Source organism: Sminthopsis crassicaudata, chromosome 4, assembly GCF_048593235.1.
Source record: "Sminthopsis crassicaudata isolate SCR6 chromosome 4, ASM4859323v1, whole genome shotgun sequence".
In the NCBI taxonomy this organism is placed as follows: Eukaryota; Metazoa; Chordata; class Mammalia; order Dasyuromorphia; family Dasyuridae; genus Sminthopsis; species Sminthopsis crassicaudata.
Genome location: NC_133620.1, coordinates 359,842,455 through 359,914,543, shown reverse-complemented (window position 1 = coordinate 359,914,543; position 72,089 = coordinate 359,842,455). Strand labels below are relative to the sequence as shown.

At 32.9% G+C, this 72,089-nt stretch overlaps 1 protein-coding gene across 1 annotated transcript; it reads right to left on the bottom strand.

Moving 5' to 3' along the window:
- Positions 1-45,003: 45,003 nt before the first annotated feature.
- On the bottom strand, positions 45,004-47,408 carry KIF2B (kinesin family member 2B). Its single transcript, XM_074265497.1, has one exon. The coding sequence runs from the start codon at positions 47,346-47,348 to the stop codon at positions 45,288-45,290; it is 2,061 nt and encodes a 686-aa protein (XP_074121598.1). The 5' UTR covers positions 47,349-47,408; the 3' UTR covers positions 45,004-45,287.
- Between the last annotated feature and the right edge of the window lie 24,681 nt (positions 47,409-72,089).

Sequence of the window (72,089 nt, the reverse complement as noted above, 5' to 3'; positions counted from 1 at the left end):
TCTTTTATCTCTACAACTTAACAAATTATCAAGAACTACAAAGTCTGCTTTCCCAATTCCTCATAGATATACTTTTTCTTCACAACACCCACCCTAGTTTATGTCCTTTTACATAACATAACCTCATGTGTCTCCAATTGTAGTTTTCACATCCTGTCCTCATTCATTCTTCTTTTTTTTAATTCTTTTTTTCTATAGTAGTTATATTTATGGGCAACTTTGACTGTGTCATTCTTCTAATAAAAATCCTTTAGTCATTTCTTATTTTTTTACTAAATTAAATCTAAATTATTTTGTCTGCTGTTCAACATTATCCAGAATATAGTATCAGCTTCCCTTTCTCCATTTATCTAAACCATATTACCCATCTTCAGTTACTCTATACTCCTAAGCCTAACTACTATTCACTATTCTATGAACACATACACATTTAATATTATCTGCCTCCATTCCTTGACTCAAATCATTCTCTACTGATCTTTTAATACCCAGTTCAAATGGCACCTCATCCATAAAGAATCCCTTGATCCTCCCAATCAAAAAAGATTTTTCCTTCTTTGTAACTCACCTAGTAGCTTGTATCCCTTATCTTATTTTCTTCTTTGTGATGGAATTACATATTTATGTATATTATCTCTTTTTTATTAATCAATCAAAAAGCATTTATTAATTGCCTACTATGTCCCAGTTAGTTTGTTAGAATATAAGTTCTTTTAGGGGAAGAATTATTTAGAATATAGTAGGCTGAACATTGTTTACTTGTAACAAAAGTCTTTTAAATCATTTTTAGAAATGTATCACTATCAAAATAGTTTTCTCAGAATAAGATGATATAGTTTCACAAACAGCAATTTGACATCATGGGGAAATTGATTTTCTGTGGCTGTATGGACATGTTTGTGATTTTGGCAGCAATACAAGAAGTGAGCCTTCTAGAAACTTATTATATCATTAAACTCTTTATTTCAGTAAAAAAATGTTGAAATAAACCTGATAACTAGAACTTATAATGTTGACAGTTGATACCAAATTTATAAAAAAAATGTAGCAAGTCATAGATGATAGAGAAATTAAAAAAAATGGAAGACAAAACATTTATTTAGAGGTTACTATGTTCCAGGCAATGTGTTATGAACTGAGAATACCAAAGCAAACAAGAAAGATACCCCTTACCCTCAAGAGTTTGCATTCTAATAAAAATGATTATACATATGGACAGTGGAAGGCAAATGGAAAATATTAAGAGCTGAAAAGGGAGTGTTTTCTATAGGCATAATGAATAAGAAAGCAGAACTGGCAGGGTAAGAGGAGGCCAGAGAGAAAATCCAATTGTGAATCAACTAAAGAGTGACTGGAGTTCTTCCTAAAATAGTTGTCTCAAGGAGGAAGTCATCTATCTGAAAAGAAAATATTTAGGAAAGAGGTTATACCAAGAAAGTTAGGCATTAGGCTACCATACTGAGAAACCTGGAATGTGAGTGCAAGTATAAATAAGGTGAAGGATGAAGGAGACTCATCCTAAAATGTTGTCTAAGAGGGAGAGTAAAGAGAGGAGCACTCCAGGAAGGAGGTTTGTGAACTGTGGCAATAAGAAAGATGAAGAGAAGACAGAAAAGAAATCCAGGGAGATTAATGATGTTTTCTTTTGTTTTGTTTTAACTGATGCTTTTTAGTTTCCCAAGTATAGTCATATTAATTTCTGTTGGTATAGTATTTAATCAGAAGGCCTTCTTAATGGTGGATTGTTTTGAATAGATGGATTTAGGTCAATGGGTTAATTATGAAATGGATATACATGAGATAAAGATTATAGTATATGAAGTCTGTGCTCAGACTTCCCATTGCTGACTACTCATTGGAAAGAGAGAAGGGGAAGCAGGGATAAAATTTATAATCTTATGGATGTGATATTGTAAATAAAGTATTTAGTTATCATGAATGTAAATTAAATATGTTGGTGAAAGTTAGGTGATTAAATTGTTTTTATGTGACAGAATTTATGGGAACAATAATCTCTTTTTGAAATTTGAAATTATTGAAATAAAGCATAATTTAAATATCTAGTGTAGTATTTTGCAATGAAGATACATCCTATTTTTTTCAGTTAACAAAATACATTTTCATCATCTTGTTTGGTATTTTACTACAGGAGGACATGCAGATGTAGATACAGATGTAGACTCAAAACCAGGGAGATGTATTCAATTCTTACTTTTTACACATTCTGGTTTATGATGCTGGGCAAATTATTTTAATTCTCCACTCCTTCTTGCCCTACTTTGAATCAACCATCTTGACAGGGTGTATAAAACATAATTCTAGCAAAAGGATTGCAATAAGAATGCAACCTTTTCAAAAATCCAATCTTTGTAGAATATCCTCAACTAATCAATTACTCAAAGACCCTTGTACCCATTCAGGGACCTTCATTTTGTGGCGGTCTTTCTAATGTTATTAAGTTGTTAAGGCAATGATTTGATGTTTTCTTACCTGGTAATTGAGGAAAACTCCAATATCTTTTTCTGGGGCTTCCCTGGTCCAGATATTCTATTTAAGTATATGCAAAATAAGTGTACAATATTAGGATGAGGTTTCAATGGAAAATAGCACTAGCAGATGGAGGATAATAGGAAAACTTTATATAGAAGATGATGTTTGAAATGAGCTTTGAAAGAAATTGTGAGAGGTATTTTGAGAGGCACAGTTGAAGGAGTATTTTTTATAGGCACAATGGACAGTGCAAATGTAGAATTAATTGAACTTGCTGCTGTTGGTATAGAATCTTGGTAGCCTTGTGTTCCCCTCCAAAGAAACCACAATCCTTTGTATTTGCCTCATATTTTATAATGAAGGGGTATCACTTTTTGTTCTGAAATGACTAGTATTTCCTTAGTGATCAGAGAGCAAGATTACTGTGTTAAAGTAAAAGAACATATATGGATTGAGAGGATCTGAAGAGTAATCTTGACCATGTATTATATAGGCCTAGTCTGAGATTCCACTAGATAAAGTGAGGGTCTTCCTTTCCTTCCTCTCTTCTCCAATCTCAATTTAATAGTAAAAATGGGTAAATATTTTACTTGTCCATATTATGCTCAGTCTTATTATATTTACCACTTTTCTTGGGTCAAGGGAAGTTTATGCAAGGAAACTATACACTACAAGAAAGTAATTTCATTCATAAATTACTGCAAAGGGCCCTTTGCCTTTTGTGGAAATTAAACTTGATGTTATATTTTCCATCAAGACATTTGACAAGAATAAGTCAGGAGACTATTTAAAGTTCTATTATGAAAATATTAGATTTGATAAAGAAAATATTCAAATAGCACTGTAAGACTAATCAAAAGCTGTTTTCTACACATCACAATTATCTCATTTGATCTTCACAACTACTCAATGTTGATATCATTATTCCAGTTTCATATACACATACAAAAGAAAATGAGGATGAGACATGTTAAGTTACTTGCTTAATCTGTCTGAGATTAACATTAAAATTAAGATTTTTCCTAATTGCAAATTCAACACACTATCCATTGTGCAACCTAGATGCCTCAATTATCTCAGAATTGGGATGCATTATATTAAAGATAGGATGAAAACATGCTTGAGATTACAGTAAAAATACAAGGTTTGTTTGTATTTTTAATGTAATTTGAGAAATTAAGAAATAATAACAAAATTCCACATTTTTAATATCTAATAACTTAGTAAGCTCTTGCTATCTTTTTTTGGGGGATTTAGAAATCATTTTCTTTTTTTCTTTTTTAATTTTTTTATAAAATTTTATGCATAGGTAATTTGATGTAATCAAAATTTTCTATTTTGTGTTCAATAATGATATTTAGTTCTTTTTTGGTTATAAATTCTTTCCTCTTCCACAGGTCTGAGAGGTAAACTATCCTATGTTGTCCTAAATTATAGGAATGATGAAAGTTAAATAGAAAACATGCACTTAGACATAAAGTAAAGGGAAAAAAAATCTAACTTCTACTCATCGTCCCCAATTCTGTCCATTAGGGAAAAAAATAGAATATCTAGGTCCAGCTTCTGTCTACAAGTAATAAATCTTCAATTATTGAAAAAAAAAAAACACTCTATGTATTCCTGAAGTCATTCTTTCTTTTAGCTAAGCATCCATTTTCTTGCTCCTAATACTCACGGTGAATGAAATTAAGGCTTTGAACTTTCCCCATTCTGCCTCCCTTATTATAGGCACTTCTCCGCATTTCAATATCATTATTCAAAATGTATTGCTCAGTAATGAGAATAATTCTCGAAATTTATTCTGACCAGGGCACAGTACGGTGGGAATATCCTTTTTTCCAGATCTAATACTTTTGTCTTCCAACATAGGCTGAGTGAATTAGTTTTTATGACTGCTGTATCATACTGTCAACTCATTTTTAGTTTAGGATTTTCTAAATTCCACCAGATTTTTTTACAGACCAATTACTTTCTAGCAACACTATTGTCATTTTTTGTGAAGCTGTTTTTTTTTTTAATTAAGTGTAAGATTTTACATTTATTGCTATTCAATTTTATTAGATATTCTAGTCTGTCACAGTCTTTTTTTGAATGCTGATTCTACAATTCATTATGTTTTGTGTCATCTTTAAATAGAATAAGCATTGCCAAATTCTTAATAAGAAAAATGGCAATTAAAACAACTCTGATGTTCTACTTCATCTCCCATTGATTAGCAACAGTGACAAAGAAATTAGCTGGATAGTGGATGTCAGGCTTATTGATACACTACAGAGTATATCACATGATTCAGTTTATCCTTTCTTGTAGTCTTTCAGATTTGTTCCTTAATCCATCTTCTGAGGACAGCAGGACCTTCTTGCTCCCTCTTGATCTGTTTTCTCTGATTGACCCTATATAGTACTGCCAGCTTAGTCTTGTAAAACACATCTCTGTTATTTCTGTTCATAATCACTGACTCCCCATTGCCTATCTACTGAATTTCTAATTGTTCAGCCTGACATTCCAAACCTTCCAATATGAGACAATTCTCCTATTTTATACCTATTTCATACTCTACCCCTTAATATGTCGATCGATTTTGTAGCCTAATTCAAACATCAATCATTTTTCTTCTGTTATTGTATCAGATATTATAGGTGCTGCCATGCCTGTGGATGCTGCTGCTTTTACTCTAACTATAAACCTTCAGCCCTTTCAGAAGTCACAAGACTGACTTAACCTTTCATCACCAGGACACTGATTTATATCAATTAGAACAATAATGTTGGAAGAGAGAAGATGGAAGATAATCTTTTATCTATGAAAGAATAACAGCTACTGTTTGCTCTTTGTTTTGAAGAGGATCAATAACGTCAAGGGGTGATGTTTGACTCACATGTAGATTGAATTTAAGTGAAGCAAAATTGCACAAAGTTGTCAGTCTCTTCTAGAGTTATCAAAATCCAGTGGAAAAAGAAAAGTCAGGATGACTGGTGAGGACCCAAGATGAAGTGTGTGACCTTGGTATCTTGAAGGCCTGCCCAAACCCTAAGCACTCCACAATGCTGCTTCAGCTGCCTTCATGACAGTTGGAATAAAATATTCTCATCTGTTAATTTCTTTGAGAGATGTCTTCATGTGGTAAAAACACTGTAACTCACTGACATATTTGAGGTCTCAACCTGGCTTAGCCCATTTGCTGAAATGGTTTGACTGGGGTTAGACCATTGTGCATGCTACATCTTCTTGGAGCCACAGGTAGATTGTCCAATGAGGATGGATATCAAATGTATATGAGCAGTAAATGAGAAAAGAGTTGAGAAATCCTTAACACCAAAGATGCTAGTGCTCCTTGAACACCCCACACACACCATAACAATGACAATAGGAAGGAGATAACAAAAATAATAACAAAGAGGTGTATGACCTTAAACGCATCAGGGCCAGGTGGAAAAATGAGCGCAAGTGTATAGAGTTCCAGCTCAGTAGCAATAAGGGAACTCTTTATCACATCCCCAAATCAGGAGTCACAGGGAATAGACTCACCTGAAGTTTCCACATGGCCTTTCAGGAAGGGTGACTGAGAATTATGCTAGTATGGGGAGAGGAAGATAATTTCTAAGGGATGTATAGAGTATGAAATAGGTATAAGATAGCAAAATTTTAGCAGCCAGGGTATATCAAGAACGGCGGTATAGGTTGAGATGAGTTTTGATGGAAACTTAAATATTTAAGTATGGTTCAGCTAGATGGCACAATGGATAGAGCTCTGAGTCAGGAGAACCTGAATTTGAATTTGAACTCAGATACTTACTAGCCAGATAACCCCGGGCAAGTTAGTTAACCTGGATTGTCTCCAGACCCCTTCAAAAAAAACAAACCAAAACAAATGTCTAATGGCAGAGCTGAAGAATATATAAATGACAAGCAGAATTGTATTGTAGCATTGATGGAATTGGGAACCAGGGGAATTTTGTAAACTGAGCTATGATAAGTTCAGACTTATGTTGTTTTTTTATTGCACTTTGGTAGCTTTTCTATGAAGAGAATAGTTAACAACAGTGGTAAGAACAACAAACAGAAGTTCATAACATCTTGTTCATAGTAGAGATGATGAGGACCTGAACTTAGATGCTTACCATGTAGGTGGCAAGAACAGAACAAATGCTGAAGATGTATTTATTAGTAGAACTGCTAATGCTTGATGACTAGATGTTGAGATGTTGAGATGTTGAGAATAAAGACTTTAGTTGCTCTGCCTCCTTACTAATCTTCTGCCCACATATTCCCCCTGTTAATAACTCTTAGTATTTCGATTTAAATTATTTTTCCACAATATCCCCTTTCCTTCACATGTATGATCACTAAACTTGTTCAGTGTCTCATGCTCTCTCTCCTGAATTTTTGCCTTCAAATTCATCTGTCTCACATCTTGTCTCCACTCCAATCTACCCTCCCATAGAGCTGCCAAAGTGATTTTTCTAAAGTTCAGGTCTGATTGTATTATTCCTTTATCCAATGAACTTCAATTACCCCCAATGATTCTCAGAGCAAATATGATTTTCTCTGAATACATTTTAAAGCTTTTCATAACCTGATCCCAACCTACTTTTCTTACCTTATTACACATCACTTTCCCACACAAACTATATAAACAAGCTAATCTGACTTTCCTAATGTTCCTCATAAAAATCACGTCATTTAACATCTCACTGCTTTGGTCCTGGCTATTTCCCAGGTTTGGAGGGCTCTCTTTCCTCGTGTCCTTCTCTTAATGCATCCAGCTTTCTTCAGCTTTTAATTCAAGTGACATCTTCCAAGTAAAGCCTCACTTTCAATGTCCTTGAATGAATTTTATACATACTTATATATGTACAAGACTTCTCTCTGATAGAATATAAACTCAAGTGCAAAGATCAGAGAAGAAAGAAACAGAGAGAGAACAGAAAGAAATACAGAAATATATACTGATATTGATATTGAAATCAATATAGATATATCCCCATTTCCTATCAAAGCCTTTGACAGTAGTGGCAGATATTGCTTTATTAGTCTGAATCTGGAATTTTAAATTTGAATATCTGGAATGATGGTAGTGACCCAAGTACAGGGGTATGCTGGAAAATGTTCAACAACTAGATCTCTGAAAAGAAAAAAAAAAAAAAAGAAAAGAAAAACTTACACAAGACACATTAAAGTTCAATATGCATTATTACCATTTGTCCAACGTTTTTAAAGTCTAAATTATAAACAAATTAAACACCAATTTATAGCATTTGTTTATTTCTGAATTGTAAACCCTCATATTGAAAATTTATCAACTGTCATTCTCAAATTGATAAAAGTTGGTTCTGCTATAGTCATTCCTAGAGAGCAATAGGGATGGTAAGAAGAAGACTAAGTTAGGAAAATGTCCCAAGTTTTGTTTTGAACATGTTGGAAACATCTACATTTATTTGTTTATACATACATATGTAATATAAATCTCTCTCATATATAAATTAATAAACTCTAAGATACCTTCAAACAATTTAGAACATTGGATCACAGCATTCAGAACTAGAATAAAACCATACTTATCAAATATGTCCTTCATTTTATACCTGAAAAAACTAAAGGCCAGAGCAATAGAATAAATTGACTTTACCAAACTCCTGTAAATGCACGCACACACACATATATATATATATATATATATATATATATATATATATATATATATATATATATATATACATGCATATATATATATATATATGTATATATACATATATATGCATATATATTCCTACAGTCATAAAAGAGTTGAATTATCTATAAGAGTACAAAAGCCATATAAAGTAGGAAAATTAAAATTTTTAAAATAAAAGAAAAAGCAAAATCTTTAAAAGGACTGCAGAAATGGTACACCAGTACACCATGTACTTGATATAAGGGCAATAGTAGCTTACTTTTGACTTCAGCTGAGAGCTCTGTGTCAAATACTGTCGAAATAGGAATCTGATTCTCATTTCTGATAAAAAAGGAAACATACAAGTTCATTTAGAGACTGAAACTTCTTTCACTTACTACTGAATTGAAGAAAGAATTTATTGTGTCTTTTTGTAAGTGGTTTTGTATAACATGATGGACAATGTTTTCAACCTGTTTACAGTAAATAGAAAAAAATTTCAGATAGATATTGAAAAAAAAAAAGCAAAACAAAGAAACCACTGTAAGCTCAACATCTTATTTGGTAAATGTCTGTCTATGTGCCAATGCCCTAACTAGATTATAAACTCCTCAAATATCTTCTTGTTATAAAACAACACATTGGATTGCATATAATAATGAATCTATTATGTATTATCTAAATGAATTAACAGCATCTATTTGTATTGCATTAAATTCTTCTCTTTTATACTAGCTTATTCTATACTTGGAAAGTAAAATTTACCCTTTTGAAATGTCCACACATTGCTCCCAGTTCTCCTCTTTGGAGCTAAACAGAACAAGTTCCGTCCCCCCCCCCCAAACAGACTTTCACTTATTTGAAGACAGTTATTATGTCTCCCAGAGGTATCCTTTTATCCAGAATAAATTTGCCTTTCTTCAACAAGTTCTCCCACTTGTTTAATGCAAGGCCTTTCATCATCTTTATGATCTTTCTTTATATAAACTCAGCTTATCAGTATCTTTCTTAACCAAGATGCTAAACAAAGTATTCCAGATGAGATCTAAAAAGGGCAGAGGGCAATTGGACTGTCCTTTCTCTATTCCTCAAAGCTGTGTATGAGTGTGTGTTTTAATGAACCTTTGATTTAATCAAATAAAGGAAATATGCTGAGGAGCTCTATTAAGAAATGTAGATGAATCACTGTACTGTAATTTATATTATTAGGAATTTGCTTGGGATAATGAGATATTAAATGTACAATATTACATAGCCAGTTTGCCAGAGACTTGCCTTGAATTTGAGTCTTTCCTGTCAAACTCTCTATCCACTATATGTTTATGTGAAAGTATATGCTCTCTGGATATATACAGCTACTTAGATGGGCAGCTGTGTGGAAGAGTGGAAAGAGGGCCTGGCTAGGACTCAGGAAGATGCATTTTTGTGAGTTCAAATTCAGCCATAGGCATTTTTTAGCAGTGTGACTGTGGAGAAGTAACTTAAATATGTTTATCTCAGTTTCTTATCTGTAATGTGAACTAGAGAAAGAAATGGCAATCCACTTCAGCATCTCTGCCAAGAACACTCCAAAATTGACCTACAGTTAGATATAACAGTAATAATCCAACAGCAATAATGCATATACATGCCCACACATAAATATACTTGTCATCAAGATGGTGAGTGAAGACATAAGAATTTAGATGAACATACTGTCTCTCTTGTTTTAGTAACAAGGACGATATTAGATTTGATTACAGTTCCAGATCTGGAAAAGGATGGAGAATAGAGGATACATATAGTGGGGGTCAAAAAGAGTGGGTATAAAACATGTCTGGGAGTTAGACAAACACTCAACATTCAGGAGAGCAAGAAACCCAAGTGGCAATAACCAGGGTTATGAGATATTATATTATTATATGTTATACTATATTACTACATATAATTAATACATTATTATCTTATATAATAAGCTGAAAAGGAGTGAAATATGCCTAATGTCCTGGTTTCTAATTAGGATGCGGTGGGAAAAACTCTGGACTTGCAGTTAGGAGAGTGATGGAATTATATTCTATCTCTCACAATTCCTAGCTAGGTGATATTGAGAAAGTCCCTTCACCTTTTAAAGCTTCCATTTTTTCCTTTACAAAATGGTAATAATTCTTTCAATATCTACCTCACAGGGTTGTAATAAGAATCAAGAAATAATGGGATGTGAGAAAAAGACTGGGAAAAAAGAAATGCACACATTAACTTTATTATATGTTTAAAAGGAATAACAGGTTGTACATAATAGATTTATAGTTTCATAAATAATCATTTTTAAAAATTATATAGAAATGAAAAATAAATTAAGACTAAAATTCAATCTATTATTAAATTAGTTATGTCCTATTTGTGCCAAAATGTATCAAATGATTCAATTTCCAATTTTTCATTTGATTCCTAATCACGAGGATAGGAAACAATAAATATAGAAAGGCATTTTTCCAAAAAACTTTAAAATTCTAAACCACTTTTCTCAGTAACCTTCTAGACAACCAAATCAGAATAAAATCAACCCAAGATCTTTCACAATCTCTGGATCAAAGAAAGTAGCACATGCCAGCCATATGAAAAATAAAATCTATGAATAAGGGGAAAACATTCATCTTATTCAACTTGACCTTTTATTACAATCAACCAACAGGCTGGCTAGAGCCACACAGATTGTTTTAAAGTTAGTACTCTGTCAACTTCAGCTGATTGACAGGGCACCTAATGGATAATAAATTACTGTATTGTCCTTTGTTTATGAACTGAATAGTTGTAGATGCTGTTGCTTTCTAGAATACCCTGTCATTCAGGTTCTTCAAAAGTTATTGACTGGGAAAACTATTTAGCCATTCAGCATTTCACATATATTTATCTGTTTATTCCAGGATAAGTTTAGGAGTTGTGTTTATTGTAATCAACATTTCCACATCAATAAAAGCACATGTAAATTGTGTAGGTGGTTGGAATACCATTTTAGGATAAAATGGTGGTTATTATATTTTATTGTGTACCCTTGTATACTCTTCTTTTTTTCCCCATCATCTCCCCAATTCAGCAAACTTTATTTTTTTTTTTTTTTGAGGCTGGGGTTAAGTGACTTTCCCAGGGTCACACAGCTAGCAAGTGTTAAGTGTCTGAGACCAGATTTGAACTTGGGTCCTCCTGAATTCAGGGCTGGTGCTCTATCCACTGCGCCACCTCACTGCTCCTGTTCAGCAAACTTTATTAAACTTCATTATATGGTTTTGAAAATTTAAAGAAAAAATAAGTATATAAACAAGTCAATTCAAAATATATACAAGAATATTTTTGAATATGAATAATTTCTTTTCATTACATAAAAATTTTTAAACATTCCCCCTAAAATTTGAGTTTCATATATACTTCTTCCTTCTCTGACCTCCCCTCCTCATTGTAAAGGCAAGAAAAAAGTAAAAGAAAGGAAGAGAACAAAAATTAGGAAGAGATAAGTGATGAAAGAAAATCATGAAAACAAGTCAACCACTTGGTAAAGGAGACAAAAAATGCTGAAGAAATTAATACCTTAAAATATACATTAGGTCAAATGGTAAAGGAAGTGCAAAAAGTTAATGAAAAGAAGAATGCATTAAAAAACAGAATTGGTCACATAGAAAAAGAAGCACAGCAATTCACTAAAGAAGAAAAAAAAATTAAGTCCTTAAAGAGTAGAATATGTAAAATGAGGAAACAAATCCCACTGAAGAAAACAACTCCTCATTTCCTTTGACCTAGCATTACAATTATGGTTTTTATCCCAAGGAAATAATGAAGGAGAGGAAAGAAACTATATATATATATATATATATATATGCAAAAATGTTTGTAGCAGTTCTTTTTGTGATAGCAAAGAATTGGAAAATGAGTAGATGCCCATCAATTGGGGAATGGCTAAATAAATTGTGATAAATGAAGAAGTTAAAGGAATATTATTGTTCTATAAAAAATGAAGAAACTGATTTTAGAAAGGCCTGGAAAGATTTACATAAACTGATACGAAGAGAAATAAGCAGAACAAAGAACACATTTTATATAATAACAGCAAGATTGTGCAATGATAAACTATGAAAAACTTGATTATTTTCAGTGGTTCAGTAATTCAAAGTAATCCCAATAGACTTTGGATAGATAGCACCATTTGCACCAAGAAAAAGAACTATGGAGATTTAATGCAAATCAATACATGCTATGTTCACTTCTTTTTTCTGTTTTTTTTTTTTTTTCCCTCTCTCATGGTTTTTCCCTTTTGTTCTGATTTTTCTCTTCCAACATGATTCATAAAGCAATGTGCATTTAAAAAACAAAACAAAAACAAAATCAACTCCTTTAAAAGCAGAATTGACAAATTTAAAAAAAAAGAGGCACATAATTTCTTTTTTAAAATTTTTCATTCATTTTTCCAAATTATCCCCTCCCTCCCTCCACTCCCTACCCACCCGATGACAGGTAATCCCATACATTTTACATATGTTACAATATAACCTAGATACAATATAAGTGTGTAAATACCATTTTCTTGTTGCACATTAAGTATTAGCTTCCGAAGGTATAAGTAACCTGGGTAGATAGACAGTAGTTCTAACAGTTTACATTCACTTCCCAGTGTTCCTTCTCTGGGTGTAGTTGTTTCTATCCATCATTGATCAACTGGAAGTGAGTTGGATCTTCTTTATGTTGAAGATATCCACTTCCATCAGAATACCTCTTCATACAGCATTGAAGTGTACAGCGATCTTCTGGTTCTGTTCTTTTCACTCAGCATCAGTTGATGTAAGTCTCTCCAAGCTTCTCTGTATTCCTCCTGCTGGTCATTTCTTACAGAGCAATAATATTCCATAACCTTCATATACCACAATTTACCCAAGCATTCTCCAATTGATGGACATCCATTCAACTTCCAGTTTCTAGCTACAACAAAAAGAGCTGCCACAAACATTTTGGCACATACAGGTCCCTTTCTGCTCTTTAGTATTTCTTTGGGATATAAGCCCAGTAGTAGTATGGCTGGGTCAAAGGGTATGTGTATGCACAGTTTGATAACTTTTTGGGCATAGTTCCAAATTGCTCTCCAGAATGGCCGGATTCTTTCACAACTCCACCAACAATGTATCAATGTCCCAGTTTTCCCAAATCCCCTCCAACATTCATTGTTATTTGTTCCTGTCATCTTAGCCAATCTGACAGGTGTTGGTATCTTTGGGTTTGTCAAAGATTAGATTGCTATAGATGTACCTTTTTTTGTCCTTTGTATCTAATCTGTTCCACTGATCTACCGGTCTATTTCTTAGCCAGTACCAAATGGTTTTGGTGACTGCTGCTATATAATATAGCTTTAGATAAGGTACACTTAGACCACCTTCCTCTGATTTTTTTTTCATTAGTTCCCTTGCAATTCTCAACCTTTTATTCTTCCATATGAATTTTGTTGTTATTTTTTTCTAGGTCATTAAAATAGTTTCTTGGGAGTCCGATTGGTATAGCACTAAATAAATAGATTAGTTTGGGGAGTATTGTCATCTTTATTATATTCGCTCGGCCTATCCAAGAGCACCGAATGTCTTTCCAATTATTTAAAACTGATTTTATTTTTGTGGCAAGTGTTTTGTAATTTTTCTCATATAATTCCTGACTATTCTTTGGTAGATGGATTCCCAAATACTTTATACTCTCAACATTTGTTTGGAATGGAATTTCTCTTTGTATCTCTTGCTGTTGCATTTTGTTGGTGATATATAAGAATGCTGAGGATTTATGTGGATTTATTTTGTATCCTGCCACTTTGCTAAAATTCTGAATTATTTCTAATAGCTTTTTAGCAGAGTCTTTGGGGTTCTCTAAGTATACCATCATGTCATCTGCAAAGAGTGATAGTCTGATTTCCTCATTTCCTACTCTAATTCCTTGAATCTCTTTCTCGGCTCTTATTGCCGAGGCTAGCGTTTCTAGTACTATATTGAATAGTAATGGTGATAGTGGGCAACCTTGTTTCACTCCTGATCTTACTGGGAAAGGTTGAAGTTTATTTCTATTGCATATTATGCTTACTGACCTTCTTAAATATATGCTCCTGATTATTCTAAGGAATAATCCATTTATTCCTATACTCTCAAGCGTTTTTAGTAGGAATGGATGTTGGATTTTGTCAAATGCTTTTTCTGCATCTATTGAGATGATCATATGGTTTTTATTAATTTGATTATTAATATGGTCAATTATATTAATAGTTTTTCTAATATTAAACCAGCCCTGCATTCCTGGTATGAATCCTACTTGATCATAGTGTATTATCCTGGGGATGATTTTCTGAAGTATTTTTGCTAATATCTTATTTAAGATTTTAGCATCAATATTCATTAAGGAAATTGGTCTATAATTTTCTTTCTAAGTTTTCAATCGACCTGGTTTAGGTATCAGTACCATGTCTGTGTCATAAAAGGAGTTTGGTAGGACTCCTTCATCTCTTATTTTTTCAAATAGTTTATATAGCATTGGGGCTAATTGTTCTTTAAATGTTTGGTAGAATTCACATGTAAATCCATCTGGTGCTGGGGATTTTTTCCTGGGGAGTTGATTAATAGCTTGTTCTATTTCTTTTTCTGAAATGGGACTATTTAAGCAATTTATTTCCTCCTCTGTTAATCTAGGAAGCCTATATTTTTGGAGGAAGTCATCCATTTCACTTAAGTTATCAAATTAATTGGCATAAAGTTGGGCAAAGTAACTCCTTATTATTTCTCTAATTTCCTCTTCATTGGTGGAAAGATCCCCCTTTTCATTTGTAAGACTAACCATTTGATTTTCCTCTTTCTTTTTTCTGATCAGATTTACCAAAGGTTTATCTATTTTATTGGCTTTTTCATAAAACCAACTCTTGGTTTTATTTATTAATTCAATAGTTTTTTTTTTTTTTTTTTACTTTCAATATTATTGATTTCTCCTTTTAAATTTTGTATTTCAAGTTTAATTTTTGGTTGGGGGTTTTTAATTTGGTCTTTTTCTAGCCTTTTAAGTTGCAAGCCCAATTTGTTAATCTTCTCTTTCCCTATTTTCTTCAAATAAGCCTCTAAAGATATAAAATTTCCCCTTATTACTGCTTTAGCTGCATCCCACAGATTTTGGTATGATGTCTCATCATTGTCATTATCTTGGGTGAAATTATTGTTTCTATAATTTGCTGTTTCACCCAGTCATTCTTTAATATGAAATTATTCAGTTTCCAATTACTTTTTGGTCTATTTACCCCTAACTTTTTACTGAATGTAGCTTTTATTGCATTGTGGTCTGAGAAGAAGGCATTTATTATTTCTGCCTTCCTACATTTAATTTTGAGATCTTTATGTCTTAATATATGGTCAATTTTTGTATAGGATCCATGAACTGCTGAGAAGAAAGTATATTCCTTTCTATTGCCATTCAGTTTTCTCCAAAGGTCTATCATACCTCGTTTTTCTAATGTTCTATTTACTTTTTTAATTTCTTTCTTATTTGTTTTGTGGTTTGATTTGTCTAAATCTGAGAGTGCAGGGGTAAGATCTCCCACTATTATAGTTTTACTATCTATTTCTTCTTGCAACTCTCTTAACTTTTCCTTTAGAAAGTTAGATGCTATACCACTTGGTATCGATATGGCTTCATTATTTATGCTACCTTTCAGCACGATATAGTTTCCTTCCTTATCTCTTTTAACTAGATCAACTTCTGCTTTTGCTTGATCTGAGATAAGGATAGCCACCCCTGCTTTTTTGGCTTTTCCTGAAGCATAATAGATTCTGCTCCAACCTTTGACCTTTACTCTATATGTATCTCCCTGCTTTAAGTGTGTTTCCTGTAAACAACATATTGTAGGGTTCTGCTTTTTGATCCAATCTGCTATCCGTCTCCATTTGATGGGAGCGTTCATCCCATTCACATTTACAGTTAAAATTACTAATTCTGTATTTCCTGCCATCATATTATCCCCAGATTATGCTTTTTCCCTTGACCCCCCTGAACCCCTTCCCCAATATTTAATTTATAGACCCCTTTTGTGATGCGCAGCCCTCCTTTTTTTTTTTTTAAGTATCCCTCCTCCCTCCCTCCACGTCCCTTCCCTTATTCTCCTTTTCCTTTTCCCTTTTCCTCTCCCCCCTTCTAATGAGGTGATAGAGAATTCTCTGAAAAACAAATATGTTAATTATTTACTCTTTGAGCCTCTTCTGATGAGAGTAAGATTTACACAATGATTCTCCCCCTCTCTAAATTCCCTCAGATATGGTGTATTTTCTATGCCTCTTCCTGGGATGTAGTTTCCCTCTTTTTATCACTCCCTTCCCTTTTTCTGAGACTACCCCCTTCCCTTTACTACACCCCCTCCTTTTTTTTCTTTTATATCAGTAAAATCAAATTATCTATGTGTACTTTCTCCCACAACAGAGATATAGTTCTCATGGGTTCTGTTTTTCTGTTTTTCTTCAGTCTAGTGGATGTAGATCAAATTTTTTGTTTAAGTCTGGTTTTTTTCTTAGAAACATATGGAATTCCTCTATTTCATTGAATTATCATCTTCTTCCATGGAAAAAGATGCTAAACTTAGCTGGGTAGTTTATTCTTGGTTGCAATCCTTGATCTTTTTCCTTACGGAATATCAGGTTCCAGGCCCTTCTATCTTTTAATGTGGAGGCAGCCAGATCATGTGTGACCCTTATTGTGGCACCTTGGTATTTAAATTGATTTTTTCTAGCTTCTTGCAGGATTTTCTCCTTTGTGTGGTAATTCTGCAGCTTAGCCACAATATTCCGTGGTGTTCTTTTTTTTTATGGTCTATTTCAGAAGGAGTTCGATGAATTCTTTCAATATCTACTTTCCCTTCTGTTTCTATTATCTCTGGACAGTTCTCTTTGATAATTTCCTGTAAAATAGAATCTAGGCTCTTTTTTTCGTCATAGTTTTCGGGAAGTCCAATGATCTGCAGATTATCTCTCCTAGATCTATTTTCCAGGTCTATAGATTTTCCCAGTAAGTATTTGATGTTATTCTCCAGCTTTTCATTTTTTTTTTTTGTTTTGTTTTGTTTTGTTTGACTGATTCTTGGGTTCTCAATGAATCATTCATTTCTATTTGTTCCATCCTGAATTTTAAGGAGTTATTTTCTTCATTCAAAGTTTTTAGTTCTTTTTGTAAATGCCCAATTTCATTTTTAAATGAATTATTTTGCTCTATTGATTTTTTTTCCATTTCCCTAATTTTTTCTTTGAGAATTATTTTCTTTTTCCAATTCAGAAATCCTATTTTCTTGAGACTTTTTTATCTTCTCCAATTCAGAAATCCTACTTTCCTGTGATTTTTTTACCTTTTCTAATTCACTAATTTTGTTTCCCTGCATCTCCTGTGAATTCTTTATTTTTTCCAACTCCAATTTCAGAACATTGTTATTCTCTATCATAGCTTCTCTTTCCTTTCCCCATTTTTCTTCAAACTCTCTTAACTTTTTAATAGTCTCTTCAAGGAGAGAGTTATGTGATGGGGAGCAGGAATCGTTCCCCTTTAGGCTGTTATCTACTGACTCTCTGCTGTTAACTTCCTTGGGGTTGGATACCCGCTGTTTCTCTGTGTAGAAGGAATCTATGGTTTTTTTGGGCTTCTTGCTCATACTTAAAAAATCTTTTGGGGTCTGTCCCTGGGGTAGGAAATTATTTATTTATTTCTTTACCAGCTTTGTCCCAGACCAGATGGATGCAGCGGCTCCTGCGCCTGAGCTAAGGGAGAGCTCTGGGAGAGAGTTCCCCACCCTCTCCCTGGAAGTACCTCAGAGATGACTAGCAGGACTGTGCTCTGAGGGCCCTGTGTTCTAGCGGCTTCCCCGAGGTTTGAGACTGAACAGTAAAGGCGACACAAAGCCCAGCTTATGCCTCCTGTGGGGCGTGGATGTCAGCAGCAGGTGACGTGAAAAGCCCCTGAGCTCAAACTGGAAGTGTCTGCCAGAAACCGCGGTCCCTAGTTCAAAGGTTCTGCTTTTCTGAGTTCCACAGCCTCCAGCTGAGCCAGGCACTATGAGTTACCGCCCCGCCCACTTTTCAATCTCTTAACTACCCCCAGGTGAAAGCCTGGATTGCCTATGTCGACCACACCCGCAGTGCAGAGATCTGCTGAGTCACCCCCAGGATCTGGGAAGATCTAATCTGGTTTTAAAATTTTAAAGTGGCTTGATTTCTCTTCTGAACTGCTGTATTATAAGCAGAGAAGAGCTAAGAGCCTGTGCCAGATTCCTCTATCTCAGTGGTTTCTCTGATCCCAGAGCCCTCCCCAGTGCGATAGGAGCAGTGTGCCACCACCCTACCGTCTGTGCTGGCCTTTCTTCTTCCTCCCCTGGGGACTGACCTTTCCTGTTGAAACTCCAGATTCTCTTCAGCTGGTAAGTCGTGCTTCCAGTCCTTGTGGATTCTATCAGTCCAGCGCTATTTCTGAGGCTGATTTTATCTAGTTGCTTGTGAGGGAAGAAAGGAGCTTAAAGAATCCTGTGTATCTTCTCCGCCATCTTGGCTCCGCTCCCAAGGCACATAATTTCATTGAAGAAAATACTTCCTTAAAAATTAGAATTGATAAGACAACTCTGAGACACCACTACATATCTAGCAGATTGGCAACCTGAGAGAACATAATGACAACTCTTGGAGAGGATGTGGGAAAACTGGGACACTGATACATTGTTGGTGGAATTGTGAATGGATCCAACCATTCTGGAGAGCAATTTAGAACTATGCTCAAAAAGTTATCAAACTATGCATACTTTTTCATAATGCAATGTTTCTACTGGGCTTATATTCCCAAAGAGATCTTAAAAAAATGGAAAGGGACTCATATGTGCAAAAATGTTTGTGGCTAGAAACTGGAAACTGAATGGATGTCCATCAATTGGAAAATGGCCGAATAATTTGTGGTATATGAATGTTATGGAATATTATTGTTCTGTAAGAAACTACGAACAGGATGATTTCAGGGAGTCCTGAACTAATACTAAGTGAAATGATCAGAACCAGGAGATCATTGTACACAGCCACAAGATTATGTGATGATCAATTCTGATGAACATGGCTCTTCTCAACAATGAGATAATTGATGCCAATTTCAATGATCTTGTTATGATGAGATCCATCTACACCCAGAGAGAGGACTGGGGGAATTGAGTGTGGATCACAGCATAACATTTTCATTTCTTTTGTTGTTGTTTGCTTGAATTTTATTTTCTTTCTCATATTTTTTTTTCATTTTTGATCTGATTTTTCTTGTGTAGGAAGATAATTGTATAACTACTTATGCCTATATTGGATTTACAAATATTTTTATCATGTTTAACATATACTAGATTACTTGCCATCAAGGAGAGAAGGTGGAGGAACAGGGAGGGAAATAAGAACATGAGGTTTTGCAAGTATTAATGGTGAAAAATTATCCTTGCATATGTGTTGAATATTAAAAAGCTTCAATAAGTAAAAAGTGAAAAAATTACAGTTGAACAAAAAGAATCTAATGACTTTATGAGAAATCAAGAAACAGTAAAACAAAGCTAAAAGAATAAAAATTAGACAATGTGAAATATCTCTTTGTGAAAATAACTGAATAGCTCCAGGATAGATAATTTAAAAAATATTGGACTACCCGAAAGCCATGCTCAAAAAAGAGCCTAGAGATCATCTTTCAGAAAATCATCAAGAAAAACAGCTTTGATATTCTTGAAACACAGGGTAAAATAGAAATTTAAAGAATATATCTGTAATCTCCTCAAAGAGATCCTAAAATGAAAACTCCCAGGAATACTACAGCCAAACCTTCTAAGTAAATGACAAAATATTGCAAACAACCAGAAATAAATAGTTCAAGTATTGTGGAGCCAAAGTAAGCATAATGCATGATTTTTTTAAATAAAAACTTTTTATTTTCAAAATATAGGCAAAGATAGATCTCAACAAAAACCTTGTGTTCCAAATTGTTTTTCTCCTTCCCTTCCTGCCACCTCTTCCCCTAGATGACAAGTAATGCAATATATGTCAAATATGTGCAATCATTTTATTCTTATATCCACCATTATCATTCTGCACAAAAAAATCAGACCAAAAAGGGAAAAAATGGGAGAGAAAACAGAAACTGAACAATAGCAAAAAAATGAAAATACTACATGTGATCCACATTCATTCCCCACTGTTAGCTCTCTGGATGCAGATGGCTCTTCATCACAAGACTATTGGAACTGGTCCAAATCACCTATTGCTGAAAAGAGCTATCATAATATAATATTGTTGCCATGTACAATGAGCTTCAGGTTCTGCTAACTTCACTCAACATCAGTTCATATGAATCTCTCTGGGCTTTTCTGAAATCATTCTGTTGATCATGTATTTTATTATTATTATTATTATTATTAAAGCTTTTTATTTACAAAATATATGCATGGGTAATTTTTCCAACATTAACAATTGCATAACTTTTTGTGTTTTTTTTCTCTTTCTTTTTCCCTTTTCCCTCCTCCCAATAATTTTTCTTATGAGCACTATTTGCCTCAAGCAGTCTTCCTTCTTTAGAGACCCTTCTCCTTTCTTATGCCTTTTGATTATTATTTCTCTTTTCTCTTCTATTTAGCCTACCCCTTCCTTTTTTACCTTTCCTCTCCCAGTTTTCTATAAAATGAGAGATGTTTCTCAGTGAAACCTAATATATCTAATATTCTTTCTTTGGGTCAAATCTGATGAAAGTAAGCTTCACACAATATTTCTTTCCCTCAATTATAAAATGTTTTCTTTGCCTCTTCCTGAGATTGTTTCCCTCATTTTACCTCCACTTTCCTTTCTTTTTTTGTTACAATCCCCTTTCCATCTCATCTCTAGTTTCTTTTTCATATTATAACAGTAAAATCAAATTATTCATGTAGTCTCAATGTATACCCATAACAAAAATACAGTTCTCAATAGTTTTTTTTTCCTAACCTTTTTTTAGTTTTTCATGAATTCTATATTTAGAGGTCAAATTTTTGCTTTAGCTCTGTTTCATCAAAAATAAATTGAATTCACCAGTTTCATTGAATGTTCATCTTCTTCACTGAAAGAAAATGCTCAGCTTAGCAGGGTAATTTATTCTTGGCTGAATTTCAATTTCCTTTGCCATTTGGAATATCAAATTCCAGGCCCTTAGATCCTTTAGAGTGGAACCTGCTAGGTCCTGATTAATCCTTACTGTGGCTTTTCAGTATTTAAATTGTTTCTTTCTGTCTGCTTGTAATATTTTTCCTTGGTCTGGTAGTTCTGAAATTTAGCCACGATATTCCTTGGGGTTTTAATTTTGGGTCTCTTTCAGGAGGTGTGGTGGATTCTTTCAATGGTCATTTTACCTTTCTGATTCTATGATATCTGGGCAGTTCTCTTTGATGATTTCCTGAAAGATAGTGTCTAGACTCTTTTTTTTTCATCATTTATTTTAGGGAGTCCAATATTCTTTAAATTATCTCTCCTAGTTCTATTTTCCAGGTTGGTTGTTTTGCCAATTAGGTATTTTAATTTTTTTTTCATTTTTTTGGTTTTGCTTGAACAGATTCTTGTTGTCTCATTGAGCCATTCATTTCCATTTGTTCAGTTTTGAATTTTAGTGGATTATTTTCTTCGTTTGCTTATTTTACTTCTTTTTATATTTGCCCAATTGAATTTTTAAATGAGTTGTTTTGCTCACTGGAAGTTTTTTCCATTTCACAAATTCTGTTTTTTAAGGAGTTATTTTCTTTTTCTGTTTCACAAATTCTGTTTTTCTTGGTGTTGCTCTCATTTTCCATTTTATCAAATCTATCTGAGTTATATGCCTTTTCCAAACCCTCTTGCAAATGTATTTCATTTCCCCATTTTTTCCTAGCTCTCTTTTAAGATCCTTTTTAATTTCTTCTAGGAGACACTTGTGTAATGGATACCAAGTTATGTCATTTTTGGGGGCTTCATCTGAAGACAATCTGCCTTTAGTCTCCTCAGGGTTTGAAATCTGTTTTACTCTTTCACCATAGAACCTGTCTATTGTCAGAGTCCTCTTTTCTTTTTCACTCATTAAAAAAAAAAAAAAAAAATTAAGGTCTGCCTTTAGGGCAGTGGAGACTGCACTAAGCCAGTACTGATTCACTCCAGGTAAGGGGGGGGGAAGGGGGGCTGGGTGTGGCCAGGTGCCAGGAGATTTTGTTATTTTGGGATTCACTATTTATCTTTTGTGTTTGTGTTGGATGGTTTATAACTTCTCTGCTGATCTACTGGCTTGCAACCAGGGCACAATGGCCAACACTGCTGTAAATTCCTGTAGATTCCTCCCTACAGATTCTCTTCCAGGTGGAGTTTTTATGGACCACTTTGTGGGGTCTGCACAGCCCATGGACTCTGTGATGTCTGTGCAGACATTTGTACTTAGCTGCTTGTGCTTGGCTGCCTCCCTCCTATTTCTGATTGAAACAGGCATTTTCTGGTGATCTTCGAAATTATCTTCTGCTGATAAATTGTTGCACTCCTAATATTTGTGAGTTCTGCTGGTCCACAGCTAATTCAGAAGCTGGAGGGTTGTAGAGAAGGTCAGAAAGAAATGTGTATCATCTCTGTCACCTTGGCTCCACCTCCCAGCATAAAGCATTATTTTTCAGTTTCTATTCTAAAGGATCATAGTGGTTGGAATATAATATTCTACATAGCAAAGGAAGTAGGATTACAATCAAGGATCATTTAACCAGCAAAACTGTGTATAATTTTCCATGAGAAAAAAATGAATATTCAATGAAATAAAGGTCTTTCAAGCATTCTTGATGAAATTCCAGAGCTGAATAGAAAATTTGACTTTCAAGTACAAGACTCCTAAGCATAATAAATAGGGTAACAGGAAGGGGAAATTATAAGGAGTTTAATAAGGTTGGACTATATTTATTCCTACATAAGAAGATGATATTTTCTTATTATTAGGACATTTAAAGGAAGTAAATATAGACAAAGGGCAGGTATCAATTGAATGTGAAGGAATGATATTAAAAAAAATATCAGGGTGATAAAGAAATGTACTGAGAAGAAAGGAAAGAGAGAAGTACAATGAGGCAAATTATCATAACCACAAGAAAAAGCTTTTAGAATAGAAGGAAAGTGTGGGGAGGTAAGGGGAGTGAGTGAAACTTACTCTCATTAGAATTGGCTCAGAGGGAAAGTATATTAATACACATCCAATTGAGTATAGAAATCTTTCTTACTATATAAAAAAAGTAAGAAGGAAAGAAAATAAGAGAAGGGGAAGGGTGATAATAGAGAGGGCAGATTGGAAGAGGGGATTGTCAGAAGCAAAATATTTTTGAAAAGAGACAAGGTGAAAGGAGAAAGAATAGAATAAAGAGTGGCAAAAAATTGTGGAAAATGGAGGCAAATTTCTTGGATAAAGGCCTCATTTCTCAAACAAATAGAAAACTGAGTCAAATGTATAAAAATTAGAGCCATTCTTCAATTGAGCAATGATCAGAATATAAAGTAATCAAATCTATCTATAACTACATGAAAAACGCTCAACTCATTATTGATTGGACAAGTGAAAATTAAAGCAATTTTGAGATACAATCTCATATCTATTAGATTGGCTAATAGGACAGAAAAGGAAAATGACAAATTGTGGAAAGTCTATAGGCAAGATGAAACATTAATGCATTGTTGATGGAGTTAGGAACTTATTTAACCATTCATTAGAGCAATTAGGAACTATGCCTAGAGGAATAAAATGCCACACAAACCCTTTAAATTATCAATATCACAGTTGGGTCTATATTCTAATAGAGATTTTAAAAGGCAGGGGAGAAGAAATTCTTTGTATGAAAAAATTACAGGATTTCTTTTCTGGGGAAAAAGAATTGGAAATGGAGTGGATTCTCACCAGCTGGGGAATGGCTGAACAAGTTGTGGTATGTGATTATGATGGAATACTATTATACTATAAGAAATGATGAATAAGAGACTCTTAGAAGAAATTGGGAAGTCTACTATGAGTTGATTCAAAGTAAAATATACAAAATAATAACAATATTGTAAAATGATTAGTTTTGAATAACATACCTATTCTCAGAAATTCAATGGTCCAAGATAAGTTTGGGGACTTATGATGAAAAAGCTATCCATACCCAGAAAAAAAGAACTGAGAGTGTCTGAATAGAGATTGAACCACACTTGTATTGGTTTTATTTTTCCTGAGGGTTGTTTTTTGTCTATGTTTTCTTTTAAAGTATGACTAATTTGGAAATATTTTGCATGACTACACATATATAACTTACATATAATTGTATTCTCAATAAAGATGGGAATATAGGGAGAGAAAAGGGAAGAGAATCTGGAACTCAACATTTAAAAAAATCAATGTTAAAATTATTTTTAAGTTATCCACCTGTGTTACTATTGGGCTTATATCACAAAAAGATCTTAAAGAAGGGAAAGGGACCCATAGGTGCAAGAATGTTTGTGGCAGCCCTTTTTGTAGTGGCCAGAAACTGGAAACTAAGTGGATGCCCAACAATTGGAGACTGGCTGAATAAACTGTGGCATATGAATGTTATGGAATATTATTGTTCTGTAAGAAATGACCAACAGGATGATTTTAGAAAGGCCTGGAGAGACTTACATGATCTGATGCTGAGTGAAATGAGTAGGACCAGGAGATCGTTGTATACTTCAACAACAATATTATATGATGATCAATTCTGATGGACGTGGCCATCTTCAATAATGAGATGAACCAAATCAGGTCCAATTGAGCAGTAATGAACTGAACCAGCTATACCCAGCAAAAGAACTCTGGGAGATGACTATGAACCACTATATAGAATTCCCAATCTCTCTATTTTTTATTTCCTTCACAGGCTAATTGTACACTATTTCAAAGTCCGATTCTTTTTGTACAGCAAAGCAACTGTTTGGACTTGTATACATATATTGTATTTAATTTATACTTTAACATATTTAACATGTATTGGTCAACCTGCCATTGGGGGGGGGAGGAGGGGAAAAATTAGAACAAAAGGTTTGGCAATTGTCAATGTTGTAAAATTACTCATGCATATATCTGGTTAAAAAAAAAACTATTAAAAAAATAAAAAAATATTGGGGAAATACTAACTTATTTTTTTAAAAAAAGATAAAAAAGAGGTGGCTATTAATAGAATACGCTTTGTATGCTTGAAGAATTGAGCCTTCATTGACCTGTCTCCTATTTACACAATTAAATGAAAAATCTTATGGTTTCTATTTCCACAAAATTTATTGCTTTTTTTTCTAACCCTAACAGTGGTGCATGACTTTATTACTTCTCTCTGTTATAATGAAAATAATTGCGTATCTGGTTTCCCTACCTGAAGTCTCTCTCAATTTGATTCTGTCTCACAGTAGGCCACAAAAATAATTTTCCTAAAGTGCAAGGCTGGTTATGTCACCACTCCCCCTCACATTCAATAAACACCATCAGCTCCCTCTTACCTTTTTGATAAAATATAAATTTCTCTACCAAAGTTTATGTACCCCAGATTAAATATCTTTGATCTAAATATTTAAAAGATTGTAATTTTCCCTGCTGAAATCTTATTTTCTTGAAGTATTTTTTAACACCATAAGTTAACTTAATCAATTTTTTTTCTTTGTGTGAATTGTTTGTACCTGTTGTGTTTATTTTAGTCAATCAACAACCACCCATTAAGCATTTAAAATAGGAATATTTTATACCTCTTCAGGTTTAAAATGAAGGATTTATGTACGAACCATCATATTAAATACATATGCATAAAAGTACCTGTGATCATTCCTTAAGTTATGAAAAGATAGTGCATTTAATTGAATATCAATAGTAATAATGGTAGCAATAGTATAATAACAGTTGACATTTGTGTAGTGCTTTAGTATTTTAAAAATATTTTACAAGTATTGTTTCATTTTTTCCTTATAATAATCCTGCTCAATAGGTCTTAATATTGCCTATATTTTACATATGAGAAAACCAAAGCTGGCAGAAGGTAAGTGATTTTCCAACTATCACAAAGCTAGCAAGAATCAAAGGAACTCATATCGTCCTGACTATAGATTTTTGCTTTTTAAAAACTTCCCTAAAAACCTATTGTTCTCAAATGGGAATTTTAAAACTATTTTATTTAAAATACTTTTTTAATTTATGAAAGATAATGCTGGTAGTTGCAGCATGATGGATAAAGAGACGGCTTACAAACAAGGAAGATATAGATTTAAGTCCCAACTCTGGTAGATATTTACTAGTGTCACCCAAAGTGAGTTATTTAAATTCTTATTTCTCTAACCATCTCTCTAAGACTATAAACTGTACATCACTGGTAGAGGGAGCATTATGTATCAAGGAAATCACAATACTACTATGAATTTTGGCCTCTAATTCACAGGACTTAGTTTCTGTCGTTTAACCTATTAGCAATAGTAAATTCATGATTTTGTGCAATTAATTTTAGGTTATTATCTGAGATCATCCTTAAGGAAAAAGGAGAAATGTGGTAGTGGAAAGGATGAGGATGCTAGAAAACTCAGCTCTTACGACCAGAATGTGGCTACCAAATAGTTAGTCTTCTCTGTTTCTAGATATGTTCAAAAGAATCTAAAAACATTTAGTTTAAATCCACTAATGATACAAATAAGGAAACTGAGGATCCAGTGAGATTAAATTAAATTAGAGATCAATTATTCTCATAAAATCATGGATATATTTAGAAATATCCAGGTATTGTATATTTGGCATTGTTTCTGAATATATTAAAATAAAAACATATTTGAGTTTTGATATTTAGAGTAATAATCTTAGATCTTGTAATGTTGATTCAAATTAAAAAATATATTTTAGAATGAGATTTGCTATGGTTCATTTTTTAGGGTTTGTCTAAAAGATCTTTACCATGGAAGCTTCTATCTTTTTGTTCTAATATGTCAAACAAACAAACAAACAAACAAAAAAAGATTTACCTCAATGCTATTTCTATTGTGAGCCTTTTGTTGTTGTTGTTATTGAATTGTGTCCAACTTTTCAAAATTACATAGATCATAATATACCAAGCCTTTCTCTCCTTGACTATCTCTCAAAATCTGTCTAAATTTTGTGGTTTCCATGATGTTATCTATACATTTCATTCTCTGCTGAGTTATTTGCTTGAATGAGACAAATAACGGTTTAAGATCAGCTATCATAGGATCTTAGACTAAGAATTGAAAAGCTTCCCAAAAAGTCATCTAGCCATACACTTTTATTTTATATATTCAATTATAATTCTGACAACATATATTAAGTGCCTGTTACAAGTATAATACTTTGCTACATGTGAAGATTACCAAAAACAGACTAATAAACAAACATCAAAAAAATAAACAAAACGTTTTAATCCCCCCCTTTTTTTTTTTTTGCTATAAAAGCCTACATTATGTTCAGGAGTATATTATATTCACTACATAAATATATACAATTTAATTCAATAATTATTTACTAAGTGCTTACTATATCCCTAGCACAGTGTTAAGTATTGGGTATATAAATCAGAAAAGAAAAAAATAGCCTTGCCTTCAAGAAGCTTACAATTTAATGGGGGAAGAAAACAATCAAAAGGAACTTGGAAGTGGGTACATTGTAAAAGAGCATCTTGGTCCTTGGAGTCCAGAATAAGTAGAGATACAAATGGAAAGTGGAGAGCATAGGTGAAAAACAATTTCAAGATGATAAATCACATTAATCACAGAAGGAAATCAAGAAATACCTTTTTAATGAGTTACTTTTTTTTCCCCTGAGGCAATTGGGGTTAAGTGACTTGCCTAAGGTCACACAGCTAGGATGTGTTTGTATCTGAGGCTAGATCTAAACTCAGGTTGTCCTGACTTCAGGGCTAATGTTCTATCCACTGTGACACTTAGCTGCTTTTTGACTTATTTTATAAGTTCTACTTAATTAAAGGAAGGATTAGGAGAGGCAAATATGAGGAGAGAGTACCTTTATGTCATGAGGTGCACATGTATAAAAATATAAAAGAGTAAAGGAGTGAAGAAGCTGAGACCTACAAAGTTTAATTGTTTAATAAACACACCCTCAGCAACAGGAAAAGAAAATATGAATTATTTTACTTTAATTTTTATGTGAAGCTTCCTCCATTTTTTAAACTTTGAATTTGATTGACAAGGGAACAAAGGATAGCAACATGGAAATAAGGTAGCATTACCTATTCTTTCTAAATCTTCTCAACTCTCTTCAACTCAAGAATAAACAGAAGAACCATCAGAATTCTCCTTAAATTTAAAAAAAAAATGAAAATTAGGTCAGTTATATTTTGCCACTAAACAAAATGGAATTGCTACATATATAGCCAATTATTCTATTTTAATCAATAACTTGAAGATGGCTTATTTCTCCAAAATGACAATAATCAGAATCGCAGAACCTGGTTTTTGAATTAAAATGTCCATTTTATATAACATTGAACAATAGATGTCACTGTTTTGCCAATTAAAAAAAAAAACTATGGCATTATTTGATTTTTTTCTTGATAACTTTTTTTTTTTTTTAAACTAAGCAGAAATGTTACATGACTCTGCTAGGAAAATCTCAAACTGAATGACATATTTTAAAATATTTTTCTCTCTTACAAATTGTTGAATACATAATCTACTTTATCTATTCCTCACTTAGTTATTGAAATGAATTCAAACAAGGATTGTCTATTGTATGTCATTTTTTGTCCTTTTTGTCATTAAAATGATAGAAAGAGGATTTGTGGAAGTGTGGATTTACTTTCAAAGATTTAGAAAACAACACTTCAATATTTTGCACTATCCTTCTTAATATCTCCTCATTATTTTAGTTCTCCTGTACCATTTTGGTAGAAAAGGGAGAGGCAGAGAGAGATAGAGACAGAGACAGAAAGACAGGGAGAGAGAGACAGAGATAGACAGACAGACAGACAGAGAAGAAGAGACAAACAGACAGACAGAGACAGAGACACAGAGACAGAGAGGCAGAGGAAGGGAAGGAGAGGGAAGGAAGGAGAGAGGGAGAGTACAAAAGAAATGTAAGATAAATTAAATGATCCAGTTTAAGTCAATTCTTAGTAAAGGCCAAGTAACTAGTGACTTCCCTGCTATTTGCCAGTGAAAAATGCCTAAGCTAAGTTCCATTCCTTAGAGTTTAAGGATGTTGAGGTTGAATAGTTCCAGTTCACTTTTGTCTACACTAATCTTCTCTTAGAAGCTAAAGTGAGGCAGTGAAGGATAATGGAAAGAAACCTGGATTAGGAGTTATGAGACCATAGCATATGTTACTGAGAAAAACTAAATGACTTAGAATAAAAAAGCCTATTGCTTATTATTTGTGAACTCAAGCAAGTCATTTAACCTACTGGGGGATCAATTTCCTCATTCAGAAAATATGGTGTTGGACCATAGGTTCACAGCTTTGATTCTAATGACTAAAACCTGCATTCCAGTTTAAGCTCTGGCCCTAACTGTATGATCTTATTATCTATCCAGACCTCAGTATTCTCTAAAAGATTATTTTTAAAATTAATTTCCAAAACTAATGTTCTATATCTTGTTACTAAAGTGTTAACAATAAGAAAAGTCTATGAAGATGGTAGGTGTGAAAGGTTTAGGATCAGAGAAGGAAAAGAACTTCAGATAGAAAATCTCTCTATTGCTGCAGAACTGCAAAAAATCCCTAATTTATACTCTGAGAAATGCTTTGGATCCTGAAGGCTTAATTGAGTTTTCATGATAACACAGCTATTAAGTATTAGAGACAAGACTTGAGCCCATATAGTGACTCCAAGGCTCACCTTGTCTTCATTATTCCACATTTTCTCTCTAAAGGAGATAGAATGATTATGTTCAGGAACAGATCAGAAATAATATAACTATATTAAAGAAGAAAAATGGTTACTTCTTTTGCATGGATGGGAGAGTGGAAAAGACATGAAAAAGGGTTCATTCTTTATTTTGGATCTCTTTCCTTTGAAAAACACCTTTGAACTGGAAAGAGAAGAACAAAAATGACTGAAAGGAAGTTGACACTCCATATAAGTAAGTTAAATGCAAGAAGGCATGAGGTTAAGTCACTGTATCTCAATATACAAAATCATAAGAAAATGTGATTGTGGAGCAAATAACAAGAATCTTTGAAAGATCCTAGAAAATATATGATATTGCACAGGATTGAACAAGGATAGATACTTTCATAATTTCTTTCCTTTTCTTAAAGTAAAAGACAATATCTTTTCATTATGGCTTCATATTTCCCAAATATATACATTGATAATTTGTAACATTCACCGGTACAAAACCATATGTTCTAATTTTTTCCCCTTTCTTCACTACTCTCCTCCTGTCGGCAAGTGATCCAATATATATTAAATGTATTCAATTCCTTTATACAGATTTCCATTTTTTTCTTGTTCATGTAATTTTTTTATTAAATTTTCAATACATATGTATGGACATTTTTTCAACATTGACCCTTGAAAAGACTTGTGTTCCCAATTTTCCCTCCTTCCTCCTGGCAATCCAATATATGTTGTACATATTAAAATATATGTTAAATCCAATGTATGTAAACATTTATATAATTATCTTGTTGCACAAGAAAAATCAGATCAAAAAGGAAAGAAAATAAGAAAACAAAATGGAAGTGAACAACAACAAAAAAGAATGTTATGTTGTGATATACATTCAGTTTCCATAATCCTCTCTCTGGGTGTAGATGGCTCTCTTCATCACAAGATCATTGAAACTGGCCTCAATCATCTCATTGTTGGAAATAGTTCCATCTATCTTAATTGATCATCGTATGATATTGTTGTGCCAAATACAATGATCTCCTGGTTCTAGCCATTTCACTTAGCATCAGTACATGTAAATCTCTCAGACCCTTCTAAAATCATCCTGCTGATCATTAAAGAATAGAGTCTTTAACTCATAAGTCAATGAAGTTGACTTATATTCATGATCAAATTTTATACTATTATTGTTAAAATTAATTATTCAAATAGTATTTTATTTTCCCACATTTGCATGTCAAGAAAATATTTAACATTTATTTTTACAAGATTTTGATATCCATATGTTTCTCCTTCCTTCTCTGCTTTCTCCCCTTCCAAAAATTATAGAAAGTTTGGTATAGTTTATACATGCACTATCATGTAAAACATATTTCCATTTTAATCAGTTCTGAAAGAATAATAAATCAGAGAAGAAAAATGAGAAAGAATAAAGTAAGGGAAAATTCAATTCAATTCATATTCAGAGTCCACTAGTTCTTAATGTGGTTATGGATATTATTTTCTTTCATGAGTCCTTTGTTCTTATCTTAAATCATTGTGTTGTGAGAAGAGTTGAGTCACTCATGGATGATCATCACACATGTTGCTGATACTATGTGCAATGGTTTCCTGATTTGGCTCATTTAACTTTGTGCATTAGGGCAAAAAGGTTGTTCCATATTTTTCTCAAATCTGTTTATGAATCTTTTCTTATTTCACAATAGGATTCTATTACATTCATATTCTACAGCTTGTTCAACCATTCCCCAATTGATGGCATCCCCTCAATTTTCTATATTTTGTCACCACATAAACGGATGCTATAAATATTTTTGCATATGTACAGTCTTTCTGTCTTCTTTAATGATATTTTTAGGATACAGACCTAAAAGTTCAAATAGATGAACAGTATGGTTGTCTTTTGGGAATATTTCCAAATTACTTCCCAGAATGTCTGGATCAGTTCAAAACTCCACCAAGAATGCATTAATGTCCCAATGTTTCCATATTCTCATTACCTTTGATAACTTTTGTTTTTAATCATGTGGGCCAATATGATAGTTATTAAGGTAATATCTGAGAATTTCTCTAATTGAATTGATTTAGGGCACTTCTTTTTATGCCTATAGTTAACTCTGATTTTTTCATCTCAAATTTATCTGAAAAAGGTGGGGGAAAAAAAAACAAGGGTAGGTGCAGTAAACCTGATCTCAGGCAAAGTAAAAGCTGGACATTTAGCATAGCAAAACTCACATTCCTACTGTTCAACCAAGGCAATGACCAAGTGTGCTAATTGCTGAGCAAATATCAAGTGCTGAAATAGTTTTCCTTCTATTGAACCAGGCTTGTGTTCCTGATATAAATTCCACTTGCTCATTGTGTGTTATCTTGCTGATTAATTGTTGTAATCATTTTGCTAATATTTTACTTAAAATTTTTGCATCAATATTCATTAGCTAAATTGGTCTGTAATTTTCTTTTTTTCTGTTTTGGTTCATATAATTCCTTACTTTCCTTTGGCAGATAGATTCTTTTAACGTGGCTACAAATAGTTTCAATTTCTTCATATGAAAATTGTCTGTTCATATTCTTTGACCATTTATCAATTGGAGAATGGCTTGATTTGAGTCTATTCTCTATATATTTCAGAAATGAAGCCTTTATCAGATCCTTTGGATTAAAAATGTTTTCCTAATTTATTGCTTGCCTTCTAATCTTTTCTGCATTAGTTTTGTTTCTACAAAAACTTTTTAACTTACTATAATCAAAATGATTTTATGATCAATCATGATCTCTAGTTTTTCTTTGGTCACAAATTCCTTCGTCCTCCACAAATCTGAGAGATAAACTATCCTATGTTATTCTAATTTGTTTATAATATCATTCTTTATGTCTGGATCATGAACCCATTTTGACCTTATCTTGGTATATGGTGTTAGGTGTGGGTCAATGCCTAGTTTCTGCCATACTAGTTTTCAATTTTCTCAATAGTTTTTGTCAAATAGTGAATTTTTATCCCAAAAGGTAGACTTTGGGTTTGTCAAATACTACATTGTTATAGTCATTGACTATTTTGTTCTGTGACCTAACCTATTTCACTGATCAACTTCTCTATTTCTTATGCAGTACCAAATGATTTTGATGATTGTTGCTTTATAATATAGTTTTAAATCTGGTACAGTTAAGGCACCTTCATTTTCTTTTGGCTTCATTAATTCATTTGAAATTCTTGATATTTTATTCTTCCACATGAATTTTGTTGTTATTTTTTCTAGGTCAGTAAAATAGTTTCTTGGGAGTCTGATAGGTTTAGCACTAAATAAATACATTAGTTTAGGGAATATTGTCATCTTTATTATATTCACTTGACCTATTCACCAACACTTGATATTTTTCCAATTGGTTAGATCTCACTTTATTTGTGTGTAAAATGTTTTGTAGTTTTGCTTATATAGTTCCTAACTTTCCCTTGGCAGAAAAATTTCCAAATATTTTATATTATCAACAGCTATTTTAAATAGAATTTCTCTTTATATCTCTTGCTGCTGGATTTCTTAATGATGTATAAGAGCTTAGATGATTTATGTAGATTTATTTTGTATCCTGCAACTTTGCTAAAATTGTGGATTATTTCAGTTGATTCTCTGGGGTTCTCTAAGTATACTATCATATCATCTGCAAAGAATGATAATTTCGTTTCCTCATTATTTACTCTAATTCCTTTAATTTCTTTCTCAATTCTTATTGCCTAAGCTAGCATTTCTAATACAGTTTTGTATAGTAATGGTGATAGTGGGCAACCTTGTTTCACTTCTGATCTTATTGGGAATGATTCCAGTTTATCCCCATTACATATGATTTTTGCTGAAAGTTTTAAATAGATGCTACTGACTGTAATAAGGAAAAGGCCATTTATTCCTTTACTCTAGTGTTGTTAATAGGAATGAGTGTTGGATTTTATCAAATGCTTTTTCTAAATCTATTGAGATAATTATATGGTTTTTGTTAATTTGGTGCTTGAGATAGTCAATTATACTAATAGTTTTCCTAATATTAAACCAGTTCTGCTTTCCTGGTATAAATCCTACTTGTTCATGGTGAATTATCCTGGGGATGATTTTGTGTAATCTCTTTGGTAATATTTTATTTAAGATTGTTGCATCAATATTCATTAGGGAGATTGGTCTATAATTTTCTTTCTCATTTTTTGTCCTCCCTGGTTTAGGTATCAGTACCATGTCTGTTTCATTAAAGGAATTTGGTAGGAATCCTTCATTCCCTATTTTTTTCAAATAGTTTATATAGCATTGGAGTTAATTTTTCTTTAAATATTTGGTAGAATTCACATGTAAATCCATCTGATACTGGGGATTTTTTTCTTAGGGAGTTGATTAGTAGTGTGTTCTATTTCTTTTTTTAAAAATGGACTATTTAAGTAATTTACTTCTTCTTCTGTCAATCTGAGTAATCTATATTTTGTGAGTATTCCTCTATTTCACTTTGGTTGTCAAATTTATTGACATTAAGTTGGGCAAAGTAACTCCTGATAATTGCTCTAGTTTCCTCTTCATTGGTGGATAGTTCTCCCTTTTCATTTTTGAGACTAACAATTTGATTTTCCTCTTTCCTTTCTCTAATCAAATTAACTAAAAGTTTATTTTGTTGGATGTATTTTTTTAATAAAACAAACTCTTAGTTTTAGTTATTAATTCAATAGTTTTTTATTTTCAATTTTATTAATCTCTCCTTTTATTTTGAGAATTTCAAGTTTGGTATATAATTGGGGGGTTTTAATTTGTTGTTTTTCTAGCTTTTTTAGTTGGAAGTATGATTTATTGATTTTTTTTTCTTTCTCTATTTTATGCAAGTAAGCATCTAGAGATATAAAATTTCCCCTTATTACCACTTTGGCTGCATTCCACAAATGTTGGAATGTTGCCTCAGTATTGTCATTCTCTTGGGTGAAATTCATTGTCTGTGATTTGCTGTTTCACCTTTTCATTCTTTAGGATGATATTGTTTAGTTTCCAATTTCTTTTTGGTCTATTTTTGTTATGGGTCTGAACTTGATAAAAGGTGCTAAGTTAGTGTAATTGATAGAAACAATGGTTATTTAGCATGGTGCTTAACAGTTCTCTAGTTAAGTACATGTACTTAGTACGTACTTTAGTTCTACAAGATTCACACCTATGAGAGAGGATATAAGCTCGAACAAACTCAGCCAGAATCAAAACTAAGGAAGACAGAGAAGTGGTGGCAGGCTCTCCTCCTTCCCTTCTCCACTGAAACCAAGACTCCGGAAGACTCTCCAGAAAGCTACCCAGCCCCAGGAAGGAAATAATAAAGGATCCTGACTCTAAGAAACCTAACTGGGCCCCAGGAAAGGAGACAAGACTGTGAAGGAGACAATAAAGGATTTGGACCTTAATCCCTGCCTGCACTTGTGGTGATTACTGAATTGAAAGGAAGGCTACCTCCAGAGACCCCAAGAAAATTCAACAGAGAATATTACATTTTAAAGAGAATATTAAATATTTTCCCCTAGTCCCTTACTGAATGTAATTTTATTGAATCATGCATGGTCTGAAAAAAAAACCTTTTTACTATTTCTTCCTTTCTGCATTTGATTTTGAGGTCTTTATGTCCTAATACATTGTTTTTGTATAGGTTCCTTGAACTACCAAGAAGAAAGTTTACTCCTTTCTGTCTCCATTCACTTTTTTTCAAAGATCTATTATATGTAGTTTTTTTAGTATTCTATTTACCTTCTTAGCTTCTTTCTTATTTATTTTGTGGTTTGATTTAGAGAGCAAGGTTGCCATTTGCTGTCTATTTCTTCTTGTAACTCTCTTAACATGAATGCTGAAAGCCCAACAGAAAAACAAACATGCTAATAAACTTAAGGTAAAATATAAATTAATAGAATTTATAATATATATTATATTGTATATATGTAATATATATATATATATACAATAAAATTAATAGAATTGAAAAGTAATTTGGAACTATGCTGATACCCAACTCCAAATATACTGTGGATCCTTTTGTACTTAACAAACCACTACAAGTTCTATACACTAAAAGCATCAAAGAAAAAGGACCCAATAGACTCCTTTTGTAGTCGAGAAGATCTGAAAATTAAAATGGTATCTACCAATTAATTAGGGATGGCTAAATCTATTATGAGTATGAATATAATGAAATAGAATAATGACAAAAAGAGATTATTACTGAGAAAACTGGAAATTTTTTTTGTTTGTTTTTAGTAATTGCTACAATGTAAAGTGACAGAACCACAAGAGCTAGTTATGTAATAACTATCTGGTAAGGACAGTTTTGATAGACTGACAAATACAGTAACTAACCACAGTTCTAGAGAACTAATAGCAAATGTGCTACTCACCTCATAACAGAAAGATGATGAACTCAAGAAGCAAATATGGCCCCCTGTTTTGGTCTATTAAAAATTGTGGAATCCTGAGTCTTTCATTCAATGTGTTAATTATCCCCATCTAGTCTGTGAACCTTCAGATTACATAGGGATATTAGTCATGTATTTTTGAATTTACTGAAAAAAAAACATTATGTCACAAAGTCCTCAGATATTCCTAGGGTGTTGTACTGAAGATTTCCTCACTAATTGCCATTTTTACTTATTTAACCACTTGTTTATCCATGCAATTATATCGGATATCCTTCTGATCCACTTCTCTATCTTTTTCTTTCAAAAGAAAATATTTTATTATGAACTTGATAACCATGTTTATATACAGTGAATACTTAAAAAAAGAATTGCAAAATTGTGAATCTCTCTGTGTCTCTGTATCTGTATCTCTGTTTCTGTCTCTGTCTCTGTCTCTCTCTCTTACACACACACACACACACACACACACACACACACACATATAGAGTACCACCACAAGGCTTGCCTATGTAGCCTCTTAAATTTCCTTTTCTTTCTTGGTGATGAGAGAGAGAGAGAGAGAGAGAGAGAGAGAGAGAGAGAGAGAGAGAGAGAGAGAGAGAGAGAGAGAGAGAGAGAGAGAGAGAGAGAGAGAGAGAGAGAGAGAGAGAGAGAGAGAGAGAGAGAGAGAGAGAGAGAGAGAGAGTGTCTGTGTATGTGTAGTTGTATGTTTCATTGATCATCTCCTTTCATTTCTTTTCCCCCCATCATGGTCACTACCTACCCACTCCATTTGTCTTTTAAGAAAATTCTTCTTTTTCCTTTAATTGAGTTTAATTGAGTTAATCATTCCTTACACATAGACTCCTTAAAGGCAGAAACTTTTTTTGTTTTGTTTTTTCTGTTTTTTGCTGAGGTCCTAGCAAAAAGGAGGCATCTAATAGCTGTTCCTTGAAATAAACTGAATGTTCCCTTTAAAACTAAGTTTTCTGCATAAAATTTGGACAGGCCAATGTACATTCTGGCTTTCTCCCCTCTTCTACAAAATTCCTTCTGTTATAGATTTGACTATCTTTATTCCTTTAATTATTTCTCTCCATTGTTTTCCCTCAAGTTTTTTAAGGTTAAATTTTCACTATGCCAGACTTAAATGTTTTCATTCTGTATTCTCTTTTTTACATGTTACTCACACCCTCACCTTCATTCATCAGTCCCTCTGATCCTATCATATGGGATTAAATCAAGATTGGAACACACATCATTTGATTCCCTGGCTCAAATCACAAAAACATTTTGGCCTTGGTGTTTTTCCTTCTAAGAGTATTTTTATTAAAAGGTAGTGGGGAAAACCCTGAAAAAAATAAATCACATTTCAGGAAAAATGATGTGTCAAGGTTTTCTATCAGCAGTTGCTCTTTTGGAGAATGAAAAGAAAAGAATTGCATGAATACTTCATAAATGACAGGTTTGCTTTTGGGATAGTATCTTTCTACTTGAGATAATGGACAATTTAGACATTTTTTCTTAAGCAGTTTGAAAATATTATCAGCATGGAATTTTAACTTTACAATCTAATTGCAAAGAAAATAATGTAAATGTGTAAAAATGAATAGACTAGCATGAAATCTCTTTCAATCAGACCAAATGGGGATAAAGACAGTTTGAACTGGTGAAATTATGACTAGCAGAATTCTTAAACAGAAATTCAATTTTATTGTCTTCAAGTATAAGCAGGACAAACTAAACTAGTAGGTGGTATAAAATAAGAACTTAGAGGATTTGTTTGTCAATCAATAAAAAATATAATTTATATAAAGTTATAGATATGTAATTTTGAATAATTTATATTTTCGATATTTAGATACACCTATGTTTGCATATGTGTGTAAGTGTATGCCATTCCTAAAAATTACTAAAGAATATACTGTATACTCTTGGGGGTTTACTTTCCTATAAAAATTCTTCTTTCATCAAACAAGAAAAAGTAAACTTCATGAATACTTCATAAATGACAGGTTTGCTTTTAGGATAGTATCTTTCTACTTGAGATAATGGAAAATTTAGAAATTTTTTTTCTTAAGCAGTTTGAAAATATTATCACCATGGAATTTTAACTTTACAATTTAATTTTAACTTTACAGTCTCCTTTATCTCAGGACCTGTATTTGAACTGTAACAAATTCTTCTTTTCTGTGAACTAAATTAACCACATTCGAGAGTGAGATTATTGTATGAATGACTCTTAGTTTATGGCTTCCTTTACATTTATGATTGCTACATTGTATCTTTGTGCACTAAAAATTTCATAGCTTGTGAGTGCTATTGCTAAACTTATTGTGTATGCAATTATTCTCATCATGATTAATATAACATCCTCATATACTACTTGAATGAACCAAAAAATAAGGAAGGTGATTTAAATGAAGCATTTTTTTTTTGCTAATACAATTGGGGTTAAGTGACTTGCCCAGGGTCACAAAGCTAGGAAGTCTTAAGTGTCTGAGATCAGATTTGAACTTGAGTCCTGACTTCAGGTCTGGTGCTTTACCCACTGCACTACTTACCTGCCCCTGTGAAGCAAATTTCTTAATGAAAATGTCTGATGATCACAGACAATATGAAAGACATGTTTTGAGAAACCCCTTTCTGGAAAATATATTTTAAAAATTTATGGTGGATAATTCCTAATGTTTTGACTAAAAATTAAACTAGGGAGTTACCATAGCCCCAGAGTAAGGCTAACAAAATTCAAGCTCCTGAGAAAAGAACTTTGAATCTTTTAAGGGGACATGTAAAACAGACATCATTTCTCTTCCTTTTTTCCACCCTAGAAACAAATAGTTATTCAAAATGAAACTGAAGAGGAACATGTTTAAAAAATGAGAAGATCATATTCATTTTAAGAGAAAGATAGAGTCCTTCCCATTTGTGTAACCATATACTCTGTTTTAGCTATTGCCTTTAAAAAGAGAACATGAACAATATAGAGTATATTTAAAATAGAATTGGATATACACAAAATAATTTTATCTATGAAGATTGAAGAAAATGAGGATTGTTAACTTGGAGAAGACTATGTTGCTTTTGTCAAATATTTTAAAGACTGTCAAGTTTTAGAATTAATCTTATTCTAATAGATATATGATGGCAGAATTAGAATAAAGAGGAAAATAATACTTAATTAGTCAACGCCATTTATGAAGCACCTGCTATTTGCCAGTGCTGTGTTAAATGTTCTGGTTACAAAAAGAAGCAAAAAACAGTATCTTATATTCAACAGACTTACAGGGGGAAGTGGGGAAAACAACATGTGCATGTATGTGTATGCATATATACATATATCAAGAGATAAAGGGGATACAAAGGAAATAATGCAGGGAAAGGCATTAGAATTAAGAGTGGTTGGGAAAAGCTTCTAGTAAAAGACAAGGATTTACTTGTAATTTAAAGGAATCCAGGAATGTCTGTAGCTAAGGTAGAGGAGGGAGAACATTCTAGGAAAAGAGGACAATGACAGAAAATTATTAAAGCCAAAAGATGTAGTGTTTTTGATGGAATATCTAGGAGCTCAGTATTATTAGACTGAAGGGTACTTTTGGGAATAAAGGTGTGAGAACACTGGAAAAGATGGAGGATGAGGGACAGCCACCCAGCTGAATTCTTCTGATAACTGTACAACTTTAAAATAAAGCCTCAAATAAAATTTTAGTTCATCTGATTTCTCTGATTTCTTCACAACTGATGGGCAGCAGGAGAATTGTATAAATATGTTTATAAATATTGCATTTAATATATATTTTAACATGTTTAACATTTATTGAATTGCTTGCCATCTAGGGGAGAGAGTGGGGAGGAGAGAATATGAAACATAAGGCTATGCAAGGGTTAATGTCAAATTATCCAGGCATATATTTTAAAAATAAAAGTCTTTTTAAAAAAAGGAAATAGGAAATTATGATTTTATAAACCTTCCACAATTTCTGAGTGCAAATTTCTTACCAATTTCAGATGCAGGGATTTAAGGAATTTATTTGATTCCACTGGAATTATATTCCAAGTACCTGGGACTGCAGAATTTTTCTAAAACTGTGTGTGTTTAGATTTGAATTTTAAAGCCAAAAATGAACAAAGAAAAAATAAAGAATTTTTTTTTAATTTTTGGATCAAAAAGTCACAGTGAGACACTTTTCCAGGGTAAGAAAACTTAAGACAACTGGTCAGAAAGAGATTGAAGGAAACTGGGTAGATTCAATGTTTACTGGCAATATTGCTACACGCAGTTCTGGGTGTCAGTTTCAAGGCAGAAGGGAGTGCTAGTGGTCAGTCACAAGGGATTTAGGACCTGTTTCCAGTTATAAGACAGCCAAAGCAAAGAGCTGTGCTAGCACATACAGCTGCAAGGTATATGGGATCTTTTCTTAGTAAGGACCAAAGCACAGAACAGTGATGATACCTTACAGATATAGCACCTTAGAAGCACCAAAAGTTTGCAGACCTCTTAGTTTTGAAAACAGCAGCATTCAAAAGCTTTAAAGACAATATCTCCTCATCTTAAGTTGAGCAGAACCCAACTTTAATATAATATTATGACAAATATGGAAATATGTTTAGAAGAATTGCCTATATCAGATTGCTTAGGAAGGAGGGAGGCAGGGAAAAGAGGAGAAAAATTTGGAATGCAAGGTTTTATAAAGGTGAGTATTGAAAACTAATTTATTTGTATTTTGAAAAATAAAATACTATTAAAAAAGAAAAGTAAATTAAAAGGAGATGAGAACCAGGAAAAATATGTTCAAGAAATAGGTTTGAAAATGAGCAAACTACAATAGCAACAAAAACAATGAAAACTACCATATAAAGATATTATGGTGGTAGGGAAGTCCAATACAAAAACTCAGAAGATAACAATGCAAAAAGAACTACAAAAAAAATCAAATAAAATGCAAGAATTCCTGAAAGATATAGAGAAAAAAGAGAAATAATGAGAGTGATGGAAAAAAAAAAATTAGAAAAAAATTAACATCTTGGCCAGTTTCCTTCAATCTCTTTCTGATCAGTTGTCCATATCTTTTTATCAGCTTTGGGCTGACAGATTTTGAAGCTACTGTTACAGCCACTCTTGTAGCTACCAAATATATGTACTGTGGGGGAAAAAGATTTCCCTAATGTCTTAGACTTCTCTTACTGACATCTTAAGTTTTCTTATCCTGGATGTTATTTTTTTAAATAGGGCTTAAATAAAATTAACATTAGAAAAAAATATAAAATTAGAAAAAAAGAGACAAAAATATAGAAGAAAATAATAACAATTTTAAAAGAAATGGAAGTTGAGTAGATATCCATCAATTGGGGAATGACTGAATAAGTTTCAATAATGAAATATTATTGTTCTCTATTATTTTCTAAGAAATGATGAGCAGGTTGATTTCAGAAAATCCTGGAAAAACCTCCATGAACTGATGCTATGTGAGGCGAGAAGAACCAAGAGAATATTGTATAAAGTATAGCAATATTATGTGATGATCAGCTGTAATTGACTTGGCTCTTTTCAACTATGAGGTAATTCAAGGCAATTACAATAGACTTGATAGAAAATGCCAATCACATCCAGAGAGAAAACTATAGAGACTGAATTTGGATTGAAGATAGTATTTTCACCTTCTTTGTTTGTTTGCCTTTTCTTTCTCACATTATTTTTTCATTTTAAATTGATTTTTCTTGCACAGCATGATAAATATAGGAATATGTTTAGAAGAATTGCATATGTTTAACTTAAATTGCTTGCTGGGGATAGAGGGGGAGGCAGGGAGACACATTTAAAACAGAAAGTTTTACAATGAATGTTGAACAAAGTCTTACAAAGATAAATATCAAAACTATCTTTACATGTATTTGGAAAATAAAATACTATTAAAATTTAAACAAAGAAAATAGTAGCTTAAACAACAAAATTGGCCTAATAATGGAAGAGGTACAAAAACTCACTGAAGGAAAGAGTTCCTCAAAAATCAGAATTGAGCAATGACACTATGAGTCCTCAAGAAACAATAAATGAAAAAGAAAAAGACAATGTGAAATATCTCATTGGAAAAAAACAAACAAATAAACATACCTGGTAAACAGATCCAGGAAAGGTAATTTTATAATTAATTATTAGACTATCTGAAAACCTAGAGAGTATATTTCAAGAGATTATCAAAGAAAACTATCCTGATATCTTAACAATCTTAAATGCAGAGGTTAATGTATTTTCCATTCTTTATTTTGAAATATGGCTAATATGTAAATACATTTTGTGTGAAATGAAAAATATAATTATATTGCCTTCATTCTCATTGAATGGGTAAGGCAGTGGGATAGAGGGAGAGAATTTGAAAATTAAAATTAAAAAGAATGATAAAAATAAATTAAAAACTGGGAGAAAAACTTGAAAGGTTGAAGGTTTGTTTGATTATGAAGAGCTTTGAATGTTTTTATGTTTGATATTGGAGGGAATGGGGAATTGCTAGAGTTTATTGAGTAAAGTATTTATGACATAATTTGTTTGGCATTTTAGAAAAATCACTTTAATGATTGAGTGTAGGATGGATTGGATTGGGGAAAGACTTGAGGCAGACAGCTCCACCAGAAGACTATTGTAATTATATAAGTGTGTGGTTATGAGGGCCTGCACTATAGAGATAGCAGTGTCAGAACTGAGGTGATGTGTTTGAGCGATATTGTAAAGGTGAAATCAACAGTACCTGGCAACAGATTGCATTTGGAAGAATGAGACAGTGAGGAATACAGAATGAGCCCGAGGTTTCAAGTCTGAGGGAAATGGAGGATACTGCTGCCCTTTGCAGTAAGAGGGGAAATAGATGAGGGTCAGATTTAGAATGGAATGAAGTCCATTTTGGATATATTGAGTTTAAGAGGTCTACTGCACATACAATTTGAGATGTTTGAAAGACTGTTGCAAATGCATGTTTCGAAGTCAAGAGAGTTTGAAGGGGCAAGATACCTAGATTTTACAAGTATTGGTGTAGAAAAGATAATTAAATTCATAGGATTTGAATTTTAATTTGAAAGTCAAAATAATTTTCTAGAATAGAAGCATCTTTATTAAGAGATCAAGAGAAGTAAGGAGTATATTATGATCAGAATTTGAAAAAAATGCATTGGGCAGGGAAGCTATTTCTATTAATGCATCATGGTTATAACTTTGATTCACTTAGAAATTTTTATCTGACACTGAATGACATGTCCCAACACTACATATGTCAAAGGCTTAATTTGAACAGAAGAGTTCTGGACTCTTTGCTGGCCTATAGTCAACTATACTACCATCTCTCATGTTCAGAACATTTCTTAATAAAGACAAGGTTTAATGTCATTATTATTTTATTGGGACAGATATGAGAATGACAAATATAGGAAACTTCTAACAATAAATTACCTCTGAGTTGGTTGAATCTTTGCAACTCAGTCACTAGCTCTAAATGATTTGTTTCACTTTGAGTACTGAGATTTTCTTTCCCTGTTCAAATTTTGATGCAGAGAAGCTTTTTTTCCACAAATCACACTACAAAGAATGTGTGATGAAGGGGACGGACTCAGCAACATTATATTATCAACAAAGTTCTTGCTTATATAACACCAAAAACCTTCCTCCCCCAGTATATAGTTCCTAGAAAGTTGATAGCTCAGAAGATTGTTAGAAATCCACTCAATCCACTTGCTTTGAAAGTTACGTTGGAAAGTTTTTCTTTTGATGATAATAAACCAAGTTCACATAGCATCCTATAGTTTACAAAGTATAATGTTTGCTTTAGCTATTTGAATCCTCACATCAGCCTTCAATTTCCCTCATTCTACAGATGAAGAATTTATATCTTCCACAGAGGTAAGAACACTTAAATGGTTTGTATAATGGCATCCAACGCATGATTCAAGAAAGCAGAACTCTATGCTCACATTTGGAGCGTCTGACCCCATATCCAGTGTGCTTTCCATCACAACAATATCCATTTTCCTGAGTTATTGGGGAAAAAACCTTTGAGAGTAATAGAAACTCTTGTATGCTTTTTCTTCTAGATCAGAAGAATCAAAAATGCATCCAATAGGCTACATGGAGTTCATAACACTCTAATGCAGAGGAAACTAGTTAGTTATAATCAGGAAATATTTAACAATAACAACAAAAAAGTTTCATAAAACATGGATACTATCAACATGTGGCTTTTTAAGTCAATATGTGTACTAATGGTTTAGTGCCCTCTGTCTTTATTTGAATTTAATACTCATTGCTCTAGACACACTCCACAGTGTCAAGGCTCTCTCATGTGATGCCTAAAATGATATGTACGTATTAAGAATATACTAGTATACACATATATTTATTTTTATGTTCATTTTCTAAGTTTCACCTTCTACAAGAAAGTCTTCAGTAATCCTTTTAATTATGATGCTTTGCATCTTTTAATTATTTCTTGTTTATCCTATATATATAATTTGCTGTGTATATATTTTTCTGAATGTTGTCTCTCATTAGATTGTAAGTTCCTGGAGGGCAGACAGAGACTGTCTTTTGCCTCTTTTTGTATTCCTAACATTTAGCACAATGCTAGCACATAGTAGGTGTTCAAGAAATGTTTAATGCATTGAATTAAATGGAAAATCCCCTTTAATTACTAAAAATCTTTTTTATGCCTAAATCCCATGGATCCCAAAATCGAATATCCTCCCCTATTCCCCACCTGAAATACCATGAACAGGATGACTTGAATGATTTAAGAGATTTTAAGCTTTCAAGTAGAAGGGTGTTTACATTCAGACAATTTGGACCACTTTCACATATAAGATAGAAATTGAAGCACTGCATCCATCACTTCAAAACTGTTCTTGTGACACTGGTTTTCTCAATTGCCAGGCTTTACCTTCTGGAGGCTTTCCCGAAATAATTTCACCCTTCCTTGGATTTCTTTCAGAGAAACAATTTTCTGCTCCAGGATGGACTCTAACTGGGCAGCACAGAAATATACATCATAGCTAATTCCATCTGCCATCTCTAAAAAAGCTCTGAGCCAATGACTGGATTCATTGTATGGTATTGAATTTTTTTTGTCTGATTTTGAAGATGCCACCTGTTCTTCATTTCCCTCCTCTTCTTCCTCACTCTGTAAAAATATTTTATAATCACTCTTCTCCTGGTTCCCTGCAGGCTTTACAATATGCTTATCTAGTAGCCTTGATTCCTGGTGCCCAATTGGATGGAGATAGCTTAAGAGCCTAGCATCAAGAGTTAATTCCTTCACTCTGTTTGCATATCTTAAAGTATTGAGTGTGTTTTCACAAGAACTCAGCCCTGGAGAGATTGTAGCAATCATACAAGTGGAGGAGTTCTGGCCTATAAATGAGTCCCTAAGCACCTGTGTCAGTTTACTGGCTCTGAATGGGGTATGAGACTTATTTTGTCCCAATGCCCTTATACACTCTTTGAGTGCCAAGAGGCTTTTGTTTATCTCTGCCCCTTCTAGCTGCCTTTGTCTGCTGGTTCTGCAGGTGTCTGCTCCCCTTTCATTGCCAGCTAGGTCAATGAGGGAAAACTTTCCATGTAGTTTCCCTTTCCTCTTAAGGATGATCTGAAACACTGCGTGACTCCGAGAAGAGTGAGCATTGACAGATGTCTGACCTGAAGTCCTGTAACTACTGCCTAGCTCAATGAGATTCAACACATCTTCTACACAGCACACTTCCTGTTCCTGAAGTCCCAAAACCTGGATTTGTTGCTTGGCATCCTCAAGGACCTTGAGTTTCTTCTTCCAATTCAGTAAATCATAGACTTTGCCCCCATAAATTTCAAAAAATGTCCCATAGACCTTCAAGTCCAATTTCTCATAAGTGGGCTTCTTGAGCATTAAGAAGACATCTTCAGCCACTAAAGCATAGATGCCTTTGGAGCAGTCCTGGTTTCTGCCAGAACTGTCCCCTCCCATAGTGTGAGTTTTCCCACTGCCCGTCTGACCATAGGCAAAGCAAGTGGCCATACCCTTATGGAAGATGTTCTCCACCAGCGGCTGAGCAGTGAATCGGTACACAAACTCATTGGAGGCAGTGTCATCGAACGCATGGTCAAATCGGAACGTGTGATGTTCAAGATAGCGAGTTAGATCCACCTTCTGCTTGGACTCATGCACCATGACCACGTTCCTGGTGGGGATGGTAATGATGTCCAAGTCTTTCAACAAGGCTTCTTGCTGATTGAGTGGCCTTTTGCGTACACAGACGCAGATTCGGTGGTAGTCTGTAGTTTCCGAGGTAAGCATCTTGGAGTAATCCATTTGCCTACGGTATTCCTGAATCATACACATGGTCTCGTAGTTGGGACTAACCACATTGACATTTAAGGCTTTCTTGGCCTGAAATTCCAGCAGCTGCTGCCTTCGCTTCTCCCTCTGCTTCTGTAGTTTCTCAATCTCCCGTAGGCAATGTGATTTCCTCTGCTTGACCAAGATAGGCTCACTGAAGGTCACCACGTTGTCCCCAGAAGCGGTCTCCTTCTTCTGTGGACGCACCACCCAGTGGTTTGCCAAGCTCTTGTCTCCCTTGGAGGAATAGAGCGCGGACAAGGGCAGCGATGATTCTGAAGTGGCCAATCCTGGGTTCAACAAGAACACTGAGGCTAGATCGACCTTCTTGCCCTTGTTGGTGCCCTTCTCTACCCACTCCACTGTCACACTGTTGTTGTTCTTGTTGACCGAAGCGACGACCGCAGGGTGGACCCTCCCGTCACTCCTCCGGATGTTTAAGGAAATACCGATGTGAATGGATCCAAAGTGCGGACTCATGCGTTTCAGAGAGGTAGAGCCAGGTAAAACATGGAAAGAGATCTGGCTGGCCGTGATGGATGGCTGAAAGACGTCAGCCCAGGTCGAACTGTCACAGGGATGCTTAAGTGGAGCAGGCAGGGTCTGAGTCATCCAGAGGTGCAAGGACACAGAGCCAAAGAGTTGGAGGGCCCTTTAGGAGAGCTCCGTTGTGTGAATGGGGGAGCAGGGTACGGGACTGGCCAGGTGGGCAACAACTGGCGTCACAATGAGGGCGAGGAGGCTCAAATGCAGGGGTGTTCTTCTCCCCAGGCTCTGGGGAAAATATCCAGAACTCAAGGTTCAAAAGCTGAAGAGTGCCCAGAGTTTAGGGGCTCTGCTAGTTTCTGGGTAAGAGGTCGGAAAAACTGACTCAATAATCTGCTGGAAACCTATCCCAGGCCAGTGTGTGGAGAGCTATGGCTAAGCCTGAAGATCCAGAGCGGATTATCAGAGAGTTTGAGGAAAGAACCTTTCTTATTATAATAGTATAATACAAGAGACAATATGCAAACAACTACACCCAAACTAGATAGTATAAATTTTTAGAACTAAAAAGCATAGGAAAATGTTTTGGGTTTTTTTTTTTTTTTAAATCATGGGATCTTAGCTGACATCTGAATAAAGTTAAGGAAGCCAGGACCATTTGTGGAGGGAGAGAATGCTATGGGACTCTAGCTTGAACCCTATGAAAGGTGCAGTGAGATTTTCTCCTGCCCCAGGTTTTCCCTTTCCCTTCTATCACATGCACAATCACATAAAAACTTATAGTGTAAACAATTGCTGTGTACTTTAATTTTAAATTCTGAAGTGATAAGTGATAATTGCATATAATTTGAAAACTTTTGAACAATGTGTCCAATCACAAGTGTGTGGGGGAGAATTGGAAGGATCTGTCCCCCAACACAGAAAATGTCTACCAAGACAGATTTCGACTTTTAATAAGGTCCCTAATATGTTTATATCACAATTCTGCCCAAGAAGGTGCCGTGTTCTAGTTGCCTGTAGGAAAAAAAAAAAAAAATATATATATATATATATATATATATATACACATATATATATATATATATATATATATATATATATATATATATATATATATATATCAATTTGGCATATAAAAACTCTTAGAATTTGGCTATAATCTAATTTTCCATGCTTATTATATAATACCTAACTTCAGTCAATCAGCCAGTATTTATTTAGGCTTTATTGTGTGCCAGGAATTGTGCTAAGAGTAAATCTCTGCCAAATTGTCCTATGTTTTTCCAGAGTAAATATTATATCTCCAGGTTCCACAGAATGCTAGCTATACCCTATGATTAATATACATTAATATACAGTATAGTCTTTGTCTGGACATCATCCAATGTATAGATTCCTTCAAGACTCTATTGCTATCTGAGACCTATCCATCCTAATTTCCCCTAATCTACTTTTGTTGTTTGTTGTTCTTTCCACTTATATAGTTATATTTATTGTATATATTATTTATTTGTTTTTGCATACTTTCTTTGAGAATTTTTTATTCATATTCTCTATCTTTTTGTAATGTTTTTGGTTATACATATATTCATATACAAGTATGTATCAATATATGCATATAATTCACACAATATATGTGCATATGTGTGTATATTATTTACATGTGTTATTTGTACATATATATTGAATAACAAATAATCATTTGATGCAAAGATGTTTCCTCCTATTCTACTACTTTCTCTGTTATCCTAGACAAACAGGTACAAATTTTTTGTGACAGCAGCTAGATGGCTCAGTGGTTAAAGCACTGGGCCTGGGCCTGAACTTGCTGGAAGAAGCAAGTCCAAATCTGGCTTCAGATACTTATTAGTTATGTGACCCTGGGCAAGTCACATATCTCAGTTTCCTCATCTATAAAATTAGCTGGAGAAGGAAATGTCAAACCAACCCATTATCTGTCAAGAAAATTCCAAATGGGGTCATAGAGAGTCAAATAGGACTGAAACTGAACAACAATTATCTTTAATATTTATTCTTCCCTCCCTATACTGTCTGTAGTAACTGTACTATACTGTTCTGAGACAGCAAGCAATTTGATATAGGCTGTACAGGTACAATAATGCAAAACATATTTCTATATTAGTCATATTGTGAAAGAAAACATAAACATAACCTTTCCCCCCAGAAAAAAATCCCAAGTAAAAATTTAAAACTATTCTTCAACATGCATTCAGACTCCTCCAGTTTTTCCTCTGGAGGGAAATAGTATTTTTTATCATGAGTCTTTCAGAATTGTTATGAGTCATTGTATGGCTGAGAATAGTTTAGTCATTCATAGATGATATTCATATAATATTATTGTTACTCTGTACAATGTTCTATTGCTTCTGTTTTCATTCACTTTGCAGTCTTTCCAGGTTTTTCTATAATCATCCTGCTTGTCATGTCTTTTAGCACAATAGTACTGATCACAACCATTTCCACAACTTCTTCAACCAATGATGGATTCTCCTTGATTTTCAATTCCTTGCCACCACAACAAAAGGTGCTATAAATCTGCCATAAATACTTAGTATATATAAGTCCTCTTTTGCTTTTTTGTGAATCTGGGGCACAGATGACACAATATTTTGCAATAATTAATAAAATGAAGAAAGAGGAGGATGGGGAGGGAGAGGAAAAGGAGGAAAAAAGAAAAAGAAGAAACAAAATTTCCTTAAAAAGTGTCTATAATATTCATACCTTTTCACTTAGAGATCAAAATGATAAGCATGGATACTAAAGAGTGGAAAGAGAGATAAAGAACAAATCCCATATGCAATACTACATGGCTAGTGACAGTTTTGAAGAAGCAAAACTCTCACAATAAACTACATGCTTATCAATTGCAGAATGGCTAAACAAACTGTGCTCCATGAATATAGTGGGATATTACTGTGACATAAGAAATGATGAAGATGGAAAATACAGAGGATGAGACAATGTTATGAGTTCAATTAAAGTGAGATAAGCAGAACCAGGGATACAATGTATATAAAGAATAGAAGAGTGCAAATGTAAAAAAAAAAAATCAATGTACAAATGAACATTTTTAATCATAATTATCAAGCATAGTCTTACAGAAGAGATAAGAAAATATATTTATCCTCCTTTCACAACAGAGATGAATAACTATGGGTATGAAATACTACATGCAGTTTCAAACAGCTGAAATTATTGGTGATTTTTATTCTTTTTTTTATAAGAGGTGGGCCTCAAGGAACAGGAAAGAATATGTTTGAAAGTGACAAAATTTTTTTAAAATACTAGTAAACACAAACAGGATATTTCTCTCTTCACTGGGAGGAAAAATTAGTATCCTATTTTCTTTTCCTTTTCTTCATTTTTCCTTTTTTTTCTTTTTTTTTTGTAAATGATTTAGTAAACTCATATTCAGAGACAGTGTGACATAGTTTTGTTATCAGGAAGAACTGGATTTGACTTTAGCAAAAAGAAAAAAAAAAGAAATTAAAGGCAATAAAGAGTTAAAACTACTACTCTATGCAAATGATATGATGATATACTTAGAGAATCCTAGAAAATCATCCAAAAATCTCTTGGAACAATTATCAACTTTAGCAAAGTTGCAGGATATAAAATAAATGCATGCACAAAAAGCCCAATAACAAGAGACAGAAAGAGAAATTCCATTTAAAATAATTGTAGGCAAAATAAAATATTTGAGTGCCAAGACAAAGCCAGAAACTTTATGAACACAATTACAAACCACTTCCCCCACAAATAAAGTCAGATTTAAACAATTAGAAAAATAGACATTGCTCATGGGTAGGCCGAGCTAATATAATACAAAATAACAATTCTGCCTAAATTAGTTTATTTGCTCAGTGCCATTCCGACCAAACTGCCAAAAATTGTTTTATAAAACTTGAAAAAATAGCAACAAAGTTCATCTGGAGGGAGAAAATATCAAGAACATCAAGGGAATTAATGAAAAACAAAGCAAAACAGAAAAAAAGGATGGTGGCTTAACAGTACCAGACCTAAAACTATATTATAAAGCAGCAATCATCAAAACCATTTAGTTCTGGCTAAAAAATAGAGTGGTGGATCAGTGAAATAGATTAGATACATAGAGGCATAATAATCAAGGCCTATAATAACTTAGTATTTGATAAATCCCAAAATTTCAGCTTCTGAGATAAGAACTCACTATTTTACAAAATTTGCTGGGAAAATGGGAAAATATACCAAAATACCAAAAATTGGTTATAAAGGGTGATGTCATAAACAAATTAGGAGAGCGAAAAATAGTTTACCTCTTATATCTTTGGAGAAGGTTGTGATGTATGACCAATAAATAACTAGAGAACATTATGAAATGCAAAATTGACAACTTTGATTATATTAAATTAAAATGTTTTTTAATTTAAAAAAATCAACAGAAATAAATTTAAAAGAAAAGTACAAATCTGGAGAATTTTTTTTTCAACCAGTGTTTCTGATAAAGGCCCCCTTTCTAAAATATATAAAAAATATAAGAATACAAGTCATTGCATAATTGATAAATGGTCAAAGAATATGAGCAAACAATTTTCAGATGATGAAATTAGTCATCTATAATCATTTGAAAAAATACTGAGTCACTATTGAACAGAGAACGGCAAATTAAAATAACTCTGAGGCCTCTCACACCTTGTCCAAGATGAAAGGAAAAGGTAGTTATAAATGTTGGAAGGGATGTGTTGTTGGTGCATACAACAAAAAGAGCAAAAATATTATGTTGTGATCCACACTCAGTTCCTCTCTCTGGATGTAGATGATTCTCTTCATCACAAGATCATTGGAACTGATCTCAATCATCTCATTGTTAAAAAGAGCCACAAATCCATCATAGTCTTTTCATATAGCTCATTTCACTTAGTATCATTTCATATAAGTCTCTACAGACCTTTCTGAAATCATCCTGCTTATCTTTTCTTATATTTCAATTATGTTCCATAGCATTCATAGACCATAACTTATTCTGCCCTTCTCCAACTGATGGGCATCCATTACTTTCCAGATTCTTGTTACTATAAAAAGAGGTTGCCACAAAGGGGTCTCTTTTCTTCCTTTATGGAGATCATCTGTTCTATCCCTATTATTTAAGAAGTAAGACAACTGTGGTTCAAAGAGTTTAAGGAGATTATTCTTCCTGATAAAACATCAAATCATTAGTTATGACCTTGGGGGATGGGTAAGGGAAATACAGCTTTTGTTATCAGGAAGAGAATGCAAATGGTGTATTTAACAAGTATTTGTTCTTTATCTATAATTGATAGAATAGTTAGATATTTTTAAAGTTAAAGATTATTGTACATTTAAAAAGTATTATACTTAATCCTTGCATAAAATAAACTTAAAGATACTTGCTAAGCTTTAGTTATTAAGGATGCTTGTACTAGATATAACCAAATGATGTATCTAGTTTGTTTAAAATTGCTTCTGTCTTCATACCTCCTAGGTGTTTGTTTGTTTGTTTTTTTGTTTTGTTTTGCTTTGTTTTGTTTTGTTTTGTTTTTTTGAGAATAGGATAGATTTACCTTCTTACCTTTAGAAAATGAGCTCAGTAATTTACATTGATTAGTTATATGTACAGTCCCAGTTTGGAGCCTGTCAAGATTATTTTAAGGGAGGGAATGTGATTTCTAATCTAATTTTAAATATTAATCTCCCAGGAGAGATGCATCAAATAAATAGCCTTTGAGCATGATCCTAAATTGACACCTAGCAGCTGTTCTGTTTGTTTGATCATTCTGTGGTAGTGGAGGTGGAGAGAGTGTTGAGAGGAAGGTCTAGATTTCCCTGGTACATGGAAGCACTCTGAAGTTGATTTTGTTCTTCCTAAGTGTTCAGAATATTTCTCTGAAGGTCTTTGATGGCGAGGCCTTAAACCTTTCTAATTTCTAAAAAGTTCTTTGTAGAAGCCAATGTCACATCTTGCTAACCCTTATCTATTGAAAAATAATAATAGCAACTTAAAAGTATATAAATGGCATTTTGCCAAAGTAAGTATAAATTTTTGACTTCTGATATTTCAACATTTATTCATTATAAAACTTAATGAAAGCAGAGAAGTCCAAACTTCCAAGAAACCCTTAACATTCTATAGTGCAAGCTTGTTACTATGACAACTATATTAATTTCAAGCAATCTTTTCTGAGAATATTACAGGACATTGCTTAATAGCCAATTTTTACATGATTGTTATGTATATTCTAAGGGCAAAAATGGTAAAAATTCAATAAAGGGGTGGAGCCAAGATGGCAGAGAAAATTCAAGAGCTGTTAGAGCTTTCCCAAGTTTCCTTAAATTTTCATTAAATCAAACCTCTAAACAGATTCTGGAGTAACAAAATTCACCAAAAGACAGAATGAAATAATTTCCCAGCTTAAGATAATTTAGAAATACTTTGAGAAAGGTCTGTCCCACTTGGTAAAGGGAGACCAGGTCAGCAGAGAGAGGTCAGAGGAATGCAGGGAAGTTCTTAGCCACAGCACAGATCAACAACTTGGGCCCCTTGATTCTAGCTCAGCAGTCCTGTGTCACCGTAGTAGCCAGTTATGAGGCTTGCAACCCCAGAAAAAGAGGCAAATTGTGAGCCCCAGAACCCTGGCACAAAAGGCATGACTAGGCTGGGTCACCCAATGCAGTGGGGAAACCACAAGCACCTGAATTCCAGCAAGGAAAGCAATGGCCCAGTACAAGAAGCTTGGGACACTGTCTCAGGTGCCCTGAGAGCAGAGCTCAACTTTCACAGTCAACAAATAGGATTTAAAATGGTTAAGAAATAGAAAAGAACCCATAGAAAGCTACTATATAAACAAGGAAGATCAAAACACAAACTTCTAACAGGATTCACATGCTTACATGTGAAGTGTCAAAGGGGAATATGACTTGGGCTTGAGAACAATTATCCTTTTCAGTGAGGTTAAAAAGGATTTTTTCAATCAAGTGAGATAAGTGGAAGAAAAATCAGAAAGAGAAATGAGAGTTATGCAGGAAAATTATGAAAAAGAAGAGTCGACAGCTTAGAAAAGGACACAACTATTAACTGAATAAAATATCTCCTTTAAAAGTAGAATCAACCAAATGGAAAAAAGGAGGTACAAAAACTAGCTAAAGAAAATAATTCCTTAAAAATTAGAATTGGGCAAGTAGAATCTAATAATTCTGAGACATCAAGAATTAGTCAAACAAAATCAAAATAATTTTAAAAATAGAAGAAAATGTAAAATATCTCATTGGAAAATTAAGTAACCCTCTGTACAGAAATAATAGACCCAGGAGAGAGAATGAAAGAATTATTGGAATAGCTGAAAGTCATAATCAAAAAAAAAAAAAAAAAAAAAGTATGGTTATCAAGGAAAACTGCCCTGATATCATATATTAAGAAAGTAAAATAGTCATTGAAAGAATCCACCAATGACCTCCTCAAAGAGATTCCAAAAAGGAAACTCCAAGAAATATTCTGGTCAAATTCAAGAATTATCAGGTTGGGGCAGCTTGGTGGTACAATAGATAAAGTCCCAGCCCTGAAGTCAGGAGGAATTGAGTTTAAATCCAGCCTCGGACACTTAACACTTCCTAGCTGTGTAATCCTGGACAAGTCATTTAACCCCAACTGCCATTGAGGGGAAAAAAACAATTATCAGGTCATGTAGAAAATACTATAAGCAACTTAGAAAAATAAATCAATTATTAAGTAGTTAACAGTCATGATTACTCAGGACTTAGCAGCTTCTTCATTAAAGAATCAGAGGACTTGGAATGTGATATTCCAGAAGGCAAAGGATCTTAGATTACAACCAAGAATGAACTACCCACCAAAAGTAAACAAAATCTTTTAGAGAAAAACATGGATACTCAATAAAATAAGGGATTTTCAATTTTTCCCAATGAAAAGACCAGCCTTAAAAAATTCAGTCTTCAAAAGGAAGGCTCTGGAGAAACATAAAAAGACAAAAAATAAAACAAAAACAAAAACATTTAATTCAATAAGATTAAACTGTTTATATCCCTATGTGGGAAGATGACACTTGTAACTCTTAATAACTATCTTTATCTATGAAAGATTGTGAAAATAGACTTGATAAGAGTTGGTATCTGTTTAGATTTCAAGTATGTATTGGGAGGGGGAATGATAAGAAAGAGTCAGATATGAATCTAGGATTAAGCACTTGGGTGACTAGAAAGGTAGGAGTGCCCTTGATAGAAAAAGAGAAATTTGGAGAAAGGATCGATTTTGGGAATAAGAAAATTAATTCAATTTTAGAAATATATATATATATATATATATATATATATATATATATATATATATATATATATATATATTAGATAAATTATTGATGCCACATTCAAATAGAGTTCTAGTGCAACTTAAGAAAGTGATGAGACATAAATAATGGTCTTAAACAGCAATATGTGATAAGTATAATGATAAGGTACAAAACACAATTAGATAGGAGGAGTTCAATGCTCCTTTAGTAAGAGCTCAGTAATTATATAAATGTATTTATAAGCTCATAATTAGGAACCAGTATTATAGATTCATCTAGAATCTTGCTGAGCAAATGTTATATTTTCTTTTCTTAGGTTCTTTTATTCAGAATTTACATTTGGGTTAATCATTCTATAAAGTATAATAACTTAGTATGAAATAATAACAGGAAAAATAAGACTTTCAATAATTTGTAGTTATTAAAAATGCCTGAGGATTAAAAGAAAAAAATAAAAAATATGATGATCATGTCACTTCTCTATGCAATATAATATCTCCCTATTATATGTGGGAATCTAATATAAACTTTTCTATATGTCTTTCAAGCCCTTTATAAAATGATTCCCATTCTTATTTCACATTGCCATAAATTTGATATTTGAGTGCTCTGTCATTTCCTTCTCCACTTCATTTTCACAGATAAGGAAACTGAAGCAAATAGGGTTAAGTGATTTGCTCAAAGCCATAAAACTAGTAACTGTCTAAGATTGTATTTAAATTCTTGTCTTTCCAATTTCAGGCCCAGAATTCTATCCACTGCATTACCTAGCCCATCCTCCAAACAAGTAATATGTTGGAGGAAGCTCAAATTGGCTCATAAGAACTTATTGTTAAATTAACATTTTGATTGTCTAAACTTAATGGAATAATGGAATAAATGCTAATGGTGCAGATTAAACTTAAAATTGCATCACATCGTTTTTTTGAGGGGAAACATAGGGTTGTTAAATTTTATCAGCTTATCCCTTTTTAAAATTTTATAATTATAATTTTTTGATATTACATATGCATGGGTAATTTTTTTTTACAGCATTATCCCTTTTACTCACTTCTTTTTCGAATTTTCCCCTCCCTACCTCTATCCCCTCCCCTAGATGACAGGCAATCCCATACATGTTACATGTGTTACAGTATATCCTAGATACAACATATGTGTATAAAACCGAGTTTCTTCTTGCACGTTAAGAATTGGATTTAGAAGGTAAAAGTAACCTGGTGCAAATAGTTTACACCCAGTGTTCCTTCTCTGGGTATAGCTGATTCTGTCCATCATTAATCAACTGGAACTGAATTAGGTCTTCTCTATGTTGAAGATATCCACTTCAACCAGAATATATCTTCACACAGTATTGTTGTTGAAGTGTATAGTGATCTCCTAGTTCTGCTTGTTTCACTCAGCATCAGTTGATGTAAGTCTCTCCAAGCCTCTCTGTATTCATCCTGCTGGTCATTTCTTACAGAACAATAATATTCCATAACATTCATATACTATAATTTACCCAACTATTCTCCAATTGATGGGCATCCACTCATCTTCCAGTTCCTAGCCACTACAAAAAGGGCTGCCACAAACATTTTGGCACATACAGATCCCTTTCCCTTCTTTAGTATTTCTTTGGGCAGTTTATCCCTAACATGTCATCTCTTTCTGTCTGCAACTTTACATTGGTTTCTAGCAATCCATATTTGAAATGTGTTCTCTTCTCCTATTTCTTGGAATCTCTAACTTCCTTTGAAACACTCTGTAAGTTTCATCTTTTTTAACACTTCTGCGAGTGCTTGCCCATCTTTACAATTTAATATATACTTGCAAATATGTCTCACCTCACTATATTGGCATTTTCTTGAGGACAAAGAATTTTATTTTTATCCTTTTTATCCCAGAGTCTAGCATGTCAAGAGGCATTTGGTAAGCAAATGTATTGGACACTGTGATTGACTGGAGCACATCTGATCAAGTGACTCCTCTTTAGTTGTGCTAGGCAACCACATGATTTGAGATGTTATTTTTGTTTTAGTTTCTGCTGCCCCAAATCCTCATTTTTTAATGACATAAAGAATTGAGTGATTTTTTTTCCTGAGGAATTTGACATGTAAGACTCCTAATGCAATGATATTTAGAGACATCCAAGCTAGTCTAGTATTTTCTTTTTTCTTCTCTTTTCTTTTTACTTTTCTTTCCTTTATTTATTTTCTTTTCTTGAATTATAGCTACACTATCCTGAAGTAATAAAAGAAGACATTTTAGAATCATTAGGATTCTGGGTGTGGTAAAGTTGCTTCCTCCCATTAACTAGTTTATATGATGAAAATTATTCCAGGATTGCTAACTCTCAAATGCTTTGGTGTGATGTCTGCTGCTTATATTACACTATTATTTATCATTGCCAGAGTCTGGTATCTTGTCTGTCAGCATAATATTCATTTACTAGCTTCCTATGATGTTTATATACCTGTAAAAATATGAGGCAAGCAAAGGAAAGAGTTCTGGATTTGCAGTCTGGAGTCTTGTTTGACTCTCTAAAAATTATTATCTATGGGACCTTGCTTATGTTAATTAGATATTAGAAAATAAGCTCCGTGAAGTCAAGGACTTTACTTACCCCCCCATTTCTTCTGAAGACAGTGGTGGGTGTTTAGTAAGGTTGTAATAAATGCTTATTGGCTGACTTGTACTAAGTTTCTCTTCCATAATAAAAAAAAGGAGGGTGAGTGGGATTTGATTGACTAACTTATAAGATCCCTTGAAGACCCAAATCTATAATATTCAAAGTTAGCAAATATGTCTAACTAGGAGTTTTAAAACTTTTTGGTGCTATTTTATGAGCCTTTTTTGCCAGTCTTGTAAAGATTTGGAGCCATTCTTCAATAAAAATGAAAAGAAAAGGAATTCATTACAAATGAAAACTAATTAAGAAAACTATTATGTTGAAATATAAGTATCAAAATATTAAAGAAAAATTACAAAGATCTAAGTCAAAAACTTTTGATTTATGTAATATCTGAATAACCAGTTCATATCAACTGTGTGTATGCATGATAGGCAGGAAATTGGTGGGATAGAAGAGAAGAAGAAGAGAGACAGAGAAGGGAAAAGGAGATGTTAGTGCTCATTTAAAACAATGTCTCAAACATAAAACATCTGGTTGAATAAAGTTTTACCTTTCAAATAGCTGTGATATTAGATGTTCTGCTAAAAGAATTATTAAATACAAAATATTAAATACAAGATGTAACCACTAATCCCTTTCTCATTTAAAAGTAGATAAACTTGTTTAATACAGCATATTTGGACTAAAATGGGAGATGGTTTCTTTACAAAAATTAATGTCAATCTCTAACAAATATTCTACTATTTTTTCAAAACATTGCCCCTCAGTTCACATCTACAGAATAGTCCTAATATTAAAATGATTGTAATTAAGTGCCTGTAGAAAAATATAAGAACAATGGCCAACAACAAAAACTATGACACTATATAAATATTTGATTATTAACACACAATTAGAGGCAAGAAATTACAGAAGGGAAATTGTATTGCTTAGGGTACAATATAAGAATATTATTTGTTTATTTTTAGACATTCTGATTTTTATAATATTAGCTTGAAAAAATATTTGAGGGTCACAAAAAGAAAAAAGATGGTTTCAAGATGGATATCCATCTGTTTGACCAGACTTTTACCTAATGAATGTGGGAGGAAGCAGAGATCCTGGGAATACCTTGTTCTCTTACTTTTAATAAATAGCATTCTGTTTCTATCCCAGTTGCCAGTGATGTTGGCAGAGAATTCACTACATTCTGAGACATAGAATTTTTTAAAAATACTTTGGCATGACTGAAGTGAAAGTTTCACTTACTTCAACTTGCCTTATTCTTTCTATTCTATTGGCTTTCAGAGTGACATCAATGAAGCTTTACTTAAGTAAGGGTGACAGAAGAGGGCCCTAGAGAACTTGCAAGTATCATTTAAGGATCATGTCTATATTAATAAAGTCACTTGCTCTTCACAATAATGTCTGCCAATGCATTTTCAGTTGCTTGGTAAATAATGAAAAATTATGCTAATGAAATAGTATCACTAAACAATCACACAGAGCATTCTGTAGAATGCATAATATAAAAGGGATTTTATAAACATTATTTGCTATTAAATAATCTTACATTTGTGTCTAGAATACATGTCTATATTTAGCTATTTCTCTTTATAAATATATATACATATATGTACATATCTAGATATAATTATAGTTTATCTAAATGCTTATGCATTTCTACTTTATTGATAAATTTATAGAATATAGGTATTTTTATAATTGTGGTGTTATTGTTCCCACAATCCCTTTTAGCCAGAAACTTAGATTTTTATGACCTGTATAATTTCTTTAATTTAGAAGTCTCATTTCATTTGCTGGTAAATTAAATGTTTGTTGAGTAAATATAATAAAATAATACTATAAAAACTATTAATGTTTCCAAAGTGAGAAGGTATATATGAATTCAATTGTGTGCATATGTATGTATATGTACACACACCTACATGACACATATGTTTATACATATATACATATATATATATATATATATACATACAAAATGACAAAAACTATTATTGGATGAATATGTACAAATGCATATATGCAAATATACACATATACATATATTTTCATATACAGTGTGTCTTATCACCCTAATATGGTTAAGATTACATCTACTTGCAAGACTATAGAAATAGGAGGAATAATATATATATGAAGTATATGCTAAACTTATAAGGCCAATAATGAGTAAGGATTACTCCCTGCTTAAGTGCTTGGATCAATTGTAATACCCACAAATTCCAAAGCATAGGTAAAACTAATTTATCACTGCTTGACTTCTTTGTACATACCTACCTCCATTAGTATTTGATGTCAGTATAGACTGCCTTGAGAAAATATAGTCCTTTTTTTTAATTAAAGCTTTTTATTGTCAAAACATATGCACAAACAAGATTGACTCTTGCAGAGCCTTGTGTTTCAGATTTTCCCTCCTTCATCCCACCCTCTCCCTAAGATAACAAGGAATCCAATATATGTTATACATGTTAAAATATATGTTAAATCCAATATGTGTAAACATATTTATACAATTCTCTTACTGCACAAGATCATATCAAAAAGGAAAGAAAATGAGTAAGAAAACAAAAAGGAAGCCAACAACATCAGGAAGCCAACAACATCAAATAGAGTGAGAATATTATGTTGTGATCTACATTCAGCCCCACATCCTCTCTCTGGGTTTGGATGGCTCCCTTCATCACAAGATCATTGGAACTGGCATCAATTATATCATTGTTGGAGGCACATTCATCAGAATTGATAGTTGTATAATATTTATATTGACATGTACAATGATCTGATTCTGCTCATTACACTTGGCATCAGTTCATGTAAGTCTTTCCAGGCCTCTCTGAAATCATCCTATTGGATGTTTCTTATAGAACAATGATATTCTATAACATTTATATACCATAACTTGTTCAACCATTCTCCAATTAATGGGCATATACTCAGTTTCCAGTTTTTAGCTACTACAAAGAGGGCTGCTGGAAACATTTTTGCATATGTGGGCCCCTTTTCTTCCTTTAAGATCTCTTTGGGACAAAATCCCAGTTGAAACATTTCTGGGTAAAAGGGAATGCACAGTTTGAACATAGTTCCAAATTGCTCTCCAGAATGGCTGGATCCATTCACAACTCCACCAACAATGCATCAGTGTCCCAGTGTTTACCACATCCCCTCCAACATTCATCATTATCTTTTCCTGTCATCTTAGCCAATCTGAGACTTGTGTAGTGGTATCTCAGAGTTGTCTTAATTTGCAATTCTCTGATCAAAAGTGATTCAGAGTACTTTTTCATAGGACCAGAAATGTTTTAATTTCTTCATCTGAAAATTGTCTATTCATATCCTTTGACCATTTATCAAATGGAGAATGGCTTGAATTCTTAAAAATTTCAGACATTTCTCTCTATATTTTAGAAATGAGTTCTTTATCAGAACCCTTAAATGTAAAAATGTTTTCCCAATTTATTTTTCCCTTCTGATTTTGTCTGCATTAGTTTTGTCTGTACAAAAAAAAATAACTTAATATCATCAAAATTATCTATTTGGTGTACAATTATGATTCCGTTCTTCTTCCTTCTCCAGAGATCTGAGAGGTAAACTATACTATGTTCTTCTAATTTGCTTATAATATTACTCTTTATGTCTAAATCATGAACCCATTTTGACCTTATCTTGGTATGTCGTGTTAGGTGTGGATCAATGCCTAGTTTTTTTTCCATACTAGTTTCCAATTTTCCCAGCAGTTTTTGTCAAATAGTGAGTTCTTATCCCAAAAGCTGGGGTCTTTGGGTTTCTAATACACCAGATTACTATAATTATTGACTATTTTGTCCTGTCATCCTAACCTATACTACTAATTGACTACTCTATTTCTTAGCCAGTACTAAATGGTTTTGATGACCACTGCTTTATAATATAGTTTTAGGTGAGGGATAGATAAGCCATCTTCATTAGCATTTTTTCATTAGTTCCCTTGAAAGTCTTGACCTTTTGTTCTTCCACATGAACTTTGTTATCATTTTGTCTAAGTCTGTAAAATAAGTTCTTGGGAGTTTTATTGGTATATCACTAAATAAGTAGATTCTTTTTGGTAGTATTGTCAGTTTTATTATATTTGCTTGGCTTACCCATGAGTGTTTGATATTTTCCTACTGATTAGATATGACTTTATTTATGTGGAAAGTCTTTTGTAGTTATGTTCATATAGTTCATGACTTCCTTGGCTGGTAGACTCCCAAATATTTTATATTATTGAGAGTTATTTTAAGTGGAATTTCAGTTTGTATGTCTTGCTGCTGGATTTTTTTGGTAATGTATAAACATGATGATGATTTTTGTGAATTTATCTTGTATACTGCATCTTTGCTAAAGTTGTGAGTTTTTTTTTTTACTAGTTTTTTTTGATTCTCTAGGGCTTTCTAAGTATACCATCATATTATCTGCAAAGAGTGATAATTTGCTTCTCTTCTTACCTATTTAATTCTTTTAATCTCTTTTTCTTCCTGAAAAACTAGGATTTCTAATGCAATATTGAATAATAGTGACAGTGGACAGCGTTGTTTCACCCTCAATCTTATCAGAAATGGTTCTAGTTTGTCCCTATTACATATGATGTTTTTAAAAGATGCTATTGATCATTTTAAGGAAATGTCCATTTATTCCTATACTCTCTAGTGTTTTTAATAGAAATAGGTGTTGGATTTTGTCAAATGCTTTTTCTGCATCTATTGAGATAGTCATATGATTTTTGTTATTTTGGTTATTGATTTACTCAATTATACTAATAGTTTTCCTAATATTGAAGGAACCTGTGTTTCTGCTATAAATCCTAGTTGGTTGTGATGTATTATCCCAGGGATGACTTTCTGGAATCTCATTGCTAATATTTTAATCAAGATTTTTGCATCAATATTCATCAAAGAAATTGGTCTATAATTTTCTTTCTCTGTTTTCACCATAACTGGTTTAGCTATCAGCACCATATCTGTGTAAGGAATTTGGTAAGACTCCTACTTTCCCTATTTTTTAAAAAAAGTTTATATAATATTGTAATTAATTTTTCTTCAAATGTTTTGGTAGAATTCATATATAAATCCATCTGGCCTTGGAGATCTTTTCTTAGGGAGTTCATTAATAGATTGTTCCATTTCTTTTTTTCTCCATGAAGCCAAATATATCTGATATTCTCTTTCTGAACCAAATCTGATGAAAGTAAGATTGAAACAATGCTCATCCCCCTCCTTTCTTTCTCCCAATTATAATAGATCTTCTTTGCCTCTTAGTGAGATGTAATTTCCCTTATTTTACCTCCTTTTATCTCCTTTGTCCTCTTTGTCCTCTTTTTCCATCCATATGTTGAATTCATTTTGGGATTGAGACAGGTAGGTCATATCTTTGAATAAGATTTGAAGTAAAGATGAATCATCTATTAAATCACAGGTTACTCAAAATCAACTACAGAGACTTCAATTTTCTTAGTGATGTTGTTTAATTCTTTTATTCTGTAAACCTCTTTGCACATGCTTGTAATTTTTTTTCAGTAAATGCAATAAAATGATTACTATAAGTACTATTGGCAAATGTATTGCATTCATTCTTTGTCTTTCAAATCCATTTAATCTTATGCAAGAGAAAAGAAAATGAAAAATATAAGACAACTAAGGTTTTTGAGAAAAATTTAGTGAGGGAAATACAGATATTGTTGGTTTTTAAAACTCACTAACACTTGAGCATAACAACAATTAAAAAAAAACATCATTTGTTTTTTCATAAAGTACTATTGGTGGTATTAGTAGCGCTGAAGAAAAATTCCCTTTTTAAAAAACACTTTTTAAAATGATAATTATCAAACACATTTAAAATTAGAAAATATATTTGAGCTAATGAAATAAAAATAAGCCATTATAATGAATTGATAAGGGCAATGATCTATTTTCTACTGATATGCTGATGAGGTATTGTAAACTTTTATTAATACCATATATATGCATATTTTAACCTACTTGCTGGCAGAAAAAGGTATTTAAAATAATTTCTACTAATCTAAAATTGCTTCAAAGATTTAACTAATTCCGATTACCTTTTATTGTCAATTTCACTTAATGACTAATAACTGTTCCAGTACAGAGCACTGCTTCAAGAATTATATTTTATATTTGTGGAATAGTTAGACTGGAATAAAAAGCTGGTGAACAGTTGGGGAGGCGTCTCTCTTGTACTGCTTTTCTGTTACATAAACTATATATATATATATATATATATATATATATATATCCCAAAGTTATGTATAAATATTTTAGGGATATTTAATGTTCAGAAGGCCATGTGATTTTTGAATAATCCTGTCTGCAAAGAAAATGATTCAACATGTTGTAATGGATAAAGTGATATATGGGACATTGGCATTATAATAGTTTGGCCTGGATGGCCTGAGTTCCTTTGCAACTCTGAAATTCTGTGATTTGTGTTTTCTTTTCCATATTCGTCAATCAGTAAACATTTATAAAACACTTATTGATTATCAAGCACTGTATGAAACTGAATACAAAAGAAGCAAAAGTTGTCCCTACCCTCAAAGAGCTTGCAATGGAATGGATTAGGCAACATATAAATAAATACATGTAAAGTAAGCAATAAATAAGTGATAAATAATAGAAAGAAGGCAATAAAATTAAGAGGGTTTGGGAAAACTTCTACTCAGATTTTAGTTGGGACTTAAAGGAAGATGTCAGTAGGCAAAGCAGAGGAGAGAAGGCATTCAAGGCATGAATAACCATGAGTTCCTTGAGTTAAGGCACTGATTTAGTTTTATTTTTTATCTTTGCATTCCTAATGCCTAGTGAAAGGAAAGAAAAATGTACAATCAATGCCTTAAGTTTTTTGCTTTGTATTGTCTTACTAATCTTTTATAACTACATGATTTATAGAAAGAAAATAACATTGGGTAAAAATGTATGTGTAACCCAACTATGTTATAATCCCAAGGAAATTTCTATTTTAGTTAATCTTAGAAGTATAATTAAGTCATTTAAAATGTGTATCTTACATTTGTGACCATAATAAGCTTACATAGGGATCTTTTTATTAAATAATTGAAGTAAGAAAACCCCATAAAGGATTACTTTAGACATCAAAGGGTTAATTGAGACATCTTAGAAAAAAAACAAAGTTAGGATGTCATAAAGATACCACATAATTTAAAGACTTGCAAAATGTAATCTTTCATGAATAACCATCTAGAGGACTTTGCTGCACCATCCATGAATCAAGAAATCTATAAATAATTGGGAATTTTGTTCTTGGGGTCTCAGGTCATACTAGGAAGACTGTGGAGTTACCTTTGTTTCTCTTAATAAAAGTTGGATTTTTTTGTCCAGAAAGTGTTCACAATTTCTTTTTTGTACTAGCATAACACCTTGCATATAGTAGTTAGCTAACTACCTGTTGATTGGTTAATTAGTCTATGCTAAGAAACTTTTCAAATACTACTTTAAACATTTTTCAGTTATTTAAACATAGAGAAGTCTCCAAACCTCTCTACATGTGTTTCTCCATCTGCAAAATGCTGAAGTTATCAGCAATATGGCATAGTGATTAGATTACTAGACTAGATGTCAGGAAAATATGGTTTTTAATCTTTATTAACTATAACCCTATGAAAGTAATTTGACATAATATATTTCCTAATTATCAAAAAGCACACACACACATACACACATGCATATATACACAATATGTATGTATATATGCATATATATGCACATATATGTGAAAATGTCATATATATGTATATAGCAAAAGCATACATGTATATTATATGGTTAATAATACAATACACACATAATATTATGTAATATATAAGTTATTATTTATCATATATACTGACAAATGCAGTATGATCATATATATTCATACAAATATGCAAACATACATACACACATGTGAATGATAGCAGAGTTCAGATCCTAAAAGGTCAAATGCCTAGAATATAGCCTGATAATGAGGACAAAGCTCCATATTTGTTAAGTTAAAGTTAAATCCACAAACATTTTCTAAGCTTTAGTAGATGTCAAACACTATGTTAAACATTGAGGATACATTAAAAATATAATATGTTTCTTGCTCTCTGAAAGTTGACATTCTAAAGGAAAGATATATTTTGTAAACAAGCTTGGTCATATATGATATATTAAGAGACAGATAGATATGTGATCATGTAAGGTCATATTATACAATATACATATGTGATATAAAGGTATATTCACATAAACACATATATGCATGTTTCCACACATATGTGTTGTGTGTGTGTACATTTCCCTCCTTTGGTTGGAATTGTATCCCTACTTTTAAATCTGGTTACCTCAGCTCCAGGATGATATAAACTTTTCATTCACCTCTCTCTCCAGGATATGGTCCTAATTCTCATCCTAGATTTTCCCTTAAATACCCCTGGAAATTTTGAAGCTCACTATACACCTGAATTTTACAGAGTAGCAGCATTCCTCTGGCTTGTTCCTCCCAGAAATCCTATTGAATCCCTGGGAATCTGTGTCTGCTTTACTCTCTGGGCTGCAATTCTGACTTTCTTCCTGTATTTCCTCTTCAGAGCCCCTGCCCTCTTATCTTTATTTCCCAATTCAATTTTTATTCCAACTTTTTTTTCATGTTTTATCTTTTCATTATAATGTAAAATTCTCAAAGAAAAGACTGTTGTTATTAAGTCACATACATCCAATTCACTTGCATTTCATGGTATTACTTCCCTGATTTTAAGGTCCTTTTCAAGACAGAAGGATAAAAAAAACAATATTCTCTAGGAAAAGGATTACCTTTTTTATGCTTTTATTTATATTCCTAGAGTTTACCACATTACCTAGAATATATAATAAACATTTAATAGATGTTTATTAGTCTGTTTAGACTTTAACTTAGTTTTTGGAACTGGGATTATAATCAAACTGATGACTTTTAGGCCACATATGGGAGTCACACACTTACTAAGAAAGATAAAATAAAATAACTCTTATTTAATACAATTCCATTTACAAATTAATTTTCTCCATTATGTCACTTAATTATTGTGGCAACTCTATTAGTTAGATAATCCAATTATTATATAATTCTCATTTTGTAGATGAAGAAACAGGCTTAGAGACACTAGGTGGCTTGCCTGGGGTCACACAGCTAATGAACTTTTATAAACAAAATTTAAGTCCAAATTATTTACATAAAACTTTCTCCTTTTTACTTCCTAAACATTGTAGCTTCTCTGTTTGAGACCTCAAAAACTGCAGTTGGAAAAAGTTTCATGAAATAAAGACAATAAGATTTCACACATTCAAAAAGGACTAGAAAACATAGTTTAAGGTGAAAAATACTGGTTCTTCTGAACAAGTTAGATGTATAATTTTTATTGAAAAAGTAATGAAACAAGATCTCTTGTAAGCACTTCTGCTACTTTTATTCATCCCCTTTCCATTTGTATGTCATTTGGGGGTAGTCTACGACAACATAATGTCTTCTGCATAGAACTTATATTGACCAGTGTATTTTCTTCATGGGTCTAGACAACTTCTCATTTGCCTATAGCTGAACTGTAATGTAAATGATCACCCAATTAAGGACTGGATTCTCAGCACAGATTATGGAAGAATATTGAGACTAGAAATGCTTTTTTTTTCCCCTTTTGCTAGAGAAATGTTTCACTTCATGAGAAAGAAAATTAACCTTTTCACAGTATTGAGCTGGCTCTCATTCTGAAGTTTGGAGTATGAACCTAAGAGCAGCTTAGTTTGTAGGACCTCCTCTGTTCTCCACTGCATTTTGATCCTTCTCCCTTCTGGTTTTGTAAACAAAACCTCCTCTGGGTTTGAAAATTCTCATGCTGAGTCTTAGGCCAAAAGTAAAGATTCTTTTGAAGACTTCAGAAAATTGGCCAGATTCGAGAGAGTTTGGATGAGAAGTGCTTTCGATCTGCCAAAAACACAAAGAACATGAACATTAGCTCTGCTTACACTCATTTAGATATAAATTACACATTACATGGCAAAGGATCAAGGTTGTACAAGAAAAAAAATTAGTACCATGAGGTTTAATGCCATCCTGGTTTCTCTGGCAGTGTATGTATGAAAAATGTCACTGCCATCATGCTTTCTAAATAGACTTCATAAGCATTCACTTCTTTTCTTGCAACTTATTAGCATCACTTTTGATGGAACAAAAGATTTAGAAGCTTAAGGTGCCAGTCTTCCACTATCACAACCACCAATTCGTTGTTGTCTATATTCATTGTTTGGGGTTTCAGATTCTCTTTGTAAGTTTGAGGGAATAATGAAAGCCGAGTCAAGGGCAAAAAAGGGACTATTTTCTGCTTTGAAGCCAGAATAGATATAAATAAATCATAAATTGGTAAATTAATGTCTAAATTTTGAATTTTATAATCCTATTGTCAGAGCATTCTAAATTAAATCTAAGAGACACTGTTTTCTATTTTGTTTCTTAAACATTGTGTGTATGTGCATTTCTATGTGTGTGTTATGTGCACATGTGTGTGTGTATGTGTGTGTGTGTGTGTGTGTGTGTGTATAATGATGTATTCTTTTGACAGTCTGGTGAAACTAATGGGTCTATATCATAACAAGTTTTTAAATATACAAAATAAAATACATAGGAAATAGAAAGGAATTATTTATATTTAAATTAAAAGTTTTTTTTCAATGATAACTAATAGATTCTTTGAAATATAGATCCCTTCTTGTAGACTTGTAGGTCCATGGATCCTAGATTTTAAAAAATCTATTTGAGTGCCTATCTATTGCTGTTAGGATTAAACATAAACTTCTCATTTTGACACCAAGAGTCCTTAAAATTGAATTTCAATAAATTTTTCAGCCTTATTATATATTATATCCACTTACCTACTTTATATTTCAGCTAACCCAATCTCCTTGTTGTTCCTCAAACACTATATTTCAATATATATTCAAGTCTGAAATGTGTTTTTTTCCTCTCCTTTCTCTCTTACCGTCATTAAGTGTCTTGACAACTTATCTCATATGGCATTTCTACATGGGGTTTTCTTAATTTGCTCACTTACTAGTTATTCTTCCCCTGCACCTCATTAACTTGTGTGTATATGTGTATATATATATATATATATATATGTATATATATGTATATATACATATATATATATATTTCTTCAGAGTTAACATTGTCTCTAAAGAATGCAACCTCTTTGAAAGCAGAAATAGGCTTTTTATATCCAAAGCCTATTCCAAATACTAGGTACATAGAAAGAGGTTAATAAATGCTTATTGGTTTACTGAAGAATGAACAAAGGTAGAGAGCTTTTTCTCAGAATCAGTAAGAGTTCAAGTTTTCATCTCTAATATATATATTGAATATGTGATCCTAGGAAAGTCATTGAATTTATTAGTGACCCAGTTAATTTTCTAGAGACTTAAGTTGAAAGTAAATAACAATCTCTAAGAGTAACAGAAATCAATTACTAGGAGTTCCATTTGGGGAAATAAAGAAAACATTGTATGGAGGGTTTCCTAAGATAAGATCTATCCTAACAGATGTTCCCCATAATTTACACCAGGTCCTCTTTACCTCTTTTGATTCCTCCTAGTATTTGTTTACAAACAATTCTTCATAATAAATAAATTCCTGTGTGTTAATAACAAATACCTGGTATTGATCAAAAGATAGAGAGCATAGAATCACAGCTTCCTAGAGTCAGAGGACGCATCATCCAATCTAATCTGGAACTGGAGAAGAATGACTTCGATAATATGCTCTTAAAGTGGTGCAACAACAAGCACTGATCCTTAGGAAACTCCACTAGAGATCTCCTGCCATGTTGTCATAGAAGCAGTAATAGTTATTCTTTGAGTTTATCTGTCCAGTCTTTAATCCACCGGATCATTTTATTCTCTAACGCTCTCCACCTTTTCTATAAACATATCACATTGCCTATTGAGAAAAATTTTCCTAAAATCTAGGTAAATTTTATCAATAGCATCAGCCAGTTTCATAATTGTCCAAAGCCAGAATATGAGTTTGTCTGGCACAGCTTATTCTTAAGGAGTTGTGATTTGTGATCACCAAATGCTTTTCTAGATGTTTGCCAATCACTGCTTTGATGATTTTTTTCCCCTAATATATTCTCAGGAATGGGAGTCAAGCTCATTGACCTATACTTTCCAGACACTGATCCCTTCACTTCCCCTCTGCTTTTATAGAAATCAGCACCTGTGCCATTCTCCACTCTTGAGGTACATGTACCATTTTCCATAATATTTCACCTCTCATTGACTATAGCTCAGCAGTCATACATGCCAGCTCTTCTGGGGTCTAAAAGGTTCATCTGATTCATGTCATTTGAATTCATGAAGGGGAGATGGGTGTTTCCTTTATTGTTGTTCTTGTTCAGTTGTATTGGTCCTTTGTGGGTTTTTTGTGTTTTTTTTTTTTGGTGAAGATATTGGAATGGTTTGCCATTTTCTTCTGTAATTCATGTTGCAGATGAGAGAGCTGAGGCAAGTAGGGTTAAATAACTTGCCCAGAGTTACACAGCTAGTAAGTACTTGAGGGTAGATCTGAACCCAGAAAGATTAATCTTCCTGACTTCAGGCCTGCCATTCTATTGACTATGCTTGCCACCTGCCCCTTGGTGCTCTCTCACTATTTCTTTTCTTGAGGATATATTTTTCTTTAAATATTATTGATCATTTCCCAGTGCAAAAGTCATTCTCTGTGGCTGATAAAACTGTAGCAAAATTGCATAGATCCCTTTCAAGGTTGGAAGTTCCAAATTCCCCTAGATTATGTGTCATCTCTTCTGTGAGCTTCCTTTTTTCCCCAAAAATTGCTTTTAAAAAACTCAAGCTCTTTTTTTTATATTTTCTTAGTCACTCTCATCAGATGCAGCTTATTTATAGGACTGTGCCACATTTTTATATTTATGCCTTGTTACTTGGCCTTACTTTCATTTTCTATGCATTTTTAAAAATCCAAGTTGGTTGATGATTTCCCTGTATATCAGCATTATTCTTTTTAGAGAGATCCTATTTTCCTTCCACATTGTAATTATTTAATTATTTTTCTTTGTAATTTCAGTATTTTATACTTGGGCACATCTTAGCACTTATAAGCTAATTTTCCCTGTAGCATATTAGTAAGTGGAATTCTACCTATTTTTTCTTTAAACACTTTGAAATCTGATTTCCTCAAATTTAGGGTGCAATCAGACTATTGCTAGAGATGATCTTCTTCTCTATCATATACTCTGGGATAGTATGGTCCCATTTCCCAACCCAAGTTTTATTATTTGAATATATATGTATACATATATTATATATATATATATATATATATATATATATATATATATATATATACATACATATGTATATATATGTTTTTTCTTTATCATCTTTTACAATTATTAAGAATCATTTATAGAAGGGAATTTCTTCTTTTAATTCTCCCACATAGGGAATACCCATAAGAACCAGCCATAGCTACAGTGAAATTACCTAACAGTGATATATAAATAACATTTTCCTAGAGTAAATACAAGAATTTTCCAAAATGAGCTCTTTGAAAAGTTCCCAAATTATTCCAGTTACATATCCATTGATAATATAAATTGTCTTTCTTTTATTCTGTTTTCCCTTTTGCTTTTGTGTACCTGTTTGCAAAATCTTCTCATACAAAATACAAGGTAATAAACTGTAGCTCATGCTGCTGGCATTGCTTTGTCCATGTAGAAACAGAAATTCATTAGCAAAAAAACGTATTCTTCAAATGCAATACAAGTTTAAGAAACCTTAGCCAATTTGAGCAGACTACAGCAATCAATGTTTCCTGCCTGTGCTTTCTAGGAGTCCCATCATCATGCCACTATTTTAAAATGCTGGAAGA

Excerpts from the sequence above, each read along its gene's own strand:
- KIF2B (XM_074265497.1), bottom strand. The coding sequence starts at position 47,348 with ATGACTCAGACCCTGCCTGCTCCACTTAAGCATCCCTGTGACAGTTCG.